General features: G+C 37.3%; 3 protein-coding genes across 6 annotated transcripts; all 3 read left to right on the forward strand.

The window, feature by feature from the left end:
* Nucleotides 1-2,908: 2,908 nt before the first annotated feature.
* On the forward strand, nucleotides 2,909-11,562 carry LOC126632116 (ubinuclein-1). 4 transcript variants are annotated; one of them, XM_050302353.1, is made up of 14 exons: nucleotides 2,909-3,468; nucleotides 4,060-4,170; nucleotides 4,285-4,377; nucleotides 4,530-4,606; nucleotides 5,091-5,203; nucleotides 5,297-5,691; nucleotides 7,551-7,650; nucleotides 7,799-7,908; nucleotides 8,058-8,144; nucleotides 8,754-8,879; nucleotides 9,919-10,056; nucleotides 10,164-10,211; nucleotides 10,681-10,782; nucleotides 10,984-11,562. In XM_050302353.1, the coding sequence occupies exons 1-14, from the start codon at nucleotides 3,235-3,237 to the stop codon at nucleotides 11,440-11,442; spliced, it is 2,193 nt and encodes a 730-aa protein (XP_050158310.1). In that variant the 5' UTR covers nucleotides 2,909-3,234; the 3' UTR covers nucleotides 11,443-11,562. The 4 variants fall into 4 exon arrangements, with proteins under 4 accessions (XP_050158310.1, XP_050158306.1, XP_050158307.1 ...); XM_050302349.1 differs by having other exon boundaries at nucleotides 5,091-5,691; XM_050302350.1 differs by having other exon boundaries at nucleotides 5,091-5,691; nucleotides 8,061-8,144.
* Nucleotides 11,563-22,313: 10,751 nt separating this feature from the next.
* LOC126632117 (uncharacterized) lies at nucleotides 22,314-24,358 on the forward strand. Its single transcript, XM_050302354.1, has 4 exons — nucleotides 22,314-22,669; nucleotides 22,756-22,886; nucleotides 22,983-23,058; nucleotides 23,142-24,358. The coding sequence occupies exons 1-4, from the start codon at nucleotides 22,423-22,425 to the stop codon at nucleotides 23,450-23,452; spliced, it is 765 nt and encodes a 254-aa protein (XP_050158311.1). The 5' UTR covers nucleotides 22,314-22,422; the 3' UTR covers nucleotides 23,453-24,358.
* A 13,922-nt stretch (nucleotides 24,359-38,280) lies between these two features.
* On the forward strand, nucleotides 38,281-46,486 carry LOC126632118 (uncharacterized). Its single transcript, XM_050302355.1, has 17 exons — nucleotides 38,281-38,754; nucleotides 38,849-38,891; nucleotides 39,338-39,459; nucleotides 39,818-39,925; nucleotides 40,265-40,409; nucleotides 40,499-40,590; nucleotides 41,227-41,320; nucleotides 41,464-41,968; nucleotides 42,050-42,192; nucleotides 42,386-42,744; nucleotides 42,844-43,011; nucleotides 43,927-44,217; nucleotides 44,333-44,722; nucleotides 44,806-44,850; nucleotides 44,932-45,020; nucleotides 45,759-45,849; nucleotides 46,058-46,486. The coding sequence occupies exons 1-17, from the start codon at nucleotides 38,575-38,577 to the stop codon at nucleotides 46,133-46,135; spliced, it is 2,943 nt and encodes a 980-aa protein (XP_050158312.1). The 5' UTR covers nucleotides 38,281-38,574; the 3' UTR covers nucleotides 46,136-46,486.
* The last annotated feature ends 25,603 nt before the right edge of the window (nucleotides 46,487-72,089 follow it).

Here is a 72,089-nt window from a genome sequence, read left to right on the forward strand (position 1 = left end):
GAACCCTTTAGCTAGCTTTCCATCCATTCACTTTAACCAAATTCGTTTTAGAATCTGTTCAATTTACAAAGTTTTGTTTTTGTTTTCAATTTTCGTCAAAACTCAATCCCCATTTATTTTGAAGTGTTAGATTAGTTAGAAATCAATTTATTTTGTGTTTTTAAGTGTCTTGAGTCAAGTTATAACCTATTTTCGTCCAAATTGTGTTTTGTGTTCAAAACTGCCCAGATTGTGTTTTTAAGGCAGTTTTGAGTGTTTTTGGGCTGTTTTGAGTCTTTTGGTTTGTTTTAGTGTTTTAGAGTTTAGTTTTGCATTCTTTGAGTCTATGTTAGTGTTTTAAACTTTGTTTTTACGTTTTGAGTTAGTTTTCAAGTGATTTAGCAATCCCTCCTAATCCCCGGCCTAGAACGATCCCTACTTACATACTTTGTTACAATTGATAAAAAGAGGGTTTAATTTGTGTGCTTGTATATTTCGCATCACACATTAGCATATGACTCCGAGTCTCAGGAAAACTCTACAGAATTCCCCATGTCAGATACAATCTTGAATCAATTTGCGGCAGTGTTGCTGTTACTCAAGATCTCACCAAACCCACTAGCCTATGAACAATCTCTAAAACGACAGCAGATTGGCGAGAAGAAGAGGGCGTTCGACGACATTGTAAACATGTTGATGACCGGATTCACTGAGAGTCTTGAGAGCAAGATGCAGTACCTGAAACCATCCGAGAAAGACAGTCTAGTTATAGAGGGAGAGGTATAGGCGCCTGAAAGCGGATAATAGTCCAGTCATTGATGGTGTGTTTACAGCAGGTGGATTGGAGGAGGGAGGTGGCTGGATCTGTTTCTGAAATGGGTTGAGTGAATTGGGTTCTAGTATTCTCCATTTCATGTGCTCTACTCTTGCTGTTGAGCTTTCACTCCGAGACGGAGATGAGGAAGAGGTGAAGAACCTGGAGCGAAAAGGCGAGCTGGAGTGGGAGTCGGAGCCGGAGAAGAAGCGGGAACGTGAGCGAGAACGGGAGGATGAGCTGGATGCGGAGCCTGACAGTGAGCAACGGGCTCGGGTTAGCTTCGCCATGGCAGACAAAGACGGAAATGGCAGGGAAGGTCTCCCACCAACGTCTCCCTCGCCAAAACCGCCACCGACTGCAGGATCCACCATTTTTCTTTTGAATAAGAAACAGGGTATTTTGCAAGTCTGGAAAAATGGTGTTTAGTGAAAAATTGCAGAGATTTATAATGGAAACAGAGAAAATGATGTACCAAAAGGCAGAGATTTCTGTTTAATTTGGGTTTTTCTTGCAGATTCACGTTGGAGGTGAAAAAATGAAAAGGAACCAACAAAACTTTTTATATCGTTTCCCACAGACGGCGCCAAATGCTGATGCACAAAACCAGAGGGGTCTTGGAACAACGTAAATTCGACTGTGAATCTGCAAAAAAGTAAAGAACACAAGATGTATCGTGGTTCACCCCAATGTTTGGGCTAGGTGCACACTGATATTGTATTTCTCTGTTTGTGAGAAGATTGTGTGAGAGAGAGCTTCTGTATGTCAGGATCAGAGCTTTGTGAGGGTGAGAGGGCCCTTTGATTGTGAGGGTGAGAAGTCCTTTTTATAGACTAAGGGCTCCTCACTTATTACATATTTGCCCCTTCATTTATTACATAATTACACTTGAGTCCCCTGAGTATTTATACGAGGTCTAATTACGGAGGCCCTAAGTATGGTACAAACAAAGCACATGCTTCTCTACCTTGAGCATCCTTATTCCTCAATGAGAAATCAACATGCAACATGCCTTAATCAACATATTTGAACTTTAACTAAGAAGTCAACTTAACTCATGCTTTTCAGTTTTCATCTCTTCATTACACAATATTATACAAAAGCTTAATACTCACCAAATTAAAATCAACCGAAACAAAAAAAAAATCAACCAAAACAAATTCAGAAACCAACAGTAGTAAACACGATTGGAGCATTTGAGCTGAAACAAGAAAATCCCAATAGTAGAAAAATTAATTCATTAACAAAAAATAGAAAACTCAACCTAATTTACCAAATTAAAATCAACCAAAATGGAAAAATTCAATCTTTTTTTTAAATTAATAGTTAAAATAAGGAAGAGATCGAAATCCTTTTGCGCTAGTTCTAGGCCATTGCATGGCCAAGTTGAAGTAATCGAACTCCATCTACCCTCCTCCTCTACTTCCAATTTGAAAGGGGCGAGGGAAAATTATGGTTTGGAAGAAGGAATCTGTGAGGAGGACAGGAGAAGATTGGAGAGAGAGTGAATTGGAGGAAGAGAGGAAGGAGAGAGAGAGAGAGAGAGAAAGACTGAGGAAACTGAGAGAGAGGAAGAAAGCAGCGAAGGGGAAAGAGAGTTTGAGAAAACATGAAAATTGAAATGGGAGTGAGTGACGGCTAGGGTTTGTAAACTTAAGAAATTTTATAAAGCATTTCATATTAGAAATCTATAAATATTCTATAACAACATAAAGCTTACAGTTAAGTTGGCTTGATGCAACTATATACTTAACTTGGAGGGTAGGGGTTCAAACCCTCATGCCAGCGTTTTTGAGAATTTATATATGATTTTTTTTTTCGGTTTGGTCCAGTTCGATTTTTTTTCTATTCATTTTTTTCGGGCTCGGTTCAGTTCGGTTTTCGATTTTTTGAACCCACCCATTATATATAGATTCACAACTCCCCCCAATTTATTACTTTTCCTACTCCAAAATTCCAAATAAGTACACATACATATATATCATTACAACACATCTGGGATTTAACGGATGCGATTTGTCTTTTGATAACCGAACGAAACCGATCCAACGGATCAGATGCTGCAAAAATAAATGTAAAACTTGGCAATCTACAGACGCAGATCAGAGTTCATAGTATGTCCGAGCCGGGTTCGGATCCGGTGTACAGCATCACACCCGTCGGATCCTCTTCCCTCCCTCTTTCTTTCCTTTTCTCGCAACGAAAAAAAGCTAACCCAGAAAAATTTCCCAAGATCCAGTAGAGAAAATTCAGTTAAAATCCGACCCCAAAAAGATTTCCTCTCTTTCTCTATCCCGCCCAATTCCCGTCTCTTTCTCTCTCTAGAGTCAATTTTCTCTCTCTAGGGCTTACCTAGTCCCCAATGTTTCTCCCATCTTAATTTCTCCAAATTCTCGATCCCAATTCTGCCCTAGAATTCTCGACCGGCTTTCGCCACCCCAATGGAGGAAGAGAAGGGCGGCGGCGGCGGCGAATCCTCCAGGCCTTCGTCCAAGTTTGTGAAAGCCGGTGACCGGCAAATGTTCACGGTGGATCTCCGGCCCGGCGAGACCACCATAGTCTCGTGGAGGAAGCTCATGAAGGACACGAACAAGGTCAATGGTGGGCCCTCGACCTCGGCGCCGGAACCTCCTCCTGTCAACGCTCATCCTGCTCTCGAGTCTCGGATAGCTCCGGTGAGGCGCCCTAATTGAAAAGACAGTAACTTTTGTCAATTGCACATTGTGTTTGCTTTGCTGGGTGATTGGGTTTTGTGTTAATTTTCTGTTTGTTAATTGTGATTTGCTCGTTACATGCAGTTTATGTAACCTGATCGTTTGGCAATTGTGAAAATTGTTTGAGGATTATTGCATGAACGACTTACTCGTTCTAGTTTTGTTTTTAGGAGTTGTAACTTCTGTTCCGTTGTTTTGTGGATGCTTAGTTGCTGCTTTAGTCACTGAGAAACTTGTAGCTTGTTTTCGAAGTCTATGAGATTATGACTAGTCTAATATGGGTTGGGAATGTAGGTTCCGTTGTTGCATTCCATGAATGCATTTTTACGAAACTAAGATGCTTACTTTCACTGCATCTTATTTCGATGGATTTAAGTTCGTATCATGAATATCTATCAGATTTTAATGGGACGGTGGAGTGTTGATAGCGATTTGGTTTATAAAAGATATGCACAATCTGCATTTGTACCCCTGAACATGCCGTTTCTTGGACAAGGAGGTGCTTTGGACCACATAGTATGATGGTTTCTTTTTCTTAATTGTGCTTCACAGTTGTTTCAGGTCCAACAACCATCTGGAGATGAAGCAAAAGATGAAGGGAAAGATGAAGCTGCGCCAAATCGTTTTAGCGCTGTTATTGAGAAGATTGAACGCCTATATATGGTATTGTTATTTGTTTATTCATAAATAATGTCAATTTTTGGTTCTTGCTATCAAACATTTCTTCTTGTGTTACATAAAAATGTGTTGTTACAATTCCATTTAAATATATCTCAGGGTAAAGATAGTAGTGATGATGAAGGTCCAAATGATGTTCCTGATGACGATCAGTATGATACCGAAGACTCTTTTATTGATGATGCTGAGTTGGTTGGTATCTCTATCCAATTAATCTTTTGTTTTTTCCTTTTCAATATGTGTTGGCCATCGTGCGGATTTAATTGGTGCCATTTTACTTGTTGAACTAACATTATTTTTATATTTATTTCTTTGATAATGTTCCTTCATTATGTGTTGTGCAGGATGAATATTTTGAAGTTGATAATTCAGCCATAAAACATGATGGATTCTTTGTAAACAGGGGAACGCTGGAGCGCATGTGAATTTCTTTTAATCCTCACCTGATTATGTTTGTGTGTACTTAGCTATATACGTAATTTTATTTATCTTAGTTGCGTGGTCTATACATACAAGACCTTAAATATTATTCACCCATTTCGTTGCATAATTTATGGCCTATTGCAGTCTGGAATACAACAAGCCTTATGTTTAGTAGCTCATAAACGTGATGGTAAAATGATACATAGATACTATTTGAGGAAACTGATCTACTTGTAATTACAGGCTATAGTTATCCTATAGGTACTATTCTGTCCGTTCCCTGGCTGAACAGTGTATCAGCAGTTTCTATTTGTCCTGTGTTAAAAAAAAGTGGACATGGGAAGATATTTTTTGGGTTCACTTACATCAATAGAGGAATTGAGTTTGCCTAAGGAATGAAATTATTTTGAGTTTCATACATAGGTTTTTGACATTGTTGTGTTTTAATTAATTAATTTTTGACATTTTTTTCCTTTTATTAGTAATGTACCTGCTGCATTACCTAACCAACAACCAAAAAAAAGGCGAAGAAAAGAGGCTAAAGGACCTGGGGAAAATGATGACATTCATGTGCCAAATAAACACACAAAAGTTGGTAAGACAGCACCAGCAAAGATTACACCAACACTTGTGAAGAATTCATCTACTCCTACTCAAACCATTACTGGAACCACTGAACACCGTGCAGATGTGAAATTTCAGAATCAGTTGCATGTTTCTGGACCTTCATCAACAAGGAAGTCTACTGAATCCAAAACAGTAATGGACCCTTCTTTTATGAAAGTGTCAGACGGAGATGCTCTTGTACTGCAAGCGGATGTGAAGGATATAGATAAGCAGAAGGCAGGAGTCCTGTTGTCCAAGGACTCAAGTAACAAATTTAAAGATGCTGGTGGATCATGTGATGGTTCATATCAGAGATACCATGACAAAAGTGCTTATGCACAAACCAAACACCAATCTGGGAGAGCATCAAGTAATGTTGATGAGCTGGAATCATCGGTTCGGGCCAGACATAAAAATGGGATTCGTGAGATTCCGGACCTTAATCTCTCAGATGGAAAGTACTCTCTTCCAACAATTGTGAGTATTATTATGCACTAATGTTTTTCTTGTTATTGTATTGGTAATTTGGTATACATCATAAAATGTGCTAGAAGATGTCAAGGGGTGGGTGTCATATGAGTACACAAGTAGACGTAGAGAAAGACAAAAATCTAAGAGGAGCTAAAGGAAACTGGAGTGGAGTCTAGGCACTTGGATGAGTGTGTCCGTGCAAAGAAGGTTAAGGGTGTTTGTTTAGTGCTTTTGTTGTTGATTACTTGTTATGAACCTCCTTTGGAGTGAATATTCATTAAACCAAGTAACAATAAGGTTAATTGCCGTTATTGTCTTTTGCAAATCGCAAAAGTCTTCGAAAAGGTGTACTTGTGAAGTGGCAAATGGTTGGGATGCTAATTGTCCGAGTCGAGGCTCGAGCAGGTGTCCCTGGACTGACATCTCGGATGGTTACCCTCCCTTTCTTCACTCATGCAAATTCGTGGTTGGTAACGGAGAGAGGCTGAGATTCTGGGAGGATGGTTGGTTGGAGGGCGGTCCGTTGAAGGAGCAATTCCCTAGAATATTTTCTTTATCAAGGACAAAAAACCAAAGTATTTCCAATTTGATAGCTTCTTCTTTACAGCCGGTCAGCTGGAATTTAGAGTTTAGGAGAAACCTAAGAGAGTCGGAGATTGAAGAGGTGGCTGGTTTACTGCAGAAGGTGGAGTCCGTACGGCTGTGCCATTCTAGAGAAGACAGGAGAAGATGGAATTTAGAAGGTTCTGGCCAGTTCACTTGCAAATCTTATAACTCTTTCCTTTGCAACAATGATGTTATGCATCAATTTCCCCCTTTCGCTCAGATATGGAAAGCAAAAGTGCCTCCAAAAGTCAAAATCCTTGTGTGGCTAGTGGCGCTCGGGAAGGTTAATACTTGTGATCAAATCCAAAGACGAATGCCTTTTGCTTGCTTCTCCCCCCATTGGTGCACTTTGTGCAAATCTGGGGAGGAAAGCGTCAACCATATTTTCCTCCATTGTCCGTATAGCATTCAACTCTGGTGGAAATTGCTTAAGGAAGCCGGAGCAAGATGGGTCACCCCAAAGGGATGTTTTGAGCTTCTAAGCATTAAGTTCGAAGGCCTAGGGAAAGGGAGGAAAGCCAAAACTTTGTGGGGATCTCTGTTGATGGCCCTCTTCTGGAACATTTGGTTGGAGCGTAATAAAAGAGTCTTTGAGGATTACAAGGGAGTGGGGGTGGAGGACCTTTGGGATAGAGTAAAACACTGGGCAGCCCTTTGGGCTTCGGTTTCAGTGGAGTTTAGAGATTACAATTTCTCTTCTATTTTTAGGGATTTGTTAGCAACAGTTATTTGATTTGGTCTAGCTTTTCCTCTGTTCAATTAGTTTTCTTTAGGGGTCCTTGCTAGTTCTCTTCTAGCTCCAGGTGGATATCTTTTCCACGTGGTTTATTTTTTCTTTTTTGTAATTCTTTCGTTTTATAAAATTCTTTCGTTTCTTTTCAAAAAAAAAAAAAAATACTCCAATCATTCTTTAAGATTTGAGTTTGTTTCCAATCAGGCATGGCATGGACTTTCTGGTTTATTAGCTTCTTTAGACAGTGTAGATGTGTTAGGTAAAAAATTGCTTGTACTAGCCTCATGTTGGCTTGCTTGTACTCAAGGCTTCATCATCTTCCATGTACCCCCAGTCCAGTTCTTGTTTGTACTCATATGTATACAAACACTGAACATTATAGTCTTGTTTGTTGAAGGTATCAGAAATTTGAGAATATCCTTAAAGGTCGTCTTTGTTCCTAATGGATCATCATGTGCATATATCTTAATTTGTACTTTTGTTCTCAATGATGGTAATTTTGATTTCAAACATTAACATTCTGCAGAAACCTTCACATGTGCACAAAAAGGATGGCTCTAGTATAAAGTCAAAAAGTTCAATGCTTGAAAAGGCTATTAGGGAGCTAGAGAAGATGGTAGCTGAATGTAAGTTTTATTATTTCTCTGACATTTTTGTCTGATTATTTGTTCTAAGTGATACATTGGATTTGTTCCAGTTCTCTCTCTCTATTCTTTTTTGATGATGATTTGAGGAAGCTGCTTCAGTAATCTTTTATTCTGTGTGCACTTGCAGCTAGGCCACCTGCTGCGGATAATCAAGAGGGAGATAATTCATCCCAAGCAATTAAAAGGAGATTACCTAGAGAACTAAAGATGAAACTTGCTAAAGTTGCTAGACTAGCGGTATTCAAACTAGCTATTTTGACTGTAACTGTTTAACTCTGTGGTGTTGTGCTTTATTTGAATTGTTGTATTCATAATATTCAATACATACATGCATCTCAACTTGAAACCTGTAATAAATTTAATTATAAATGCTCTTTTTGTTGCAGCAGGCTAGCCATGGGAAAATAACAAAAGAGTTACTTAACCGGCTTATGAGTATTCTTGGTCACTTAATACAGCTCAGAACATTAAAGGTATTACAGTTTGTTTTGAAGAAAACATTGGCTCTCCAATACTTGTTCGTTAATTTTCCCATTGTCAACTATAGGTCATTTCACGTGCAGGACCTGAACTCAAAAGTTATGTTTGCATATTGTTCTGGAACTTAGTGAGAAAAACGCTGTAGTTTGATAAACATATGAACCATCCATACCTAGTTATTACTTTAGTGATGATTCCAGAAGCCAGCATCACTATCATGAATTCTAGGTTATGTGTAGTTCCATTATCGTTGAGCATTGGCTCTTTTATCATTTGAGGATTTGGATAATTTATAAGGTCGCCATAAATTAGTTTCTGTTACAAAAGGAAATCTAACGACAATAACAGTAAAAATAAAAAATAAAAAAATGGATAATTTTTTAGTAACTGTTTAAGAGGTAATTGTTTCTTTTTATATAAGTGATGTTCTTGTGCTCGCTATGGATGAATAATCTGAACAAGATATGACATATACACAGTAATGCTGCTCTTAATGAGTGTGCAGTTGTTTTTATTTCTTTTAGCTATTAAGTATCTTGGCTTCTTGTTTATGAAGAAAATTGATTTGCTATTTATGCTTGTGCAATGTGTTTTTCCTGCAGAGAAACTTAAAGGTCATGATTAGTATGGGTATTTCAGCAAAAAAGGAGAAAGATGAGAGGTTTCAACATGTAAAGAAGGAAGTTATAGATATGATTAAGATAAAGGCCCCATCCTTGGAATCCAAGGTATGTGTTGCAGGTCCTTGCTGCGGTATGGTGTTTAATACGCTGTGTTCTTTTCCTGGGTAAAAGTATTGGAATAACCTATTGACTATGATCATTGTTAAAAGATATATTGGTGTCTGGATGGTATGAAGTCATGTCTGGAATTTTTTTCTTGCTAAAAGTGGTCATCATGTCTTTCACTCAGTGTTCTAAAAAAAGAGCCTTGAGGCGCGCCTAGGCGGCTGTGGAGGCGGGGCGGTATGAAAATGCCTCTGCCCAGCGGCAGTAGGCTTAAACTTGCCTAGACATGGTCGAGGCGCGCCTGAGGCGTGCAGCTTAGGCTTTTTTTTTTTTTTTTTAAGGTTAGGGTTTCTCACCTACGGTTAAGAAATTTTTTATTTGATTGTTGATTATTCTTGTATAATGTTTGATTTCAACTCTGTTGTTGATTATATTTTATATGTATAATATATATTAATAATTTTAGGTCCCATGAGGCTATTTCCTCACCCCTCAAGGCTTTCGCCCAGGTGGGGCTATCCCTGAAATGCCTTGGCTTAGCCTTCGCCTTTTAAAACATTATGGACATTGGTTCAGTTAGTGTTCCCCTTGTTCAGGGGGGCATTTGTTGTGCTAGTTCAGATGACATTCTGTCTTGCTGCTCAATTCTCTTCTCTACATTCGTTGTGTTTAACCTGCATTCCCCAGCTTACTTTCATTGGCTCGTTGCTCATTTGTCTTTATTGCTTTTGACCAAAGTCATCCTACATTACTTGCTCTCATCCTTTCTTCATTGGTACTTAACTAACTTAGTGAAAAATGAAAGTGGATTTTCAGTAACTCGTGTTTTAAGTACTGCCTTATGTGGAAGGTATTTCCTATTTGTTTCGCTGTGAGAAGATGCTGAATAAAGTGTTTTTAATTCGCCTCTCCCCCACCCTCTTATCATAATGGTATCACATCACAGTAATAAGAATAACCTTTTTTGTATGTCAAATAAGTAATTAGAATAACCTTTGTGCATGGATCTAATGCAAAATGCAAACTGTGTTTTTCTCAGGCATTGGAACAACAAGCTGGAGCATCAGATGATTTTCAAGAAACTGCTTCTGGAACAAAAGAGCTTTCAAAAAGAAAATTTAGCATGGATGCTGCATTGGAGGACAAGATTTGTGACCTCTATGACCTTTATGTTGACGTACTAACTCAAGCTTTCAAATTCGTATTGGAAATTTTGTTCCTTGATATTGCAGATAACTTCATTTTTTGTCGTCTTATTCCTTGGTATATATTTCTTGGTTCTAGGGGCTGGATGAAGATGCAGGTCCGCAAATAAGAAAGCTGTATGCCGAGGTACTTCACCTTTTCTGGTTTTATCCCCCTGTTTTGTGATATGTGACATGATGAGAAATACTAGGACTAGGATTTGATGCTTCTTAATGGTGTGTTTTGGCGTTTCCACTTGGATCATATATGCCTTCAATGAGTCCTTCAAAGGAACCTTTAACCAGTGATGGCATGTTTCTCAAAATCTACTTTTATGAAGATTTTGTAATCACTTAAATTCATAGGAAAACTAATGAAAAGGGCTTGAAAACTTTGAGTTTTAATGATAAGGACAAAATAAAGAGTAAAGTGAATAGTACCATGATTGACTTTTTAGTGTAAAAATGTGGTTTTTCGTTAAAGTAAACAGTAACAGGTGCTTTTCGTTAAAGTTCCCTAAATTCATTTAGTTTTATTGATTGTATTCTATTGTTGTTGCTTGGACGTCAGTTGTTTTGTGGATATTTCCTGACTTATTTAGTCTTATGTGATTCAGTTAGCGGCATTGTGGCCTAATGGTTTCATGGACAATCATGGGATCAAACGCGCAATTTGTAGGTCAAAAGAGAGACGGAGGGAGCGATACAGCCGAAATAAAGTGCGTAAAGTTGCACACTCTCTCAACTTATGGTCCAGATTTTTTATGAGCCAATTTTGGAATTAACATCAGTCTGCTGGGTTATATTCTTTATTGTAATGTATCTTGCATATGGGTTTCAATTCCATGCATCAACTGATATAACTTTGATGGAATTAGGTATTTATCTCGACCATTTGTTTGCCAAATTTTTTTCTTCAGGAGCAGGAGAAAATTAGGAGGAAAAAGATGTTGACACCACGAACAGAAGAGACTATTCGAGTTGAGAGGTCAATTACCCAGCAACTATTAATGCAAGAGAGGATGGCAACTGAACAAAACAGTCAGAGCCCGACAAACAAGCCGATATCTGGTACAACAGCAGCCTTGGGGGTACCTGGTCCAATAAACGGTCCTAGCTTTGACAGACTTAAACAAGAGAAGCTCAAGGGAAGTTCAAGCAGTTCCGCAGACGACACACGGGTTGGAGACGGTGCATTGACGAAGAAGAAGACGAAGAGGAAGCCAGAACAAGAATTGGATGAAAGTCGTATCCGCCCGGAGAAATTACCTTCTCAGTCGGGGGAGGAAAGGCACAAGTCCTTAAAGCCGGCGGCCGGGCCGCCCCATAAATCGAACCTCCAGTCCACAGTTGTTCCAAGTGTGGAGCAGTCTAGCTGACATAATATATAGCAGACTAATTAGAAAATTTACTGCATGGTTGGTGCCCTATGATATGATATGATGGATCTGAGATTTGCCTTTTGAATAGAGTGCAAAAAGCTGTGTTTTTAATTTTAATTTTGCAATCTAGTTTTCCACTGTTCTTTCTTTTTCCAATCTTTGGTCCCATCGTTCGGTAAATATAAATTCAAATCGGTAATTTTCGTTTTAATTAGCTAACCATTTGTAGGATTTACTTTGCCTACCTTGGATGGAAATGAAAATGATTCTAATTCTCAACTTTTCACGCATTCACTAAAAGGGGTGTGCTATCCACATCCTATTTTATTTCCCACACACCCTCTTAATTTGCAATCGTCGGATTGATTGAATTAAAAAATATCAAATGACAGAAATTAACAAAGCGTGTGTAAGAAGTAAAAAGGGGTGTGTGGATAACACTCCCCTACTTTGTTTCCAACAGTCCTAGCATTTCGGGCCCAAGACCAAGTTCACACCTAACACGGTCCATTAGACCCTATCTGAACGGCAGAAGACAAATCAATTATAACAAGTTTAGAGTGAAACCGAGTCATAAATGACCCGTCTTTAATCCAAAATAAGACCCAAAAAAAAAAAGTTAATTCTTTTCATCTTAAACTCTCATTCTCCCCAACAACCGCTCGACATTTGAAACTCACTGGACTCCCCACAGCATGTTAAAAACTCAGGCGAAGTTGGTTCAAATTTTTCCAGTCGGTATGACAGAAAATATGTGGTCCTTGCTTCCTTTGGGTCATGTTCAGAGTCCTTGCACAATACTCGACGTCATACTTCATTCCCCAAAGTCATTTTCAAATTTGGTGAGTTTGGAAAATGGAGCTTTAGAAAGGGTGCATTTTTGCTTACCCACATTAAATGTAGTGTATGCTCTCACTACACTTTCTAGGCTGCCATGTGTCATCCCACTCAACTATAGTTAACTTTTGTAATTTATTTTTAAAAAAATTCAAAAATTAAAAACTAAACATAAATAAAAAAAACTCAACAGTCACCAAAGCAACCGCCTATCCCCTAGGCGTCGACCAACCCTTCATCTCTCTTGCTCCCTTTTTTCAGTGTCCCCTCTTTCTTCTCCATTGTTGTTTATTGCATCTTCACCAACGACGGCTCTGCTTGGAGCCATCATGATCAAGTTGTACAGAGAGAAGGAAATTAAAGGCCCTGGAAGCGACGGCTCCACATATAGCACATCGTCTGGTGGGTGGGCCCACACACCACTTACCATCTCCTCTGTCATCATGTTCGAGAACCGCCACGAATCATGCCTCTCTCCCACCTCCACGACATTATTTGGGGCTTGGTGGGCAAACCTTCCCTCAATTTTGTTTTTTTTTTATTCTTTGTTTTGGGGCTGAGGGAAGGTGGAACAATGTCGATGTGGCGGAGGGACAACGAGGGATGGGAGGAAGGAGGATGATAGGGATGAAACTGTTGAGATAAAAATATTAATTAAAAATTAAAAGGTAAATGCTAAAATGACGATTACATAATTATAATAATAAAATATTAATAATAAATGAAAATTTTAATCATGGTCAAGTAAGAGGACACATGGCTGTCTTAGAGGTGTGTGGTGAGCATACATCACAGTTAATGTGGGTGAGAAAAAATGCACCCTAAAATATTAATAATAAATGAAAATTTTAATCAGGGTCAAGTAAGAGGACACATGGCAGTCTTAGAGATGTGTGGTGAGTATACACCATAGTTAATGTGGGTGAGCAAAAATGCACCCACTCTAGAAATAGTGTTTAAGGTTAATTATGCATGTTCATTGATGAAATTAGTTTAAATTGGTGGACATATGTGGATTTTTTGGGAAATTTGGCTGCGGTATTGGGTTTTGAAGTGTTGTTAACGGGTTGTGTATAGGGGCTAAGTCGTTCAGTTTTGTTTTGTTGTTATATTGTTAAGTTGAGATTGATTTGTGTTGATGAAAATCTTCATTCCCCAGAGTCAATTTCAAATTGGTGAGTTTGGAAATTTGAAACGCTAGAATAAATGCTATTTCCGTTAAATTTGATTAATTAATTTAGTGTTTAAGGTTAATAATGCATGTTTGTTGATGAAATTATTTGAAATTGGTGGATATATGTGAAAATTTTATGAAATTTGGGTGGATGTGGGTTTATGAAGTGTTGTTAACAGGATGTGTATAAGCGTTATGTCGTTCATTTTTGTTTTATTTGAGTTATATGTTGAGTTGAGATTGATTTGTCTTGATGAAAAATTCTTTAATCTTATGAATTAACTGGATATTACTTAAGCCATGATGCTTTGTTCACGGTAGATGTATAGTTATGAAAACTTGTTGACAGGTTGTTTAAGGGTATATTTTGTTAACTTTGGTTGTGTAAGGGTAAATTTTGTTGAATTTGGTTATGTTGAATGTTTGTATTGTTATATGTACACGAGCTGGCAACTCATGGGGTTCAACTAGCAACAAAAGAAGAGTATTTGTATATGGGAAGTATTAACAACCTATCCCAAGCCTCCTATGTGCTAGGAGCACTGTTCTAAAAATGCAGCCCTAGGCGGCTGACCACCGCCCCGATTAATGCGTAGGCGTTTGAAAATTAAGAAATGGTGCCTAGACCTGTTGAGGTGTTTGCCTAGCCCGCCCAAACTCGCCTAGGTTGCGACTTACTTAGACAGAAAATAGATAATTTTTATTTTGCATTTTATTTTTTTTAATAAATTGTAAGAGACTTGTTGAATACTTAAGTTAGCGTACATTATATGCTTGTTCCCCATGTTTTCATTATGTTCCAATACTTCATAATATATATATATATATATATATATATGTGTGTGTGTGTGTGTGTGTGTGTGTGTGTGTGTGATTCTATTTTGTAGTTTATGATTGAGTTATATATATTTTAAGTATAAACAGACATTTATTTACACGAAATATAATAGATTTACTTAAATCCACATAGTCTGCCTAGGCGCCCACCTAGGTCCCGCTTAGCCGCCTAGCCGCCTAGGCGCTAGGCCTCAGCCCACCACCTGACTAGCGCTTAGTGTCTTTTAGAACCTTGACTAGGAGTAATGAGTGAGAAGTTTAATGAGGCACAAACATCCTGCTTTGGCCATTTAGAGCATGTTGATGAATTGGCCTTCAGTGGCGAATTGGTGCACGAGTTATCGCTTCGAAGAGTCGTTAATGAAGAAGTCAAAGACCTAGAGGAACTAACCTATTTAATAGAGTGTGAATTTAATCGGTTCACAAAAGACTTTTGCCTCATTATTGAGATTCGATGTGATAAATCCTATGATGTAGAGGTTAAGCCATAATGCATTAGCTTGTGAGGGGGTATTTTCTTGAGAAATTTGGGTTTGTAAGAGAGAGTAGCAAGGGTAAGAGAGAGAAGGACAGAGGTAAAGCCAAGACCGCCTTCAAGAAAGTCAGCAAAAGATATATATGACTTGCAGGGAGATTGAAAATGCATTTAAAGAATGCAAGAACGAGAAGGATGTGTTGAAGTTGTGTTTGGTATACTTTGTTGAGGCTGTGTTAGGGGCAAAGAGTAATGTTGTTGTGAATCTAGACTACCTCCATCTCATGGAAGATATGGATAGGCTCAACAATTTTGTATGAATGCCATTTTCTTTGAATAACTTCAAGACAACCTCTCTTTCGCTACTTCTAGGATAGGTAGAGAAAGAGTTGATGGTGAGGGTGAGGGAGATGAGGAGGAGGAAGACGAAGGGAGGGGAAGCAAGATGGATGGGGCAACAATTTGGGTGGGGCTGTAAAGGGTTTACCTATGCTTTTCATGAAATATGTGTTGCTTTTGTTGCTACTATTGGTTTTATTACTGTGATTGAGTACTAATCGAGCAATACGTGCAGGTGTGGGCGTACAAAAAAATTCCCCAACCGGAGAAGTCATTACGTTACTGTTAAATAAATATTTGGTAGCCACCCCGCAGCTTTTTCGGTGGAAGATAAAAAAGAAGCAACTGAAGTTATATATAATTGAGAGCTGAGAGGTATCACTGTCTATGAATTTTTTAAATGTTGTAAATATTTGTGAATATTTTAGTATGAATATGTGTGAGAAATGTAATTTTGATAAATGGTGTTAATTTGCAAATTGTTAGGATTCGAGAGGTTGTCCTAACGGAAGTGGAGAGGAACCAAGTATACTGGACATGGACTAATGATGATTATGTTTTGATGCTGGACAACTTCACTCTGACATGTATGATGTCAATGAGTTGAAAATGCAGATAGAGGAGTTGAAGGTATATGTGGTGTGATTAGCCCATGAGAATGACATTTCTGAGACGACAACATTCAAGAAGTTGGAAGAGTTAACCAAGTTGGTCGAGTATTTAAGGATGGAAGTTAAGACAAAACCTGTAGAGGAAGAAGAAGAGGTTGTACATGAGAATGAAGATGTAGAAGATGATGGTGAAAAAGATGGTGATAAAAAAGATGATGTGGAAGAAAGGGAGGAACAAGCAGAGGGTGAGGATGAGAATGAAGAGGAGCAAGAAATGAAGGAAAAGGGAGGAACCCGAGGGATCGTGAGGGAAGAGATTATGAAAGTTGTGGGGGAAGAGGCCTTGAAGGTGGTTCGAGGGATTGTTGATTGGGACAATCCCTTAAGTGTATGTGCCAATCTATTTGTTTTGGCTGGAGAACCAGTACCGGATTGCAAAAGAAGATGTCAATGGTTCCTATACCGATGATGAGGTGGTTATATTCACACTTGTGGGCGAGCATTTGGGAACCAAAATAAGGTTAGGTACACAAAGGCAACGACGAAGAAAGGTCATAAATAGAATAGGAAAGTGGTAGATCATACTACGGTGATCTTTAATGTGACCAAGTGCCCAAACTCCATGTTGGTGAGCCATTGGAGGATGTTGTGCAGAGAATTGCCTTACTTAAAGCCATAGACAAAAAGTGCTTGCTTGATGCTGTGGAACATTTCTTTCACTTCAAGATGGTGAAGGAGAATGACAAGGAGTAAATTACTCTTAAAAGTTTAGTTTTTATTTATGCATGAAAGTTTTTGAGTAATTGAATACAATGATGAACCTTTATGATTTTGTTACTTTGTTAGTCTGGTTGCCCCGTTGGATATTAGGACGGATGGAGACACTGATTTTTGGAGGCAACTCCTTGAGCTGCAAGGCGGGCTATCCACCAATGTAAGTAACTAAACCATATTTGTTTTGGAGTGATTGTATTAAGTTGGGATTGTATTGTTGTGAATGTGTAATTTAAAATTTCCTTATGACAACACATCCACTTGCAGCTGTTTCTTCTGAGGAAGCATCAACACGAGCTTCACATCGTACGACCAGTGTTGATTACCAGCACCAATGACTATTTTCTGGTAATGTATCAAACTAAATTTCTCTCCTATTATTGAAAGCTTTTGCACTTTTGATATTGAGTGTGTTATCGTATCGATGAATAATGCTATATGTTGTTTGATTTATTGTTGATGAGGGCAACTATATGTTTTACAATTGTGAATGGCCTTATTATATATGTTGCCATGCGTCGATGGCAACTGCAAGAGAATAAAGAGGTAGGAAAGGCTATGTTTTTAAAGGATTTGAGCTGGTGTTGTTAAACAGTGAAGGGGGAGAGGTTGGAAGACCCGGTTTTACGCACGCGCTTGTCAGCTCACAATTATTGGATTCTGTTCGCATGAAAGGTCTATACGCCTTAGAAATGTCCCTTTTTAGGTTGGGCCTTGTGCCTATAGGCCCACTAGTGTACCAAAAAGAGAAAAAAAAAACTGAAAATTGACTAATGCAAAATTAAATGTTAACAACATACAAATTAAATTTGTTATAAATAGGCAAAAGTTAGAGAGATAACCTTTCTAAGGACATGAGCGAAGCAGGTGCAAAATATCACATTATAAGTTTAGTAGCTATAACACAAAAGTATTGTAGAGGAAGTGAGAGATACTGATATTATTTCTCTTGCTTTCTTTTGCAGTGTTTTCGTAATGTACATCTCAATAGCATACGGAGTGCTCTATTTATAGAGCAACTCCCGTGATATACAAATGAGAGAATCATTGCTTCTTTTGACAATATCATACCTCCACTACTAATTCACTATTCTAAGGTCTTCATTCCTTTGAATGGGTATTCACCACTAATTTCTACAACACTTCCCCTTGGATGCCCACATATCAACATCAGTTGCCTCGTTAAAACCTTGCTCAGAAAAACCCAGTGGGAAAAAACCAAAGCAAAGGAAAAAGAGTACAACTTTATCTGGATTGTTGATATAGTGTTAAGCAGTGAAGAAAATATCGATAATATCGGCGAAATATCGCCGATATTATCGTTTTTTTTGGACCCCGATATTTTATTAACTATCCAACTTGTTTTCGGCAGAATATCGCGATATTATCGATATTATCGATAATATCGCGATATTTTCGAAACTATCGCGATATTTGGTATGGACTCATCGGAGAACACAGCCGGAGCAAATAATCCGAACCCCTAAATCCCCAAATTCTAATTCAAAGCAAATGAACTGAATCTACAATACAGGAATCCCTAAAATCGATTTCAGTACAAAAATCAACATGCAGAAAAATCGCAATCTGTACAAAAATTGTAATTTACAAGCCGAGAAGAACGCCGGAGCAAATTAACCGAATCCCTAAATCCCCAAATTCGAATTCAAAGCAAATGAACTAAATCCCTAATTCCTAAATCCTTAAAATCGATTTCAGTACAAAAATCAAGCAACATGCAGAAAAATCGCAATCTGTACAAAAATAGAAACCCTAATTCCTAAATCCCTAAAATCGATTTCAGTACAACAAAGGTGCAACATGCAGAAAAATTGAAATCTGTACAAAAATTTAAAGTAAAAGCCGAGAAGAAGAGAAGTAGGAGCCTGGGAACATCGTCTTCCTCACGAATCCAAGACGGCTGGGACAACGTCGTGCTCCTCAGTGGTGTTGACGGCTGGGACTACGATGATTTCCGGTCGATCTCCATGGATCAAGGTGGTTTAGAAGGCGGTTATCGAGTGGTGTCGACGGCTGGGTTGAGGGCGGGTGAGATGGGAGGAGCAGAGGGAGACACGGAGACACGGACGAGGAGGATCGAGATATGGATCGAGATTCGAGAGATGATGTCTCTGTGTGTGTGTGGAAGAACTGGAGAAGGGGGAAGGGAGGGAGAAGACTGAGAAGTTCTCAGTGAGAACGAAGGCTCAGACCTCAGAGAGAGAGAAGAGAGAAGAGAGAGATTGAGAGGATTCGAGAATATGGTAGTGGGAAATGAATGATCGAGAGAGAGACTGAGCTCCGTGTGTGGTGTACGTGTGTGGTGTGCGTGTGTGGTGTGGTGTGGGGGGTCTCGAAGTGTGTGTGTGGTGGAGTGTGAGTTCTTCACTCTTTTTTACTGTCTGAGTGGTGGCGTGTAAGAAAAAAAAAGCATCCGATGCTCCAAATTATTCAAAACCAAATCATTCCAAGCCTATGTCTAGCTCTCTGATCCAATGATCCAAATAACTTTTTGCAATTTCAGAACATGGACAACAAATAATACTGCTTTCATAATGAAATCGTGTGACAGTCAGTAAGAGTCTTTCACATGCAAAACAGTGTCAATGTCTGTTATATACTTACATTCTTTCACCCAGTGGAGTATCAGAAGCATTCACAGAAATTTCGTTTCTTCTTCTTCCCATACCATTTTCAAAACCATTCCAGATTCTTTCCAAAACTTGAACACAAAGGCTTCCATATTTAAGGTAAGTTTACAAACTTAAATTTATATTATTGTAATTTATACAACAACAAATAAATTTGTGTGGACTCGTATGTTAATTTTTTTAAGTAATTAATACTTGCATGTTAATTTTTGTAAGTAATTAAGTAATGTTAATGTTAATTGTTTTAAGTAATTAAGTAATGTTGTATAATTATTCCCTAGGATAATTTTAATATGTTTAATGTTATTTATTATTTTATTTTCCTTACCATTTTCAAAGTCATTCTAGATCCATTCCAAAGCTTGAACACAAAGGCTTCCATATTTAAGGTAAGTTTACAAACTTAAATTTATATTATTGTAATTTATACAACAACAAATAAATTTGTGTGGACTCGTATGTTAATCTTTTTAAGTAATTAATACTTGCATGTTAATTTTTGTAAGTAATTAAGTAATGTTAATGTTAATTGTTTTAAGTAATTAAGTAATGTTGTATAATTATTCCCTAGGATAATTTTAATATGTTTAATATTATTTATTATTTTATTTCCCTTACCATTTTCATTATCAAATTGGATTATTATTCATTAATATTAGGTTTTTTTTATTATCAAATTGGATTATTATTCTTTAATATTAGATTTTTTTATTATCAAATTGGATTATTATTCATTAATATTAGGTTTTTTTTATTATCAAATTGGATTATTATTCTTTAATATTAGATTTTTTATTATCAAATTGGATTATTATTCATTAATATTAGGTTTTTTTATTATCAAATTGGATTATTATTCTTTTATATTAGGAAATTTTTTTATCAAATTGGTGGATTATTCATTAAATTGGATTATTATCAAATTGGATTATTATTCATTAAATTGGATTATTATTAATCACCATGTTTTATATTAGGATTATTTTTTTTATCAAATTGGTGGATTATTCATTAAATTGGATTATTATCAAATTGGATTATTATTATCAAATTGGATTATTATTCATCACCATGTTTTATATTAGGATTATTTTTTTATCAAATTGGTGGATTATTCATTAAATTGGATTATTATCAAATTGGATTATTATTATCAAATTGGATTATTATTCATCACCATGTTTTATATTAGGATTTTTTTTTATCAAATTGGTGGATTATTCATTAAATTGGATTATTATTCATCACCATGTTTTATATTAGGATTTTTTTTTTTATCAAATTGGTGGATTATTCATTAAATTGGATTATTATTCATCACCATGTTTTATATTAGGATTATTTTTTTTATCAAATTGGTGGATTATTCATTAAATTGGATTATTATCAAATTAGATTATTATTCATTAAATTGGATTATTATTCATCACCATGTTTTATATTAGGATTTTTTTTTTATCAAATTGGTGGATTATTCATTAAATTGGATTATTATCAAATTGGATTATTATCAAATTGGATTATTATTATCAAATTGGATTATTATTCATCACCATGTTTTATATTAGGATTATTTTTTTTATCAAATTGGTGGATTATTCATTAAATTGGATTATTATCAAATTGGATTATTATTCATCACCATGTTTTATATTAGGATTTTTTTTTTATCAAATTGGATTATTATTCATTAAATTGAATTATTATCAAATTGGATTATTATTCATTAATATTAGGTTTTATTATTCCATATTATTTGTATAATTACTTAAATTTTTACAATCATTTTCTTTACTTTGTATTTAATTCTTCTGTAGAATAACTTTATTATTTAGGTTCTCTTATTTTTATCAAAAAATAATTGTCTAATTTTCATGAAAAATAAATATAGGTACGTTTAAGATGTCCAGTAAACGTGATCCAGCTTGGGAACATGGAGACCCAATAGACGGAAACAAACATGGCACAATTTGCAAATATTGTGGTCGGGTAATGAAGAGTGGTGGAGTGACACGACTGAAGTATCATCTTAGTGGATTAGATCCATAAAAAAATGTCCAACGATGCGATAATGTCCCCCCAGAAGTGAAGGCATTCATCAGCACATTATTAAAAAATAAAAAACAGCAGAAGGAAAAGATAACACAGGGAATGGAAAATATTCGAGCTGGGCTACGGGGAGAAGTCTATGGCCAAGCGGTTGACAGTGATGATGATGACGATGAGGACGAATGTGATGATGACATGGGACCTGAAGAACGACGCAGTTTGAAACAAGCATTACGTGCCTCCAAACAGTCAGCATGGGAAAGAGAACACCTTCATAAAATTCCTAATAGGGGACAAGGTTCCGGGACAAGTGGTGGTGCACAAATGAGACGGGGAGGCAGTCTTAGAGAATCACAACCAACACCACCAATAGCCCCAAGTTTATATAAGTCATCCAACGCACGTCAAAAGAGTGTTTGAAGTTATTTCAAAGGAGGTGATGTGAAGGAGGGAATGGGGCGTCTAATTAGCAAGTTCTTTATCTATGAAAATGTCCCTGCTGCGAAGGCATCATCACATCATTTCAAAAATATGGTAGTGGGATGTCAACATGCCGGTGTTGGAGTACAACCTCCCACTCCCTATGAGATAAGAAACAAATATTTGGATATGGAGTATAAAGACATTGGCGATTATGTTAACAAGTTGAGGTCAAAGTGGGAAACTAATGGTTGCACAATCATGTGTGACGGATGGACCGGCCCGACCAGATTATCTATCATCAACTTCATGGTATACTCCAAGGGAAAGATAATTTTTTTGAAGTCTGTTGATGCTTCAGACCATATAAAGAATTACAAGTATATTTACAAATTATTGAGGGATGTAATCATGGAGGTGGGAGAGCATAATGTTGTCCAAGTCGTGACCGACAACGGTTCTGCATTTGTCAAAGCTGAAAAAAAGTTAATGAAGCATCATAATGTGTTTTGGACATCATGTGCAGCACATTGTATTGATCTCATGTTTGAGGCAATGGGGAAGAGAGAGAATGTTGCTACTGTGGTCAAAAGAGCTAGAACGATCACAAATTATATTTACAATCACGGTTGGTTGTTGGCAAAGATGCGTGAATTTTACAGAGGAGAAATTATTCGTCCAGCTACCACTCAATTCGCCACCAACTATATTGCATTAAACAGCCTACTCAAGAAGAAAGCAGGGTTGAAGCAACTATTCACTAGTGACGATTGGGCCAACCACAATTTCAGCCGCTCAAATACAGGTCGTATGGTGGAAAGTATAGTGCTTGATCATGCTTTTTGGACTCAAACAGAACATGTGTGTCAAGTGTTTGAACCTCTTTACAAAGTTTTACGGATCGTTGACACAGAAGTGTATCCTACTATGGGGGCAGTATATGAGTTGATGCGTGTAGTGAAGGATGAATTGGAAAGAAAACATGGTGCAAGGTGGGTCATAAAAATAATTGAAGACCGATGGTATAAAACATTATACCACGATTTGAATGCAGCAGGTATAAATTATGTCATAATTTGCAATTCATTTCTTTAGTTGCATAAGTATTATTTCTCTTATTAGAGTATGTGTTTCTTTGAACAGCATATTATTTGAATCCCCGATACCAATACAGACCCGGTGTTGGAGATGATGGTGACCTTATACGTGCTGTACATAATGTATACTCTAAATTAGACCCTGCATCACCAGCAGTTGGCCAATTTGGAAATGAGGTACACAATTACTTAATTTATAATAATTACTTTGTTGGATTAAACTAACAAATTATAAATTTGTTGGATTAAACTAACACAATTTATTGTATTCAGCTAACATGGTTTAAAGATGCAAGAAGAACATTTGGAGAACCAACATCAGTTGCTGCTCGAACAAATATGTCTCCTAGTGAGTATAAACATATTTCACTATAAGTTTATAATAGAATTTGTTGGAGTTATTAGGCTTATCAACATTATTTTTCATTGCAGCTGAATGGTGGATCATGTATGGGACCGATGCACCAACTGTGAGAAAGTTAGCAATAAAAGTATTATCACAAACAGCTTCCTCATCTGCTTGTGAAAGAAATTGGAGCACATTTGCACTCATACACACAAAGCAAAGAAATAAGTTGGCTCATAGTAGCTTGGAAAAATTAGTTTATTGCTACTACAACATGAAGCTTCAAATTCGAGATAAGGAAGCAGAAATCGATCATGTCGACCGTGGTGACCCACTAGATGTGTTTGATATTGTTGGTGAAGATGATGATACAGAGGGTAACCAACTTTTTCAATGAATTAGACCTCTTCATTTAGATGATGATGAAGGCAACCCAGCTCCCAGAGTTGCTGAAGAAGCACGTAATGAAGGGATAAATGTAGAAAGAGTATTAGAGGAGGAGGTGGGATCTAGCAGCTCTGACTCTTTCGAAGAACTTTTGCACCCAAGACCAAGAAACACTGGAATTCCACCTTCTTCCAATCCTACACAACCACAACATCGTGCTCATACTAATGATAGCTCTAGTACAAGATCAGGAGACTCACCTACCACCGGAGGTGGGAATGATGAAGGACATAGTGGAGCTGGAGGTAGTGGAGTTGGAGGTAGTGGTGGTGGATATGGAAACTATTATGGACCACCACCTCCCGGATATATGAGCCCCTTCACTGGTGAGGCAAACTTCACGCATGCAACACAGGATGATGACCATGGCAGTAGGCGGGCAGGACCAGGAATTGGTGCCATAGGGAAGGACTATACTCGCAGAGAAAGAGGCAAGGGGATTTTGTCAAGTCAAGAAGATGACTCGTTATCTAGAACTTCAGACTCTGTTGGATTGGGAAGTAGTAACTATGGTTATACTCATAACCAACCATTTCCCTACCCTTCATATCCCATTCCTGTTGGGATGGAATCGAGCGACTCATGGAAACAATCCCAGCCTCAATCTTCAAATGATTTTTCTTATGGACAACCTCAACCAATCTCGGATCCATATGGGTGGCATATTAACAATTACATGCAAAACTATTTTGGGGATTTATCATTTGATAACTACTCTTCACAATACACTCATTCTACACATAAAGATGATGAAGATAGTGAAAAATTTGAACCTCATAGGAACTCTATGTGGTACTAAAGTGTAAAATATTGTACTAATTCATTATATATAAATGATTATGGTGTGTTTAGACTTCTTTCATTAATTACTACATATTTTCTACACTCACAATATTTGTCAGATCGCTATATAATCAACTTGATAATGTTAAATCCATCATGCAATGCATTTCCTTCCAATTTTTTGTGATAAACTAATAGATAATTGACTAAATAAACATCCTACAAAGTGTCAATAAAAATTTCCAAGTTTTTCTTACAATTTCCGTGGTTTCCATGTAATTTTTATCGATATCGATATTTTACCGATATTTCCGTCGATATTTCCGTGTTTTCGGACTACCGATATTTCCGATATTACCGATATTTTCTTCCTTGGTGTTAAGTATGCTTATGTTGCCTCGTTAAAACCTTGATAGGAAAAACCCACTGGGAAAAATCCTAGTCGAAGGAAAAAGAGTACAACAAGCATGTATCATGAATGCTCCCCCTGATATTTATCTCCCCTTGATTCCGCATTCTTCAAATTTAGCTGATAGGTAAGTCGACGTAATCCGATACTCTGCACTAACTTTTGAAATGTGCACTTTGGTAGAGACTTGGTGATCAGGTCTGCCAGATTTTCATTGGAACGGATTTGTCTGACTTCAATAACTTTAGCCTTCTCAAGTTCATATGCATTGAAAAACTTTGGAGATATGTGTTTAGTCTTATCGCCATTAATGAATCCTTCCTTCATTTGGGCAACACAGGCTGCATTATCTTCATGGATGACAATTAGATTGTCTATCTTCGAAGGTAGACCACATGAATTCTGGATATGATGGATCATTGATCTTAACCATTCACGACTTACTTCATGTAAAACAAGTATTTTTGAGTGATTTGAAGATGTAGCAACTAATGTTTGCTTTGTTGAGCGCCATGAGATTGCTGTAACTCCATTCTTGAACACATATCCAGTTTGTGAGCGAACTTTATGCAGATCAGAGAGGAAACCAGCATCTGCATATCCAACAAGGATTTGGTCATTTGTGGATTTCTCTAAGTATAAGAGACCCATGTCTGCTGTCCCACGAAGGTATCGCAAAACATCTTTGACTCTTTTCTAATGACTAATTGTTGGAGCAGAGCTATATCTTGCTAACAAATTAACTGAAAAAGCTATATCTGGTCTAGTGCATTGTGCTAAATACAATAAAGCACCTATTGCACTCATATATGGTACTTATGGACCAAGGGCTGTTTCATCATCTTCTTTTGGACGGAATGGATCTTTCTTAATGTCCAAAGAATGAACGACCATTGGTATGCTGAGTGGATAAGCCTTGTCCATGCCAAATTGCTTCAGAATTTTTTCAATGTAAGCTGATTGGTGGACCAAAATTCCATTAACACAGTGCTCGATCTGCAGGTTGAGACAATATTTTGTTTTCCCAAGGTCTTTCATTTCGAATTCGCTTTTCAGATATTCAATAGTTTTATTGAGCTCTTTAGGAGTTCCAACTAGGTTCATATCATCAACATATACTGCCACTATAGCAAATCCATAATTGGATTTCTTAATGAACACACAAGGGCAAATGACATTGTTGATATATCCTTCTTTGATCAAATATTCACTAAGACAATTATACCACATTCGTCTAGATTGTTTCAGCCCATACAATGATCGCCTTAATTTGATCGAGAGCATACCTTGTGGTTTGTTAGTTGCTTCAGGCAACTTAAGTCCTTCTGGGACCTTCATGTATATGTCAGTATCTAATTTTCCATATAGATACGCAATGATGACATCCATAAGTCGCATGTCAAGCTTTTCTGAAACCACTAAACTTATTAAGTAACGGAACGTAATTGCGTCCATTACAGGAGAATATGTCTCCTCATAATCAATTCTAGGTCTTTGTGAAAAGCCTTGTGCAACGAGTCGAGCTTTGTATCTTGCAATCTCATTTTTCTCATTGCGTTTTTTTTGTGAATACCCATTTGTAACCCATGGGATTTACATCAGGCGGTGTTTGGACTGCCGGTCCAAAAACATTTCGCCTTTCCAAGGAATTTAATTCTGCCTGGATTGCATCTTTCCACTTAGGCCAATCTTGTCTCTGTTTGCATTCATCAACGGAGCGGGGCTCAATATCATCACTTAATATGATTTCAGTGGCAACGAATGCAAATGTTGGAAATGTGCCCTAAAACCAATCATATGATGATACTTTACGGACATTTCACATGTTAAACTAATCTAGTTTAATGTCAAGGGCAAATATTATTGTTTTAAGCCGTCTCATATAAATGTTATATGCTTAAACGATAAGTCCAAGAAATATGTAATTAGGAGAATGTAATTTAAACAAGTTAGATTAATGAGACCATTCTCTTTCGTATACATATCCTAAACGTTCCTGATCATAGGATTGCCAATTGGGCATTGGCAGTCCATTAAGATCAGTCCATTAAGAGTGACTAGTCTCGAGTCATTGGTGTGATTGACACCAAGACAAGCATGTAGGTGCTCAATAACGAATGAGTCCACTGAACACGATCAACGAGGAGTTCTCATACTCATGTCACATGAGAACTCATGGTTGGGATAATGCAAAGTAGTCCTTTGACCTGAGGCATCATAGTTGTCTTGTGGTTAGGTACTTGATCTTTGATTATGTCAAAGTCACCCCATCCGCGGGTGTCCACGGCATCGTTGGGGTTAAGCCACTTAGCCATGGAGGCAAGTGAATGCGCAACAAGGGATCTCTAACCTTCAAACCGTTTGGGGGAGAATACTCTATGATATGATTAAGAATCTCTAGCCAGAGTATGAATGAGATTTAGGAAGTCGTTCCAAATCACATTCAAGGTAATCATATAAGCACACGAATCACATTGGATAGTAGACATGAATAAACTATCAAACCAAACAATGTGGTCAAGAGTATTGTATTAGAGAAAGACCGTATTGCATTTGTAATCCTAAACTGAATAGGTTCTCCACCTCTTCTGATTAGCTTGGGTAACCATGATATGCTGCTAGGTGTCACTCATGGTTTGTCGAAGCCCTAAACGTGTATATTCACTAAAGGGAGAATTGAAAGTAAGTTTCAATTCACAATCGATTTGAAATGGTTTTAATCACCCATTGCCTCGCTAAAAGGAACCTAGTGGATTGTACACCATGTAAGGTGGAGATTGAAGAAACAATGGAGATGAGTAAGAATAATTAAATGGTTTAATTATTTATGGCAAGGATTAATTAATATGTTAATTAATCAAACGAATAAGTTCGTTAAAGACCTCGGGATAGTTTTGGACCTTAAGGCCCAATGGGCTTCGAACGTCAAGCCCATTAACTTAAGTTGTATGACAACTTAATGAATAATGATTCACAAAGGCCCAATTAGCCCAATAATACCCTAAGGCCAGCCATTTAGAGATGGAGTGTGTTTTGGACTTATTTACAAGTTTGCCACTCCAATGAATTAAGGTATAAATATGACTTTATAGCCAAAATTCATTTAGGGGGTTTTTCTTTTGGGGAAAGGATGAGAACATAATCTCTCCTTTCTCTTTAAAGTGGCCGGCCTCCTTGGAGGGTTTAGCTAGCAATCCTACTACTCCAAGGTCACTCATTTCTTCTCCAATCTAACCTTGGAGAACCATTTCATCCATCCAAATCCATTTCATCCATCCAAATCCATATATCTAAGATGCAAGGAATGAAGGCCCTCTCTTTGGGTGATTAGCCTTTGTTTATGCAAAGAGGAATCTACAAAGGTATAATTTCTCAACTAACAAATGTTGTTTTAAGTTGAGTCAAGGTTCACCAATCTACTAGGCTTTGAATTTCATGGTTAATGTTTTGTTTTTAAGTGCATACAAGCATGATTCCGCCTTTTAATTGTTAATTGCATGCTATAGATGTTGCTTAAATGAACATGTTTTTCACATAATTTCCTTCAAGTGGTATCAGAGCCTAGGTCTAGTAGTTGGTGAATCCTTTTGGGTTTTGTAGTTCATAGTTTTGATTTAACTGTTGTAATATGTTACAAGCTTTATGCTTGTTTCTTTGAATGTAAATTTTGTTGGAAAATTTGCCATCTCAAATGTTGTAGATGTAGTTCATATGAGCATGAATATTGGAGCTAAAATTTGGTGCCATGTTTTTGGGAAAATTCAGTCAAATCCAAAGGGTGGATTTTTGGGTTCATGTTTGACTTGTTAAAAGTGTTTTCAAGTAACTTTTGGAACCCCTATGTACCCTAGTTTGGTTATATGTTATTTCCCTTAAGTTTGAGTGGTTTTGGGATGGCTTTGGGTGAAAAATGTTCATGGAAATTTTTTGAGTTTTTCATGAGTGTTCTTCATTGTTCTTGACATTTTTGCCAAGAACAAAAAGTTTGGTGTTTTGATTCAAAGTTTTGATTTATTTCATAAAGTTTATGTTTTATGTTTTTCATATGCTTAAATGTATTAGATATTTGTTTAGAAAGGTGATGGAATTATTGGTGGGTGTGTAAGGATTAATTCCCTTTCACACACGCCACTTGCACCACTTGCTTGCTTTATGTCAAACTTACCAATCAACACACACATCACTCCTTTCACCTCTCCAAAACTGGCCACTCCCTCAATGGGAGTACTTTTGGGGCTTTTATGCAATTACATAAAGTTTTGATACTTTTGTGTATTTGTACTTTGGCCCAAAAGTTTACGTTTTTACGTTTAGGTCCAAAAACGCTAAAGGACAAATTGTTTTGCTCCTTTAATGAAGTTTTTGTATTTGTTGAAATTTTTGGGTTCTAGTTGTAATTACATGAAGTAGTGGACTTTTGTGTTTTTACAAAGTGACCCCAAAAGTTTATGTTTTTGCAATATAGCCCAAAAGTTGAGGTTATTGCATTTTGGCCCAAATTAAGTTGAGAACAAAATTGTTTTGTCTCTTTAAATGAGAATTGGATTTTCATTTCATTTAGCTCCATTTAAATCAATTCTATGGATACAAAAACCAAATGAAAATGTTGCATTCAAGTTTAATTAGTTAAAGCGTTAATTAATTAAAGGGTGATTATGAACCTAAGCCTACGATAATTGAGCTATGTGAGAGGCCGTTTCAAATTTGTTTGAACCATGGGAATGTGTAGATTAGATTTTGGTTGTAATTTGTATTATTCAAATGTTGTAAAAGAGCATAAACTCTTCTTTACTTTAAAGTACTCCTTTTCTTGTTTTATTTGATATGCATGAAATGGAGTAGCGGGTCCAACGCCCAATAAGACAACACGCCTTAATGTGATTAAACGCGTAACTAAAATCAATCACCATCCCTAGACCGAGATTCAACACTAGGCTCGTGTTGGATCTAATCAAAGGTTCATAATCATCCTAAGGCCCTAAGGCAACTATATAGTCCATCAATGAATGCAAACCTTATGTTAGTAGTATCATATACTTTTGCTTTAAAAACCGTTTTATAAGCATAGTGGGAGTATTATATACAACTAAAAATAATCAAATGGACCAATAGTTGTAATAGGACCAAATTGTTTTAATAAGATTAAAATGTATGTTTATATGTGATGAGACCTAAAACCCTCAACCAAACGAATATTAAGTTGATAAGCGAGAGATGTTCTGAACATCTCTTCGTAGGCCTTCCACCGTGGTGGGCTCCAATCGTTTGTGACTCCTACACCGGCTTCACCCTATCATGGGGAAGTTCAAAGTATGTGCTTACATCCAGGAGGAATCCATAAACATATGATGAGGTGAGTGTAGGCAACAAGGATGGCCGATATCATATCATTGTGAGGCTATTCTTGAACCCCTTCACGAACTAAGCATGGTGGGAATGACTTAACTAAGTGCAATGGTGCCGATATCGTATCATCGTGAGGCATCATTCTCTAGAGGCCAAACAAGATGGGAAATTACAAAAGTTGTAAATGAATAAAGCGTTATTTTCTCATCATTATTTTTGCTAACCAATATCGTATCATCGTGAGGTGGGCTTGGTAATGGTGAGCCTCCTATATCCCGCTAAGAGTTCAATATGACTCTCGAATTCCATTGAGGGATATGAAATTTGCCAAAAATAGTGGGTGGTGCTATTTGATTTAAAGACCCAAATCAAATGGCTTAAAATCAATCAATCTATATTCGTTATGTATTTGTTTACCAATATATTTGCAAACGCTATCCAAAACTTGACAAAGAAAAGTCGAATGCTTTAGTTTCCGGACTTGGTACAACAATCCCAAAGAATGTCTTAAATGGATTGTATATGTACCTAAGTAGTCTAATCCTCACAATCTTCCTATTGATAATGTATCATTGGAAGAACATGTTAGATAAGTCTATCATAAAGAGGACAACCCTTTTAATGTCATAATTCCTCAATTACAAATTGTTGTATGAAGAAATAAGAGTTGCATTGAACAACCCTTAGCTAATGCAAACACAAGTGCTTGTTTCTTTGTTAAATGAACAAAGAACTTGAGAAGAAAGCACAAGGGCATGGACACTTTATGTGCCATGATTCTTCACTTACAAATTGTTGTATGAAGAAATGAGAGTTGCCTTGAACAACTCTTGAAAGTTTGTAATTATGTTTAGAACATAATGGTTGGTTGACAAAAATAGTCCATCAACATGGACTTATGATGATTTTGAATAATTGAGTGTTGAAGTGTTAAACCACTTCTAGAACGGAAACTAGGCAAGGACTTCACCTTTGTGTCCCTATCCAAATGGTTCACTAAGTTTATTGTAAACTATATAGTGAACAATAACCACACACTCTCCAAATCGTTTGATGTGTATAACACAATTGAAATAAGTTTCAAGAGAGATAGTGGGAGTTTAGGGACCATGACTATTGTAGTCAAAAGGAGAAGTCAAATGAAGAAAGCGAAATAAACTCCATGGGAACAAACTTTCTTTATGAAAGGATGGACATTGGAAGGGGTATTTGCAAGAAATGTCTTGCAAGTGTCAAGAACACACATTTCGAAGGTGTTGTAAATTGTTCTTGAAAAGTTCAAAACAGTTGGTTCTTCTACTTGAATGCTTGATTCCGTATTAGTAACTATATTTTACAATCGTTGTAAAAGTGTGGCTAATAAGAAGTAGAAGATTAATGAGAGAAGAGAAAGTACTTCACATTCGGAACGTGAATCAAATGTAGATCTCTGCGAAAGCAGATGGTACTTACTTCCTCATATGAACTACCAAAGAAATTTGAAAAACTAAAGATTGTCTTTACATTCCAATTTTAAGGAACTTAATTCCGTCACTATAAGAGATGGATGAATGTTTTGTTTGACAAAACATTGTTCTTTATTAATGAATGATTAGATTATTGTAATCTAATTGATTGTCTCTATAGTAGAGATGATTTGGTAGTGTTAACTGTTTAGAAAATAACGATGCTTAAAACCCAAAAGGTTGCAAGGTAGTGACTAATCCCAACTGAGTTGTGATACCTCAAAAACATAAAATACGAGGTGGTCATAGATGGATGCTTTGGATCGTTAGATCCGGATCCAATACCTTCTTATTAAAATTGTATAGAGGCGAAATGTTCGAATCTTTATTCTTTTGGAAAGAAGAAAGAATCACAAAGTTGTTGAGGTTAATTCACTTAGATGTTAGTGGCACTTGTCCACAACATAATACTACTCATGTTGTATGACATTCACCGAAGATCACTCTCGGTTGGACTATAGTTTATTTTGAATAAACACAAGTCCGAATACTTTGCAAAAGGTTTCAAAGAATTCAAGAAATGTAAGTTGATGAGTAAGACGTCTAAAGTATTTGCCTCCTTAGATTTGATCCAAGGAAAGTTAACACTTTAGAACAGTTTCCTTGAAAAATATCAAGGAAAGAAGCATCAAAAGATAATGGATTTCTCCATTAGGAGAAGAACGAACTTGAATAAGATTTAGTTCGTTGGATGTTATCAATTACCCATATATAGGATATATGCTTCTAAGACAATATGATTGTCAATTAGAAGATCTTCCAAAATTTTCATGACTCCATAAGATGTAGTTGGAAAGAAAGACAAATCTTAATCATGTCATAGTGAGATAGGCATTGCATCATCACTAAAAAATCTGGTGGAAGTAAAACAAAGGGAAGGCCACGGCATTGATGAATTTTATGGGGTATGCATGGTTTTGAGTGAAGTTTTGGCCAATCCTTCTAGAAATTTATCCCTTCTTGCAACTTGTATTTGTTTCACCAGATTTTTAGCATGTTCTTAGCCTCTTTTGTCTTCAAATTCGTCCATCCATCTTGCTCATATCATAAGTAATCCATTCCAAGCTCAAAACTGCTCCAAAATGCACTTTCTTGCTACCTTAACCCTTTGGACCTACAAACACACGAAAATGGCTTAAAGTACTAAAATAACTAAGAACTAATAACGTAAATGCAAGAAAACTAGTTAACTAAGTCGCATAAATATGCGTCTATCACGCAACAAGGGATCTCTAACCTTCAAACCGTTTGGGGGAGAATACTCTATGATATGATTAAGAATCTCTGGCCAGAGTATGAATGAGATTTAGGAAGTCGTTCCAAATCACATTCAAGGTAATCATATAAGCATACGAATCACATTGGATAGTAGACATGAATAAACTATCAAACCAAACAATGTGGTCAAGAGTATTGTATTAGAGAAAGACCGTATTGCATTTGTAATCCTAAACTGAATAGGTTCTCCACCTCTTCTGATTAGCTGGGTAACCATGATATGCTGCTAGGTGTTACTCATGGTTTGTGGAAGCCCTAAAAGTGTATAATCACTAAAGGGAGAATTGAAAGTAAGTTTCAATTCACAATCGATTTGAAATGGTTTTAATCGCCCACTGCCTCTCTAAAAGGAACCTAATGGATCGTACACCGTGTAAGGTGGAGATTGAAGAAACAATGGAGATGAGTAAGAATAATTAAATGGTTTAATTATTTATGGCAAGGATTAATTAATATGTTAATTAATCAAACGAATAAGTTCGTTAAAGACCTCGGGATAGTTTTGGACCTTAAGGCCCAATGGGCTTCGAACGTCAAGCCCATTAACTTAAGTTGTATGACAACTTAATGAATAATGATTCACAAAGGCCCAATTAGCCCAATAATACCCTAAGGCCGGCCATTTAGAGATGGAGTGAGTTTTGGACTTATTTACAAGTTTGCCACTCCAATGAATTAAGGTATAAATATGACTTTATAGCCAAAATTCATTTAGGGGGTTTTTCTTTTGGGGAAAGGATGAGAACATAATCTCTCCTTTCCCTCTAAAGTGGCCGGCCTCCTTGGAGGGTTTAGCTAGCAATCCTACTACTCCAAGGTCACTCATTTCTTCTCTAATCTAACCTTGGTGAAGAGACTTAGAGGTTCTCAATTTTGGGAACTTAGAGAACCATTTCATCCATCCAAATCCATAGATCTAAGATGCAAGGAATGAAGGCCCTCTCTTTGGGTGATTAGCCTTTGCTTATGCAAAGAGGAATCTACAAAGGTATAATTTCTCAACTAACAAATGTTGTTTTAAGTTGAGTCAAGGTTCACCAATCTACTAGGCTTTGAATTTCATGGTTAATGTTTTGTTTTTAAGTGCATACAAGCATGATTCCGCCTTTTAATTGTTAATTGCATGCTATATATGTTGCTTAAATGAACATGTTTTTCACATAATTTCCTTCAGCAAACATATCATCGATGATTATTTCATTCTGATCCCATAATTCATTAGAACATGCATAATTTATGGAGATTTCTTTGCTTTCATGTACTGCTGTCTCTTCAGGGACATGTGTCTCATCAAGGACATTTTTTTTTCTGGAAGTCCAAAATCATGAACTGTGGATTTGTCATTCATTTTATCTTCTTGAATGATTTCATTTGGATTCAGCTGTGCCCTTGTCTTTCTCTTTCGAGGGGCTGAATCTTTTGAACTTGGGGGTCTACCACGCTTCAGGCATGCACCAGATGAATCATTCGCTGCCACTTTATTTTGTTCAACAGGGACATCAATTCTTGCAAGTGCATTTACAGTTGATATATGTGATTTTGTCAATTTCATAGCATTATTAAATGCATCTGGCATTTGATTGGCAATACTTTAAAGATGAACGATCCTTTTCACTTCATTTTCACATTGAGTTCTACGTGGATCAAAATGAGACAAGGTGGGTACAACCTATGTCAGCTCTTGCCATTCTTCTGGAACAGTCTTTTCTCCCCCTAATAATGGGAAGACTGTCTCATCAAAGTGACAATCAGCAAAACGAGTTGTAAACATATCACCTGTCAGGGGTTCCAAATATCCAATGATAGATGGTGAATCAAAACCCACATAAATTCCCAGTCTATGCTGAGGTCCCATTTTAGTGCGTTGTGGCGGTGCAATAGGCACAAAAACTCGTAAATGTAAAATGTTTGGCTGATGCCTAAACACGAGTTGTACTGAGGAGTATTGGTGGTTGGCTATAGGTCTCAATCGAACTAATGATGCAGCATGTAAGATGGCATGTCTCCATGTAAAAACTGGCAATTTTGTTTTCATGAGCAAAGTGTGAGCTATTAACTGAAGCCGCTTGATCAATGATTCTACTAAACCATTTTGAGTATGGACATGAGGAACATGGTGTTCAACATCAATGCCTAATGTCATGCAATAATCATCAAAGGTTTAAGATGTAAATTAACCAGCGTTATCCAGTCAGATTGACTTAATGGAATAATCTAGGAATTGTGTTCGTAACTTAATTATCTGAGTAAGAAGTTTAGCAAAAGCTACATTTCGAGTAGACAAGAGACAAACATGTGACCATCTGGTAGATGCATCAACCAAAACCACAAAATATCGAAATGGTCCACAAGATGGTTGAATAGGTCCACAAATATCCCCTTGAATTCTTTGCAAAAATGATGGGGATTCAACATCAACCTTTAGTTGTGATGGTCTAATTACCAACTTCCCTTGAGAACAAGCTTTGCAAGGGTTATCATTTGAGATAGCAATGTCTCTGCTCAATAATGGATGTCCATTAGAATTGGTAATGATCCTACGCATCATGGTGGATTGTGGATGACCCAGACAGTCATGCCAAAGCATGTAAACTTTTGAATCAATGAACTTCTGGTTCATGACAGTATATGATTCAATTGTCCTTATGTATGTATAATACAATCCACTCGACAAACCACGCAACTTCTCCAATATACACTTCTGGGTATCATTGGAGATAATGCATAGATACTCCATATTTTCTGCACTTTTCGTTTCAATGTGGTATCCATTTAAACGTATGTCTTTGAAACTCAACAAATTTCGAGTAGATCGAGTATTATACAGTGCATTCTGTATGGATAATATTGTTCCATTTGGTAGCATAATTTGAGCTTTCCCCGAGCCTTCAATTACATCTGATTGGCCTGATATTATTGTTACCTTTACTCTAGTAAGCATTAAGCTTAAGAAATACTTTCGATCATGAAGTATTGTATGTGTGGTTGCGCTGTCTGTAAGACAAATATCTTTGCCATTTCTCATGTTCTGAGAATAACCATAGTTTTTATCCATGCTTTTTGAGTAAAGTGGATCACGGTTAAAAACAACTTATAACAGGAAATTTAAATACCACTTTTATTGAATTGAAATACTAGTTTTAAACTACAAGTTCAGAATAATAAAAGTACATCAAACATAAATGATTCAGTTGGACCGATACACTTCATTCCCCATTTCCATAATGAAGTCTGAGACATCTAGGTGGGTTGTGTTCAACTGTCCAGATAAGTCGCACACTGGATCAAGTATATCCATTGGTCTAGCCTGGTCGAGGAAATTAGTCTCGACACCCTTCTCTTTGAGGGAGGCTTGGTATAGATCCACCAAATGTTTTGGGGTACGACAGGTATGCGCCTAGTGCCCATCGCCACCACACCTATAGCAGGCTCCATAAAAGTTTCTAGGAGTATTATTCTTACGAGCTTTACTTTTGTGGCGATTTCCATTTTTAAAGCTTGGGCCTGAATTTTTCCTTGGAACCTGGTTGTGAGACTGACCACCATGGTTCTTTCCTTTCCTGTTCCACCGACCTCGCTTGTGGCCACGTCTTTGTTTATGATTATCGCCACCAAAGGATGTGGCGTTCACTTCGAGGGAAGCATCATTCACTTCTAGGAATGGTGAAAATCTAGTGGGTCGAGACTGATGATTTTTCATCAGTAGCTCATTGTTTTGTTCAACTACCAAGAGCACATATATCAGCTGGTTGTATTCAGTGAAGCCTCGCGCTCTATACTGCTGCTGCAGGAGCACGTTAGAGGCATGAAACGTGCTGAAAGTCTTTTCCAGCATATCTTCCTCAGTAATAGTATCCTTACAAAGCTTCATCTAAGAGGTAATTTTGAACAACGTAGAATTGTACTAAGACATTGACTTGAAATCCTGGATCCTTAGGTGAGTTCACTTATAGCGAGCTCTTGGAAGAATCACCGTTGTTTGGTGATTGTATCTGTTTTTCAAGGCCTTCTAGAGAGATAACAGATCTTCAACCGTTAAGTATTCGCTCTTTAGTCCCTCATCAAGATGACGATGAATAAAGATTGGGCCTTCGCCTGATCTTGAGAGGATGAGATGTTCTCTTCCCTAATGGTATCTCCAAGATTCCCTGCTTCCAGATGGATCTTGGTATCCAGTACCTAGGTAAGGTAATTCTTCCCAGTAATGTCCAGGGCAGCAAAATCAAGCTTGGCCAAGTTCGCCATTTTCTTTTTTGAAAGAAAAATGAGATGTGTAAGAACTTGCAATAATATGTATTCTTGGAAGAATATAGTGTTAGAACTCCTGGTTTTTACAAATTTTTCATTTTGATCATCGGGCCAAAAAATGATAAGCACTCTAAACTTCAGGCTCGAGATTTTTATGATTAATGAGAAGGGCGATTGTACCACACTATTCTCATCGAAACAAGTATAAGATGGGTGATTATTCCGCACCACTTAAACAACAGGAAAATTTAAATACGCAGAGCAGGGTGGGCAATTATACTGCATCACCTAAAATTGCAATGAAATTAAACAGCAGACAAATTTAAATATGCTGGGTAGGGTGGGTGATTATACCACTCCACCTAAAATTTGCAGTAAAATTAGATCTACAATCCAAGATAGGCGATGATACCACACCATCTTTGATCGTAGTGAAAATTAAATTTGCAGTTCAAGATGGGCGATTGTACCGTACCATCTTTGATTACAGTAAAATTAACATAAATAAACACTTGGTTAGAAACCAGGAATTGCACCAAACAAGAAATCAAAGATATAAGTAACTGTTAAATTTAGAACGAGAAGCAGGCATGGTGCTAGTAGTTCATCGTGAGGATGCATCACGCAGATGAAGCAGAAGAAGAAGAAAAACAGGAAAAACCTTAAAGGAAGCATTTTTTTTTGTTTCGGTGAAGGGAGATGTGAACTATTTAAGGTTAGAGAGTCGTGCAAATAACGTGTTATAAATAGGCAAAAGTTAGAGAGATAACCTTTTTAAGGATATGAGTGAAGCAGGTGCAAAATATCACACTATAAGTTTAGTAGCTATAACACAAAAGTAGTGTAGAGGATGTGAGAGATACTGATATTATTTATCTTGCTTTCTTTCGCAGTGTTTTCGTAGTGTACATCTCAATAGCATACGGAGTGCTCTATTTGTAGAGCAATTCCCGTGATATACAAATGAGAGAATCATTGCTTCTTTTGACAATATCATACGTCCACTAGTAATTCACTATTCTAAGATCTACATTCCTTTGAGTGGGCATTCACCCACTAATTTCTACAACAAAATTCTAATTATCGAACTAACCAAAACTAAATATTATAGGCATATAAATCAAATATTAACGGCACAACAATAAAATATGCTCGACATACTAAGAAACCGATAATTTCAGGAATTGAAATTTGAAAATAACCATTTTGTCAAATGGCCTGAAAAAGAGGGAGAAAAGGCGATTGCAATCCGTACTACCCAACGGTAACGGCGACGTCTGCACTAGGCAATTCCCGCCTTTTAAATTTCTCTTTCCCTCTTTTTTTTGTTTTTTTCCTTCTCTCTTTATCCCCAAATTCAAAGCCTCACGGCGGAGCTCTCCAAAACTGAAAAACCTAATTCACTGATTCCACTCAGCTCTCTCTCTCTCTCTCTCTCTCTCTCTCTCTCTCTCTCTCTCTCTCTCCAGAGCTCCATCTTCGACATCTCCGGCATCCCCCAAGATGCGGAAAACGGCGGCGTTTCAGGGGGCCAACGTCTTCATGTCGCGGAACCTGGTCCCGCCCGAGATGTTCGACGCTCTTCACGACGCGCTTAAGCACAACGGCGCCAATGTCTTCCTCTGCTGCGACCCTTCTCGCACCGCCCCCAACGACTACCACGTCATCGAGTCCTCCGATCACGTTTGTGTCGTCTCAACTCCCCTCAAATCTCAGCTTTTTTTATATTCGCTTCGTTCAACTTCTGGTTTCTGATTTTTTTTTTCTCGATTTTCAGGTGAAGTTTGAGGATCTTAGAGCCAAAGGTTGCAATTTGCTAGGTATGCTTTGTTGTGCGAATTCGGATTCAGTATTTGCTTTTCGATTATGTGAATTAGGAATCAGGGTTTATAATTTTGTTGTTTTTAGTGAAGTGAACTGAGGAATTGAGTCTTGATTGTTGATATGATAGAGAAGATAATGGTTATCTAATTACAGAATGTTTCTTAGTGATATACAAAGCAAGTCTGCACGAAATGTTTCCCTTTTTCTGTTTAAATTTTTTGTAATACAGTTCTGTAGTTAATTAAGTAGACTACAGATAGCTAATGGCCTTACCCAATTGAACCATTAAGTCAAGGCACAATTGGGTATCTGTTAAATTGTAAACCATGCGAACTTAAGAAGTTTTTGATGTGGGATGAATGGTTGTTCTTTTGAATTTCTAATTCAATTCCTTTCTTGGGAAGTGGTGATGACTTGGATATGTGTTTCCGATGTTGAGCAGGTCCTCAATGCGTGTTTGCTTGTGCGAGTGAGCATAGGGCTCTGCCTAAACAAGGGTTTACTTGTTGCCTTGCAATGGATGGTTCCAAAGTACTTGCGTCGGGTTTTCAGGGGGATGAAAAGGTATTGTGCCTGCAGCTTATGTGCGTAATATTTCAAATTGGAGCAAAATTCTAACAGTAGCTTACTAAGTATTACAATGGGAGCAAACATCTGTCATCTATCTCTGAATATCACTTATTTGAGTTTTTCCTGATTGTTCTTTCTGAGTTCAGTGGAAAAATCTTTCAATCTTTGTTACTTCCATTTGATAAAGTTTATTATCCATGTTTTTCAATTGTCTTCTACTGTTACTATTTAGAAACATGCATTCTTATATTCAATTTTGTTCATCTCCACTCCTATCTATTACATTTACAAGCAGCGTAGCAACCCCCTCTCTCTCATCATTGGTATTCCATTGCTTATCATTGTGTTGCAGATTAAGATAGAGAAGTTAGTAACAGCAATGGGGGGAGTTTTGCAAACGCAAACATCATCGGATGTTAACTTTGTCATTGTGAAGAATGTATTGGCTGGAAAATACAAGGTTAGTAACTTAACTTTTCTGTTTCTTCAAGGTTTCATACAATTTGATTCATTTCTCCATCAAGGTATTGGAATTTGAAATTTCTATACATGTCAGTTAATAACAAAACTTGAAAAACTTATTTACAAACTCTCATGTGCAATTTCATATAATTTGACTATGTTTGTAAATTCTAAATGGAACTCAATGATGGGGTTATCGCTTTAAAGAAGAAGGATTTTTATATTTGGGGTCTGACAATAAATCAGACACTATCTGAGAAGGTATTTTGGGAAAAGGGATTATAGCAGATATTTTATGGTAAAAGATGTAGTTACTGAGTTGTTACTCTTTATGCAGTGGGCTTTAAATACTTTGAAGAAGCCAATTGTCACGGTTAATTGGTTATATCAGTGCTGGAAAGAGCATCGCACTGTGTCTCAAGATTCATTTAGGGTTCTTCCTTTTTCTGGGCTGACAATCTCTGTAACCAGAATTCCAGCAGGTTCTCAAGTAGCTACCTATTTTCTGTGTGAGAATTATTTATATTTTTGTTATTCTTAAATGTGTTGCTAAATGTGCTTTTCTCTTCAGATGAGCGAAAGAAGATTGAAAAGCTTATCATAGAAAATGGTGGAAAATATTCTGCTGAACTAACAAAGAAGTGCACGCATTTAATTTCTGATATATCCTTTTGGGGTTCGAAGATGAAGACAACTGTTTTGCATTGTATGTGTTATTTTATTTCTTCATATCCTCATATATAGAAGTACAAGTCTCAACTTTATGAAGCAAACCTTCAAATTTTAATGTGTGGTATTTTATCTTCAATATGCTATAAACCCAGATTTAGATTTATTCGTAGCTGCATTTTTTTTCTGAATCACTACTTCAACCCCACCTTCGACTTCTTATAGTGTACAACACCTTTTCTAATTTTCTGCAACCTCAAATTATTCAGCAATTCTTAATTACTTGATTGATTTTCATAAAGAGAGGATTATGAGAAACATATTCTACACAATCCTAAGTTTTCTTTGTAAATTAATTTGATTTTATGAGTAAAAGCATTATTTTTGCATGCATTGTTGCTTTTTCTTTCGCTTCCTTGATGCGAAAACAATTAGGTTGCATGAACACTTTGTTTTGACTGTTATTTTTCAATCTCTGTTCGGGTTAGTGGTCAGTTATTTGCGTGTGTTCTTTTTGCTTGAAGTGCATTCACGAATATCTTCCTTCTAATCCTGCATCATCAATCAGCACTGAGTTTCGAGATTGCATGTTATTCAATTCTATGTGTCGGTTTTCTTGACTATTTGTAAGCTCCAGAAGGTGACAAATACAAGGTTGCACGAAGATGGGGCCACATTCAGATTGTAACTCAAACATGGTTTGATCAATCTATTTCTAAAAGAGGTAAGGATTCACTACAGCTTATGGCAATCTTTGAATTTATGGGATTTTACTTTATATTCTCTTCCATCTCATGGGTTTTTATGCTACATGTCAGCCCTTGCAATCATCTCTCTCACTATCTTCCCCTTTTTTTGGATGAATAGCTTGTCTTCATGAGGAGTCCTATCCTGTTCAAGGTGGTTCTATATCTTCAAATAAAAGTGTAAGGGGTTGCTTTACTTTGCAGAATAGCCAAAGCAGTGCTAGTGGGAACTTGCAATTTGTGCCACCATCAGTGGTTGCAGATTCAAACTTGACAGCTGCCCCTTGTTCTGGAACTGTGGATTCTGATTTAGAAGCTACTGTCTCACAAAAGATGACCACTATATTTTCTTATGCTCCTTTTGTTGTGAAAAATGAGGATAGTAAGGCACCTACCTTTGATCCCTTGGAGTCCAAAAGTGAAGTGAACCTTGATGGTTGTGTTGCCGATGATTCTCAGTCTGAAGGTGATGACCTGTACTTGTCAGAATGTAGAATATCTCTTATTGGCTTTGAAGCTTCCGAATTGCGTAGACTGGTTAATATGGTTCGCAGAGGTGGGGGCTCCCGATATATGTCGTTCAATGATAAATTGACGCACATAGTAGTTGGAACTCCTTCAGAAATGTAAGTTGTTCTTTTCGGATGGTAAAGACATAATTATTGCTTTGTTGTTTGAATATCTGACTTTCTTTTATAATTTCACAGCGAAAAGAAAGAGGTAAGGGGTCTTGCAGCTTTAGGGGTCATTCATGTTGTTAGAACTGCCTGGCTTGAAGATTGTGATCATGAGAAAAAAGAGATCCCTGTTCTCCAAAGGCACATCGCCCACGATCTACTTCTTCCTGAAGGTTTTTAATAAGTTAAACATGCATTTTTGTTAATTAGTTCTATATTTGTTCCCAAGCACATGCAAATTTTTATGTTGTTGGATTGAAATTGTAGCTTTATCTGTCTTCGTATCTTTCAGATATATATGTAATTTTGTTTATCCAGTTCCTGAGCAGACTTTGTTATTGACTTTGATCCTCCCTTTTTTACCAGGAGCACTAACAAGTATGACTAACAAGGTTAAAGGTGGAATCTTGATGGCTCATCTAAGCATGCCTGCTGATCAATTACAAAGGAACACAAGTGCTGCAACTGGAATGGGAATGTTGGAGAAGAACAGAGAAGAGAAACCAGAAATTAACATGAAAGGTGACGGATCCATGGAAGCAGCTGTTGGACTATCCAAACGAAGTAAGCTAACTGTCCTAAATGGCAAAAGTAAGGTTCAATTAAATGATAAAACAAATGGTCTACAGAAGGTGCAACATGATTTCAATGTTCAGAACGGCAAGCCATCATCTGTCTTTAAGGGGAGAATATTTTGCTTTTCAAATTCCTTTCCTGAAGATAAGGTAATTTCTTTAAATGCAGATTTTACTAGCAGTCCTCATAACTTTAACATTTGATTTCATTTTGTTGTTATGTGTAATATTTTTTATTTTAACTGCCAGAGAGGTCAAATCATTGAATGGGTAATTCAAGGGGGAGGAGAGTTAGTTGATGGCCATATAAAACAGAAAGTGCACTTCACTATTGAATGTCATGGTGTGAGACCTATATCCCTGGATGCTACTGAAAGTACATATGTATCAAGTCACTGGATCAGGTCGTGTTTGGAGGTATATTCTGTAATTCATAAATGCATTGTCTCGATCAATGTCTACGAGGCCTTTCCTTCTGTTCCATTACTATATGCTGACACATGTTTGGATAACTAATTCTTCCACATGCTGTGACATGACTTGACATTTATGCATGCATATCTGAATACGTCGTAAAAAATTATATGCATGTATCTTCAACCTGGTATTGTGTTTCCACTTGATGGAGAGGAGAGAAGAAAATAGAAACTGTTATTTCTTTTCTTCTCTCTCTTAAGATCAGAATATTGAGTTTTAACTGAGAAAACAAGAATATTGAGTTGTGGGTGGTGTGAGGTAAAGCCTACTTTCTTTGAGGCTGCAAAAATCTTCATCTCACAAGCGTGATGATTTTAAGGGAGAGGGAACTTAGATTGGATTTCTGATATGGAATGCCAACATGACTTAAAAGTGTTTCACAAAATTTGGACCCATCATTGGTCTTTCTTTACTCTCCACTTTCTGTATGAAATAAAAAAAAGGATCACTTAATGGAGACTGAGAGATGTATCCTTTTTTATATTATTTAAATAATTTTCTCATCACTATTATGTTTTCCTCAGTCCTCGTATTATCTTTGGAAACACTTTAAAACTCATTTGTTAAAGCAGATTTTGTTGTTATATATTATGTTATATTTTTATATGATGGGTATGATTTTAAACTAAGACCTCTGTATATCTCACCCACACCTCACCATATATTCCAAGACCTAGATGCATAAAGTTGAATTAATTTTACTGTTCTAACATTTGTTTCTGTTATTGTCGTTTATTATTGCCTTTTATATCTGTATGTCATCATTTGATTAGCTCCTGACTTATTGAATTCCCATTAAAATAAATATGTACTCTGCTCATTCCAAATGCTGATGAGATTAAAACAATTTTGAAGGACGGATGCTTGGTGGATGTTACTAGTCACATTCTATATGCTCCACTTCCCTGCCTGATTCCTTTGCCTGGATATGAAAACTTCCGGTTTTGTGTTTCTCAATATAATGAGAAAGATAGAGTTTTACTAAGAAATTTATGTTATACACTTGGAGCTAAATTGGTGGAAAAGTTTACGAGGAAGGTTACCCATTTGCTGTGCAAGTTTACCAATGGACCAAAGTATGAGGCTGCTCTTAAATATGGTATACACACAATTACGTCCGACTGGATATATGAATGTGTGAAGCAGGTATGCCTTTGTTATCATCGTTTGACAGTGAGTTTGCACACATTTGCATAAAAAGCCTACTTGCATGTGGGAATTTATTTAGACCATTTATGCTTAACTCCTCACTGTTTGGCAGAATAAAGTCGTTGCTCTTGACCAATTTTGTCCAAAAGAAGTCACTGCTGAAGATCGGGAGGCAGGGCTGTGCACCACAAGTCAGTATCCTACACAAGCTTTTCAAACAATATTTGGAGGCAATTCGTCTGAGTGTCCAAGTCAGTTACAAGACCCGAGAAACTCATCAGCTGAATTTATTGGCAATAGAAATGACAGCCTCAGAGAAGAGGCCAAAGAATCAAGCTTTTCCAATAAGAAGGCAAGGGTTTCAAAAGTAGACTCTTCTGGGGTGCATTTAAGTATTCCTGTCTGTACCACTGGAGTCAGCAAGAAAGTTCCGGGTGAAGTTTCTTCAGTTGTTCCTGATGTAGCTTCTGCTATTGAGGACTTACTGGAGCAGACAAGTAAGGTAAATATGTTGGATATCTTACAATCTTTAGGTTGCCTTTCAAGTTTATCTGTTTTGTAAGTTTTATCTGTTTTTCTCTGTAGATTCATGATCAGCAATCGCCAGGGAGAAGTTTGTGCGATGGCAATGTATCCTTTTACCCTTGGACACTAAATTTCATTGTTTCACTATCAACTTTTGTATGACTACATTGCTTGATTGTTAAACAGATTTTTTCACCGGATTGTTCAATTCTTCGTGAAGAGCGCTCGGATTCTCACTCCGTCATTGGATTATCGAGATCTAACTGGTTAAACAGGTGACATTATATCTTTTTACTCGTATAACTTATTTCATATATTTCCTTTCACACCAAAGTTCCAGTGAATCATTGCATGTGTTTGATTAATGAAACTAAATGTTTTCTTTACTTTCGTGAACAGATGATGAGCTTTCCCTTGCCCTTAGGATATTATTAGGGATTGTTAACATTAAGCATGTATATGATTTACTTTTTTATTTTTGTCTTGATATTGGTTGAATGTTAAGAGGTCGCACTTGGTGTGATGGCAAGTGCCTTCGCCCATGAGCGGTAGGTCTCGGGTTCGAGACTTGGGAGCAGCCTCTCCATAAATGGGGGTAAGGCTAGCCGACATTCACCTCTCCCAGACCCTGCGTAAAGCGGGAGCCTTGTGCACTGGGTACGACCTTTTTTTTTTTTATATTGGTTGAATGTTAGTATACGGTATCTTTCTTATGCTTTATGAATCAGAAATATGAGTTTGATTTCATGTATGTGGATTTCAATGTATGATTCCATCCCTGATCTATGATTGACCAAATTGTCGGGCGACTCGTCGCATGGTTTTGGTGTGACATAGATTCCTTTTGGTGTAAAAACAAGGCAATCATGTCGTGCGAAAATTCCGTTAAAAGAATTCCTTTGCTACTAGGCTTCTGTATAAAGAATTTGCTGATCCTGCTTCAAAAGATGATGGTTCTCCATTTTGTTTCTGTTCTCATTTGACTCTGATATTGAACTTATTTTCTTTTTCAGTGCTGGGAAAAAAGATGACATGCACAATCCTTCCGGAGAACAGAAGGCTGGCTTTTATGATGGTTTTAGCGAAACACAGACCGAGTCTCAGGTTCAGCTGATACTCAACTGCATTGCTCTATCTAAATCTGAATGCTTATCTGATGCCTATCAAGTTGTTATTATAATTTTTTGTTATTAGTATATTAACATTAGGATTTAGGAAACATAATTTTGTCAATTTCGGTGAAAAAAACGTCTATGGCTCTAGCCAAATTCCTTCCAATTTTACATCCTTGTGCTCAAATTTTACAACGCAGGTTGTTGGTTACGAGGAAGATTTGTCAGGCCGGCAAATGCTTATAGATAGAGTACGAACCCGAAGCAGCCTGTCTTGAATTGAAATACTAGTGCAGTCCCCCATCTATATTGTCAAACCACTTGCTAACTCGAAGGCTTCTTGCTAAATGCCGTATGATGAAATATATATTCGGACCACTGGGGGTAGCAGACCAATTGCTTGTTCGAGTGGTGGTTTCAGGTAAACCTTGTTTGCTGAAAGTTTCAGCAAAGGCGGTAATGGCAATTATTCAGCAGGCTTTGTGCAAGTTTTGAAGATTGAGGGTTTGATGGCAAACTATATCTCTTGTGCGGGCCTGGATGTGTTTACACATAATTTTTAAAATTTTTGTATTACAACAATGCTTGCTTTCCGTCAAGCGGTAATCGAGCTGCTTATTGCCTTTGTATTTCAATGGTTGCAAGGCTGTTGCCCTCTTACAATAGTAAGAAGGGCATTGGGACTGATCAATAAGCATAAGTTGAGGTACTTCATCAACAACACCAGAATTAAGTAGCCACATAGTGCTATGGTCTGGTGGTATTTCTCTTCACTTGCAAGTGAGAGGTCTTAGGTTTGATTCTCGTTAAATGCGAATTTGAACCACATTATTGTTAGCCCATTGGAATGCTTAACTAACTCTCTTTCTTTTTATAGATAATATCGTTTTTAAAAAAAATAAAAAAGGTAAACGTGGAGCGTGCAATGTAGTGAAACATCAAACAATGTCGAAGATAGCTCTGCCATATCTGATTAAAATTTTTGAATCTAAACAGCTTCATCCAAACTGCAAACACTGTCCAGAACCAGAATTCCCTTCATGTCAGCTCCAGCCATTAATATTAATTCTTTGTTAATTATTAATTAAATAATAAGAGTATGTTTTCACACGGTTTCAAGTCCTTTGATAGAAATAAATTTTTTTTGGATAGAAATTAATTAATCAAATAATCAAGATTTTGGATCAATTCAACTAAAAGATAATTTTGAAGATTCTTGTCAAAAGTGAAATTGAACCATATTATTATGGCAGACTCATTGTAAAACTTAGCACACTTTCCACTCTCTTAGTGTAGATACTATTGTTTTTTTCCAAAAAGAAGAAGAAGATAATTTTGAAAGAAGAAAAAGAAAAACTAGAAAAGAAATCAACTCATGTTGTAGGTGTATTTTAAGGGGAGAGAGAGAGAGAGAGAGAGAGAGAGTTTGGAAATTTTATGGTGTCATTTTTCATCCTATTGTGTCTTTATTTGTAGTAATAATGGAGAGAGAATCTTGATCTCCAAGTAATACAAGTACAACATAAAAACTATTTAAAAGATCTCATAGAAGCCTACAAATAATCTATTAGGAGTGGGATTTACATGATCACACTCCTAATGAAATTAGGATTGCATCAGTCCCCTTGAGTGTGTAAATACTCAAACAAATGACTCATTACATCTTCATTGGATGATGTAAAAGCAATTGATGAAGTCGTCAATACAATGAGCAAATGTAAGTCTCAAAACAAACGAAAAAAATGCATAAGTAGTAAAACTCTCAAAACCTGGCTATGGAACAACTCAAGGTAGGATAAAAACCATAGTCTATGGAGAAAAGTGAGAAGTTGCATTAAGTCAAAACTAAATGCTTTTAAGATGCAAGTAAAATACACATAAGGGTATGACTAGCCTAAGATAGGTGTCTAGTTAAAACCTCGTCAGGTTGAAAAAAATCCAATGGAAAAAATGCTTATAATCGTAGAGAAAAAGAGTACATTAAGTTCAAGTGAGTGTACTTCTAGATACTCCCCTGAGTTTGACAAAACTTCCAAATGAGAACTACAAACATTGCAAATCAGATAATTAACGGATATTAATCCTTGAACAAGCTTCTAGAAGGTATACTTTGGCAATGGCTTTGTGAAGAGATTGGTGAGGTTGGCGAGGTTGTCCTCTAATCAGATTTGATTAACTTCAATTTTCTGATGTTTTTTGTTGCTAATGTGAAAAAAAAAATTCGAAGCAATATGCTTTCTGTTGTCTCATTTGATGTATCCTATCTTGATATGATCGATACATGCAAAGCCATCTTCATTAATCGTTGTAGGATAATGTCAACGACAGAAGAAAGTCCGCAAATGTTTCCAATATGCTTAGAAATCGCTCTCAACCAGAAGCATTCACACGTAACTTCATGAAGAAGAGAATTTCAACATGGTATGAAAAAGTTGCAACTAAGGCTTGTTTGGTTGACAAGTGTTTGCAATGGTAAAAGCATAACCCGTTTGAGAACAGGCATTGTGTAGGTTAGATATATAACTTGTGTCAGCATAACAACAAGGCGATAATCAACTCGAGGGCTAATGGGGATAACGGCTCCATGATAGAAGCATATTTATATGACTTTGTTATCTTATTTCTCTGCATTTACTTAGTTAATTTCCATTTATTTTGGTAATTTAAGTTATTTTCGTATTATTATAGGTCCAGTTGGTAAAGATGACAATAAATAACTAAATGGAGCAATTTGAAGCAGTTTTGAACTTGGATTGGATAACATGCATTGATAGCATATGGGCTGGACCTTTTTGGTGTTTAAATGGTGCTAGACATGTGCTAAAATATGGAGAAATTAAAGTTGAGGCTTGGAAAACAAGGAATTACACAAGAAAGATGAATCCTAGTTGGAGAGGAACATTATCTTATCCTATCTTATCTTATCTTATCTTATCCAACATTATCTTATTTTATCTCCAACTACAAGGAGGAATCCTAATCACATTCAAACACTGTCTACTTGATTCTTAGAGTTCTAAAATAATTCAAAATGCCTAATCCCTTTCCTGCTTGGATTCAGCTGTTCCCCCCCCCCCCCACACACACACATATATATATATATATATATGAAATTCCTGCAATGATTTAGGGGGTGCCATGTCTACCATTTATCCATTGAAGTTGCTGGAATTTTCAGAGTTCTTTCTATCTTTGTTTTAAGTTTCAATGTTTATTTTAGATTGCTTTTCAGTTAGGATGAACATGTGTAACTAAGTTTCTTTTTAGCTAGAGGTGAATTCGAAGCCATGATCATTTGTTTTATATAAATTGATTGCATCCAGTTATTGTTTCATAAAACATGAGTGCGATTTACTTATCTGCTTTATAGAAAACTTATTATTGTATGTTTATTAAGGATGCATACTTAGTTTGCATGCAGGGATTTGATGCTAGAATATAAGGGAAATTCACTTAATCGTTATGAACTTATATTTGTAAGTAGTAAAAGTCACTAGTCATGATTGAGTTAAGTAAATCCTTGGTAGGAGTATCATGCTTTTCATAGTTATGAATGCTTTGTCAATGCTTATGATTTTCACAGAACTTAATGATCTTTGAGATGTATCTCTATCATGCTTTTCATAGTTAGGGAACTTGAGAAGAATAATTTGGTTGCGTCTCTGAGTCCAATTCAATGAACTTAGGAAAATCTGAGAGTTAATTAGTGATGTTCATAGTTAATTTGGGGCGTTGTCATTCATGGTTTATAGGAAAAATAACTGGAAATCGATTTGTATCCATATGTTTCATGTGTGGAGAAGAATCTTTTAGCTATCCTTTCATCCATATTTCATTCACAACTTAATTTACTTGCTGCCGTTTAATTTTGTTTTAGTTAAATTCGTCCAAAGTCCCCCAGTCATTGTTGTGATGTTAGTTTAACTTAGTTTTCAGTTTTATAAGTTTAATTTGTGTTGATTAGCATCCCCTCTAATCCCCGAAATAGAACGATCCATACTTACTCGTACTACGATTGCATAATTTATAGGGTTTAATTTGTGTGTTAGTTTCTACCACATCACTCCACTCAAGAATGCAAAGGGATAGAATAAGCCCAAATCTATAGTACCTTTGAGGTAACAAAGGATGTCTTTAGCACTAGTCAAGTGTCTGCATGTAGGCAAGTTGCTATATCTTGCCAAAAGATTAACAATGAATGAGATGTCTTGTCTAGTCTAGTGCATCGTGCTAAGTCAACAAAGCTCCAATTGCACTCAAGTATGGAACTTCAGGCTCCAAAACCTCTTCCTCACTGTCTTTAGAAAAAAAAGGGTCTCATTTTGCATCTAGCGTTCGGACGACCATAGGAGTACTCGAAAGGTTCACTCTATCCTCACTAAAGCGTCTTAACACCTTATGGGTGTAATTCGATTGATGTACCAAAATACCATCTAAACAATGTCTGAACTCCAACCCCATACAATATCGAGTTTTTCCTAAATCTTTCATCTCAAATTTCGACTTCAGGTGTAAGACAGCTTTCTTAAGCTTTTCAGGAGTACCAATGAGATTCATGCATTGACATAAATTGAAACTATCGCAAATCCAGAATGTGATATCCTGGTAAACATGCATGGGCATAGTTCATTATTCACATATCCCTGACTAATCAAATACTCAATCAGACGACTATACCATATATGCCCAAATTGTTTCAATTAGTGGAGCGAACGCCTCAATCTAATTGAGAGGCTGTTCAGTGGTCTAGAACTATTTGATCAATTCAATATAAGTCATTCTACGTGGCTACTACGTCTATAAGTTGTATATCTAGTTTTTTGGAAGCTACCAAACTAATAAGGTAGCGGCACGTATGACTTCCTTACGGGGGAGTACACCTTTTAGTAATCAATCCTAGGAAGTTTAGAGAAACCTTGCGCCACAAGGCATGCCTTATATCACACTATTTTACTCTTGGCATTACGCTTTCTCACAAAATCCCACTTATAGCCAATGGACTTCATATGTGGAGTTCTAAGAACTACAGGTCCAAACACATTAAGTTTCGCAAGTGAATCAAATTCGACATAGATTGCTTGTTTCCAATTTGACCAATCAGTTTTACATCGACATTCATCAAGGGAATGTTGTTCAATGTCACTGCTTTAGCATGATTTTAGTTGCTATTGTGCATGAAAATGCATCTTCTACTATCATCTTATTCCGATTCTAAACCTTATCCAAGCTACCATAATGCACCGAAATCTCACAATTTTTCCTTTCCTTTTTCTTTTTTATAGTATATGGAAAACGCCAAGACACTACGTATTACACTGCTTTGACAACTATGCAAAAGTGCAAGTCTAAAAAAATTCAAAGTATTAAAGTTAGAGAAGTCTTCTACAGCCCATTACGTGGTATTTATGTTAACTGCTTAAGAGGCCCGATGCGTGTTAAGCAAGTGAGGGATGTGACATAGAGAAGAGATTAAATAAAAAAATTCCGCCATAAGGTAAACCAAATCCACCTCGATCTGACTGAAAGGCGAAAAACAAACAACTATAGGGGAATGAAGGTAGTTCGTTCACTTCGTTCTCAGATTCTGCCTATACAGACAACATAGTTGTTGCTTGGTGAGTCCCTATGTTTGCTAGATATGATTAGGTGGGCAATGAACATTAGGACGTGGTCCTTCTTTCGGCAACTTCTAGTGTACCATTCAAGTTCTGGAAAGTTCATGCAACCTAAGGGTTGTGGGTTACACACTCAAACTTGGGCTCTAGCCATTCACGGTAATAAGTAGAAGGGCCACACATAAATCATCCTAGTAGTGGCTCCGAACTCCGACTCCGGAGTACGGTTATGGTAGGAACATATTTATGCGACTTAGTTAGCTTGTTCTTGTGAATTTATGTTGTTATTTCTTAGTTGATTTAGTATTTCAAGCCATTTTTGTGTGGTTGTAGGTACAAAGGGTTAAAGAGGCAAATAAGTGCATTTTGGTGCCTTTTGGAGCAGTTTTGGGCATGGAATGGATATCACATGCATGGAGAAAAGTGGTTGGATGAAATTAAAGATCTAAAGAAGCTAGGAATGTGCCAAGGAAAGGAAGAAAATAAATTGAGGACCAAGGAAGACAAGGAAACCATTAAGAATGAGGAAAGACTAGTCAAACTTGCCTTATCTTGTCGTTACCTTTCCTAATCCTAAATTACCAAAGATTTAGTCACACGAAGGGTTCCTAAATACTTTGGGACATTTCATTACATATTCTACAAGTCCTAAACCTGCCCTAAAAGTCCAAGCCATACCATCCTTCACCATTTCTCTTCATTGCCGTGCAAGGGAGCCATTCCTTCCCTATTTTCTGCCATAAATCACTCCATGCCGTGCACATTCATCCATGTTCCCTTCTTGCACTCATTTGCTGCACCATTCCACTTCCTTTCCTTTGTCTACCATGTGCACAATATCCTTTCACCTCCTTGCACTCATTGATTCACCACTTACTCACCTTTCCACCCATGCCATGCATAATTACCCTTGTCCCCTTCATGCACCAGATTTCTTGAACTCATTTCATGCACCATTACACTCATTATCCACCCATGCCGTGCACCACCCTTGTCTCTTTCATTATTTCTGATTTCATGCATCAAAACATTGAATCATTGCACTCAATTGCTGCACATTTCTTGTCCCTTTCACCCATCAGATTTCATACAACTTTTACCTCCACTACATGCACTCATTGATGCACCATCCACCACATTTGGAATCCCATGCCGTGCATCATGAGTCTTGCTGCACCTTTGACTTATTTCTGCACCATTCCACCTCCCTTTCCTTTCTCTACCATGTGCACAATCATTCATGTTCCCTACTTGCATTCATAGCTGCAACACCACTCCATTTTACCCCCATGCTTTGCATCATCACTTCACTTTCACCTTTGAATCATTTCAAACACCACTCAATGCACTCATTGCTGCAACACCAATCCATTTTACCCCTCATGGTTTGCATCCTTACTTCATTTTCACCCTTGAATCATTGCACACACCACCAATTTCCCTCAATTGCCATGCACTTCCTTTATAAAAGGAAGTGTGTGTGGCAGCCATATAGTTTAGTTTTTGCTTGATCATTCATCCCCATTTCAATACAACCTTCATCCAAACACATCCATTCATTTTTACATCCATTCCTCCACACAAACAAACCTTCAAACACTCACCAACACCTTGTGCCATAGCGAAGGAAGGGAAGGAAAGTGCTTGGACGTGCTTGCTGTCCTTGGAGTGTTTAGGTGTTTTCTTTCTTTTGTTTCCAATGTTTAAATTCATTTTCTGTCGTTTTGTTGTGAATATGAGTGGCTAAACCCCTCTTAGCTAGGGGTGATTTCAAAGCCATGATTATGTGTGTAATATGATTTGATAAATTCCAGTTATGAACTCTTGAATCGTGAATACAATTGGCTTAACTATTTGATTGATAACTTATTTGTATTTGTTAATTAAGGGTCGACACTTAATTAGCATGCATAAATCTGTTGCTAGAATATAAGGAAGTTTCACATAGTCGTTACAAACTTATATTCACATGTAGTGAAGGTCGTTTATAAACGATCGCGTTAAGTTCAATTCCTAGCATGAGTGACATGATGTCATAGTTGCAAGTGCTTTGTTAGTGCTTATGATTTTCATTAAACGTAATGATCATTGATTGTATCTCTATTATGATGTCATGTAGGGAACTTTTGAAGAATGTTTTGGGTTGTCGAATGATGTCATCCAATCTAATAAAACAAGGAAAATTTGAGAGTTAACTAGTGATGTCACGGTTAATTTGGAGCATTGTCATTCATAATTCAATGAAGTAGTAACTGGAAATCGAGTTATTTGCATATATGTCATGTGTGGAGAAAAGCCTCTAGCTATCCCATCCATCATCTTATTTCTCACATTTGTTTTACAATTTGTCTAGTTTTTCATACTTGTTTGTTTGTTTGTTTCAACTTCATCCAAATCAAAACCCCCCTTTTAGTTTCTTGTTTCAAAGTGTTTCAAATCTGTTTTAGTTTGTGTTCTTAAGTGTTTTGATTCGAGTAAAAGTCAATTTTCTTCCAAAGTCATTCCTAGTGTCTAGTTTAAGTTTATTTGGTTGTTTTAAGCTGTTTTGAGTATTTTAAGTTTGCTTTGAGTCTTGTGAGTCTTGTTAAGTGTTTTTAAATTTAGTTTTATATTTTTGAGTTAGTTTAGAGGTTATTAGCAAGCCTTCCTAATCCCCGATCCAGAACGATCCCTACTTATACTTGTACTACAATTGTCAAAAGAGGGTTAAATTTGTGTGTTAAGATAATTTTCGCATCAAGTTTTTGGCGCCGTTGCCGGTGATTAGCAACTTTGCTAATCCCTTGTTATTTCTTTTTGTTTATTTTCTTGTGTTTTTGTTCCTAGTTGCTGATTTTACTTGTCTTCTTGTTTTAGGTGGTTTATAACTCGAAGTTCTCAACCTGTTCATAAGCACATCCTTGACTTTGACGACGATTTTGAACAAACTTTGAGACGAGCAAGGAATCAACAAGAACCCCAACCATCTCAACTTGCACCAGATCTTGAAGAAGACAAAGTAGAAGAGCAAAAGGAGGCCACGGTAAGGACTTTTGAAGAAGTCTAAGATATGGCAGTAGACAATCAAACAATCAAGGAGCTTTCCGCTTCGAGATTGGACAATGCTTTGCCTTTATGCATTCAATATCCAAGGGCGGCCCAAAACAAGACCGACGAGTTCGAATTAAAGTCCAGTTTATTGCATCATATTCCTCAGTTCCATGGGTTGTTGGAAATGTGCCTTAAAACCAATCATGTGATGATACTTTACGGACATTTCACATGTTAAACTAATCTAGTTTAATATAAAGGGCAAAGATTATTGTTTGAGCCGTCTCATATAAATGTTATATGCTTAAACGATAAAGTCCAAGGAATATGTGATTGGGAGAATGTAATCTAATGAAGTTAGTTTCATGAGACCATTCTTTCGTTGACACATCCTAAATGTTCCTGATCATAGGATTGCCAATTGGGCATTGACAGTCCGTCAAGATCGGTACGTGCTATGTCTTCTCTCAGGGAGAGTGACTAGTCTCGAGTCATTGGTGTGTGTGACATCAAGACTGTTGGAAATGTGCCCTAAAGCCAATCATATGATGATACTTTACGGACATTTCACATGTTAAACTAATCTAGTTTAAATATAAAGGGCAAATATTATTGTTTGAGCCGTCTCATGTAAATGTTATATGCTTAAACGATAAAGTCCAAGGAATATGTGATTGGGAGAATGCAATCTAATGAAGTTAGATTCATGAGACAATTCTTTCGTAGACACATCCTAAATGTTCTTGATCATAGGATTGTCAATTGGGCATTGACAGTCCGTCAAGATCGGTACGTGCTATGTCTTCTCTCAGGGAGAATGACTAGTCTCGAGTCATTGGTGTGTGTGACATCAAGACAAGTACGTAGGTGCTCAGTAGAGAATGAGTTCACTGAACGCGATCAACGAAGAGTTCTCATACTCATGTCACATGAGAACTCATGGTTGGGATAATGCAAAGTAGTCCTTTGACCTGAGGCATCACAGTTGTCTTGTGGTTAAGTCCTTGATATTTGATTATGTCAAACGTCATTCCATTGGAGTGTCCACGGCATCGTTGGGGTTAAGCCACTTAGCCATGGAGGCAAGTGAATACGCAACAAGGGATCTCTAACCTTCAAACCGTTGGGGGAGAATACTCTATGATATGATTTAGAATCTCTGGCCAGAGTATGAATGAGATTTAGGAATGCGTTCCAAATCACATTCAAGGTAATCATATAAGCACACGAATCACATTGGATAGTAGACATGAATAAATAAACTATTAAACCAAACAATGTGGTCAAGAGTATTGTATTAGAGAAAGACTGTATTGCATTTGTAATCCCAAACTGAATAGGTTTTCTCTACCTTTTCTGATTAGCTTGGGTAACCATGATATGCTGCAAGGTGTCACTCATGGTTTGTGGAAGCCCTAAACGTGTGTAATCACTAAAGGGAGAATTGAAAGTAAGTTTCAATTCACAATCGATGTAAAATGGTTTTAATCGCCCACTGCCTCGCTAAAAGGAACCTAATGGATCGCACACCGTGTAAGGTGGAGATTGAAGAAACAATGGAGATGAGTAAGAATGATTAAATGGTTTAATCATTTATTTATGGCAAGGATTAATTAATATGTTAATTAATCAAACGAATAAGTTCGTTAAAGACCTCGGGATAGTTTTGGACGTTTAGGCCCAATGGGCTTCGAACGTCAAGCCCATTGACTTAAGTTGTATGACAACTTAATTCACAAAAGCCCAAAAGCCCAAACAACACCCTAAGGCTGGCCATATGGTTAAGGGTAGTGAACTTGGACTTATTTACAAGTTTGCCACTCAAATGAATAAATGTATAAATATGACTTTATAGCCAAAATTCATTAAGGGTTTTGTTTTGGAGAAAATTGGTGAGAACTTGTCTCTTTATTAATCAATAATTGGATTATAGTAATCTAATTGATTGTCTCTATAGTAGAGATGATATGGTAGTGTTAACTGTTTAGAATAGAATGATGCTTAAAACCCAAAAGGTTGCAAGGTAGTGACTAATCCCAACTAAGTTGTGATACCTCTAAAACATAAATTACGAGTTGGTCATAAATGGATGCATTGGATCGTAAGATCCGGATCCAATACCTTCTTGTTAAAATTGTATAGAGGCGAAATGTTTGAATCTTTATTCTTTTGGAAAGAAGAAAGAATCACAAAGTTGTTGAGGTTAATTCACTTAGATGTTAGTGGCACTTATCCACAACATAATACTACTCATGTTGTATGACATTCACCGAAGATCACCCTCGGTTGGACTATAGTTTATTTTAAATAAACACAAGTCCGAATACTTTGCAAAAGGTTTCAAAGAATTCAAGAAATGTAAATTGATGAGTAAGACGTCTAAAGTATTTACATCCTTAGATTTGATCCAAGGATTGGTAACACTTTAGAATAGTTTTCTTGAAAGATATCAAGGAAAATAGCATCATAAGATAATGAATTTCTCCTTTAGGAGAAGAACGAACTCGAATAAGATTTAGTTCGTTAGATGTTATCTGTTACCCATATATAGGATATATACTTCTAAAACAATATGATTGTAAATTAGAAGATCTTCCAATATTTTCATGACTCCATAAGATGTAGTTGGAAAGAAAGACAAATCTTAAGCATGTTAAGATTTGGGGTTGTGTGCTAAAAGCAATATTTGTTTGATAACAATCTTGTGGGATATCCTTAAATTAACTTTTGGATATCACTTCTATAAACCAACTAACAAATGTTGTTTTGTTGGGTAGTTCATTGTAATCCTACAATGTGATTTGCCTAAGAGCAAATGAATGAAAGATAGAACTCAAAAGAATAGGTTCTTTGTGAGACAAGAAAGTAATCAACAAATATAACAACCTAGTTCCTATACCAAAAGCTCCAAGGTAGTCGAGAAGGATTTATAAACCGTCTCAGTTGAATGGTTTGAACTTTATGACTATGTCATAGAGTTGCACCTCTTAATTCGAAAGAAATAAGAATGAAAATCCTTATGACTACATTGAGTGCATATATGATATATACTCAAGGAAATGGTAAAGTACCATTTGACCCGAAATAATGAAACCTTCATAAGCTAATTGGTAGCTTAAGGTAACTACAATCAAAAGGATGGTTGACTTTGAAGAAACCATTTTTGACGTAGTCTTGGTTTCAATTAATTCGAAGATAGCTAGCTACAACTAAATGATGATTCAATGTTTGGACATAATATGGGTTTTCGAAACCATTATTAAGATAGTCTGGATAATATATGTCTAAAAACTATGAATCACAAGACATGTAAGTTGTAGAGATCCATCCATCATGGATCTTAGCAAGCTAGTGGGAGCTATAAGTGTCTTATGAGAGAAAGGTCAAATCGTTTGATTTCTCATAAAGATGTAATTGAATCTTTTGTTTACTAGGTTTACAAAAGATTAGTGGGAGTTAATCATATTCCTAAATTTGTATATATATATAAATATATATATGATATATATGAATATATATATGATATATTAATTTTGGAAATGAAAAGAATACTTCTTCGTTAAAGTTATGACTTTAAGCATTCTATAACGATAGAATGTATATGGGAGACATAGTCTATAAACATGGGATGGAAATCTATAATGATAGATTTTAGGATATAATTGGATTATATCAAGCCCTAAATAATAGACAAGAGATGCTAGGAAGTTTCTCATATGATGATAAACTTCAATCAAATGGACAACTCTAGTAAGACTAAGAAGTTGCTCTTCTCAAAGAGAACGTACTCTTTGACTCCCAAAGAAATAATGCGCAAATAGAATCCTTTATGCATACGCACAAAGGTGATTTATGTATTTCATATTGTATGAAAAACATTGATATGAGTTGTACCTAGAACAGGTATAAGACGATATCAGTGCAAGCCCAGGATCAGAACCATGGCAACTGTCAAGTGAATCCTTAAGTATTTAAGAAATACTAAAGGATAGATTCCTCAAAGAACGAGGAAGAATTAGAGTAACGTAAAGGAAGCGTAAATGTATTAGATTATGAATCTAATCCATCATTGGATGTTTCTTCATTATGAATGAAGAGATAAACGAATATCTCTTTATTATGACTAAAGAGATATTTGGATGGAAACATTAAAGTAATGACTTTAGTATGTTCCATTATGAATGCAAAATATATTGCCATAAAGAAGCTTACAACAATGTTGTTTGGATGTGAAAGTTCATTCATGAACTCTCTATTCGGTTCCAACCAGAAAGTGTATCTAGTGTATCGACACTATGACACTAATGGGGCGATAGCTCAAGCCAGGGAATCAAAGTCTCATCAAGGTCCGAACTCATATGAGAGACTGAACCATATGATTGAGAATCATGTATAATGGTGACGTCGTTATTCTCAAGGTTGCTTCTATGGATAACATATAGATATCCATTGTCTAGGCCTACTATTCAGCCATTTATGAAATGACTACAGAAGAGGTATCATCACTGATGAACAAGCTGATTGGCTCTAGTGCAAGTGGGAGATTGTTGGAAATGTGCCCTAAAGCCAATCATATGATGATACTTTACGGACATTTCACATGTTAAACTAATCTAGTTTAAATATAAAGGGCAAATATTATTGTTTGAGCCGTCTCATGTAAATGTTATATGCTTAAACGATAAAGTCCAAGGAATATGTGATTGGGAAAATGCAATCTAATGAAGTTAGATTCATGAGACCATTCTTTCGTAGACACATCCTAAATGTTCCTGATCATAGGATTGTCAATTGGGCATTGACAGTCCGTCAAGATCGGTACGTGCTATGTCTTCTCTCAGGGAGAGTGACTAGTCTCGAGTCATTGGTGTGTGTGACATCAAGACAAGTACGTAGGTGCTCAGTAGAGAATGAGTTCACTGAACGCGATCAACGAAGAGTTCTCATACTCATGTCACATGAGAACTCATGGTTGGGATAATGCAAAGTAGTCCTTTGACCTGAGGCACATGGTATAAAAAATCGATAATATCGGCGATATTTCGCCGATATTATCGTTTTTTTGGGAGTCCGATATTTCTACACATATCCGATTGGTTTTCGTCAAAATATCGCGATATTATCGATATTATCGATAATATCGCGATATTTTGGATAATATCGCGATATCGACGGATGGAGCTAATACGTTTTTGGTCAAAAACGGCGTCGGAAGCGATCTTTGCGAATCTCCTCCGCCTCCACTGCTTCCAGTAGGCGCCGAGTCGCCGTTCTGCTCGGCCGGCAATGAGGACATGGTTTTTTGGCCTTTGGCTTCTCGGATCTGAGCTCTAATAGCAACTGATATACCAAAAATCCGTTCAACAAACAAATAAATAAAAAACGTTATTTTATTTAATTAAAATGATTTAACGCTCCGTTTGGTTGCCGAGAAACCGCGGAGGATTAGAAAACAAAAATTTCTAGAGATATGAAATTTTACTTCCTATTATTTTTTGTGTAATTAGATTTCTAGGTATTGGAAATGGAAAATTCAATAAAAAAAAATGGAATTAAATCAAGGAGCCGGCGTGTATTACCTTGAAAGCGTGGATTTAAAGGTTTGGGGATGAACAGAGAGTAGGGATTTTCCCACCAACCAAACAGAAAAGTTGGATTGGACATGAAAGCAGACGAGATCTCCCACCAACCAAACAGAAAAGTTGGATTGGAGACGAAAGCCAACTCGATCGATCACGTCTGCTGCTGGTCTTGCTGCAGCAGGCAGTACCGGAAGCAGCAGCTCAGAGAGAGGGAGAGACGAGAGAGGAGAGGGTGAGGATTTCGATTTTGTTGTTTCTAAAAGGTTCTGGAGGAGGAGTTAACGGTAGGACTGTAGGAGGGAGATGGAAAAAGGGTGTATTTGTGGGTTCGAGAAGGTAAGGGACAGAAAATAATAAAAAATAGATTTTTTTTAAATTTTAGGATAAATTTGCTCAGGAATCCGATAGAACGAAAAACACAAACAAATCATACACCAAAACAACAGATCTAACAATATAAAGAAAATACCCACAATCAGATTAAAAAAAATTGATCCATAAATCACCACAACATGGCAAACTACCAGCAAAATACTAAAACACAATTAATAAAAAACTTAATAACTCACAAACTGGAGCTAACAAATCCACTCTCACGAAATTGAAAACCCAATCCAGTCGGAACCGATCGAGAAGTTTTAAAGGCCAAAAAATTTCCAGAGGTAATTAATTCTAGTAGGGGTTTTTAACGGAACCAATTTCCACAGGTGATTTGGATAAGAAATGAAACAGTAAATGAGGCATGGGAGAAAGTGAGAGAGCGATTAGTGGGGTGTAACGATGAGTCTGATGGATTAGTTGGGTGACGGAAACCGAAGGAGAATTCTAGAGATCCACCCGAGAGAAGCAGAAAGAGTGCCACATGTCCCCTTCCTTTCTACGATGGCGGACACGCGTAGATAAGGGTTTAAAAAATTAAGAAAAAACTAAAAGAAACTCCACAGATGCACGCACGGGTGAATAGAAAGGGCAAATTCAATATTTTACTGTACAAAAAAGACAAAGAGTAACGGCTGATGACTAACTTGAGGGGTATTTTGGTCCGCACACTGCCCTAGAACAGTAACCATCGGTTTGGGTTTTAGTATATATAAAATTTCTATATTTAAAAAGGGATTCAAACCCCTCCCATTTTACTCCTTCAACACTTTGACCACCATATCACTTATGTTTTTATGAAAATATGCTAAAATACACTCACTCTACACATAGAGATGATAAAGATAGTTAAAATTTTGAACCTCATAGGAACTCTATGTGGTACTAAGTCACTTATGTATTTTATCATGCAATGTATAAAGTGTAAAATATTGTACTAATTCATTATATATAAATGATTATGGTGTGTTTAAACTTCTTTCATTAATTACTACATATTTTCTACACTCACAATGTTTGCCAGCTCGCTATATAATCAACTTGATAATGTTAAATCCATCATGCAATGCATTTCCTTCCAATTTTTTGTGATAAACTAATAGATAATTGACTAAATAAACATCCTTGCAAAGTTTCAATAAAAATTTCCAAGTTTTTCTTACAATTTCCGTGGTTTCCATGTAATTTTTATCGATATCGATATTTTACCGATATTTCCGTCGATATTTCCGTGTTTTCGGACTACCGATATTTCCGATATTACCGATATTTAATACCTTGCTGAGGCATCACAGTTGTCTTGTGGTTAAGTCCTTGATATTTGATTATGTCAAACGTCATTCCATTGGAGTGTCCACGGCATCGTTGGGGTTAAGCCACTTAGCCATGGAGGCAAGTGAATGCGCAACAAGGGATCTCTAACCTTCAAACCGTTGGGGGAGAATACTCTATGATATGATTTAGAATCTCTGGCCAGAGTATGAATGAGATTTAGGAATGCGTTCCAAATCACATTCAAGGTAATCATATAAGCACACGAATCACATTGGATAGTAGACATGAATAAATAAACTATCAAACCAAACAATGTGGTCAAGAGTATTGTATTAGAGAAAGACTGTATTGCATTTGTAATCCCAAACTGAATAGGTTTTCTCTACCTCTTCTGATTAGCTTGGGTAACCATGATATGCTGCAAGGTGTCACTCATGGTTTGTGGAAGCCCTAAACGTGTGTAATCACTAAAGGGAGAATTGAAAGTAAGTTTCAATTCACAATCGATGTAAAATGGTTTTAATCGCCCACTGCCTCGCTAAAAGGAACCTAATGGATCGCACACCGTGTAAGGTGGAGATTGAAGAAACAATGGAGATGAGTAAGAATGATTAAATGGTTTAATCATTTATTTATGGCAAGGATTAATTAATATGTTAATTAATCAAACGAATAAGTTCGTTAAAGACCTCGGGATAGTTTTGGACGTTTAGGCCCAATGGGCTTCGAACGTCAAGCCCATTGACTTAAGTTGTATGACAACTTAATTCACAAAAGCCCAAAAGCCCAAACAACACCCTAAGGCTGGCCATATGGTTAAGGGTAGTGAACTTGGACTTATTTACAAGTTTGCCACTCAAATGAATAAAGGTATAAATATGACTTTATAGCCAAAATTCATTAAGGGTTTTGTTTTGGAGAAAATTGGTGAGAACTTGTCTCTCCATTTCTCTCTAAAGAGGCCGGCCACCTTGGGGGGTGCATCTTGCAATCCCACTACTCCAAGGTCACTCATTTCTTCTCCAATCTCTCCTTGGTGAAGAGACTTAGAGGTTCTCAATTTTGGGAACTTGGAGAAACCTATTCTTCCATCCAAATCCATAGATTTAAGATGCAAGGAATGAAGGCCCTCTCTTTGGGTGATTAGCCTTTGCTTATGCAAAGAGGAATCTACAAAGGTATAAATTTCAACTCACTTTGTTTTGAGTTGAGTTTTGGTTCACCAATCTACTAGGCTTTGAATTTCTTGGTTAATGTTTTGTTTTTAAGTGCATGCTAGCATGATTCCGCCTTTAATTGTTAATTGCATGCTTATTGATGTTGCTTAAATGAACATGTTTTCACAAAATCTTCCTTCAAAGACAAGTACGTAGGTGCTCAGTAGAGAATGAGTTCACTGAACGCGATCAACGAAGAGTTCTCATACTCATGTCACATGAGAACTCATGGTTGGGATAATGCAAAGTAGTCCTTTGACCTGAGTCATCACAGTTGTCTTGTGGTTAAGTCCTTCATCTTTGATTATGTCAAACGTCATTCCATTGGAGTGTCCACGGCATCGTTGGGGTTAAGCCACTTAGCCATGGAGGCAAGTGAATGCGCAACAAGGGATCTCTAACCTTCAAACTGTTTGAGGGAGAATACTCTATGATATGATTTAGAATCTCTGGCCAGAGTATGAATGAGATTTAGAAAAGTCGTTCTAAATCACATTCAAGGTAATCATATAAGCACACGAATCACATTGGATAGTAGACATGAATAAATAAACTATCAAACCAAACAATGTGGTCAAGAGTATTGTATTAGAGAAAGACCGTATTGCATTTGTAATCCCAAACTGAATAGGTTTTCTCTACCTCTTCTGATTAGCTTGGGTAACCATGATATGCTGCAAGGTGTCACTCATGGTTTGTGGAAGCCCTAAACGTGTGTAATCACTAAAGGGAGAATTGAAAGTAAGTTTCAATTCACAATCGATATAAAATGGTTTTAATCGCCCACTGCCTCGCTAAAAGGAACCTAATGGATCGCACACCGTGTAAGGTGGAGATTGAAGAAACAATGGAGATGAGTAAGAATGATTAAATGGTTTAATCATTTATTTATGGCAAGGATTAATTAATATGTTAATTAATCAAACGAATAAGTTCGTTAAAGACCTCGGGATAGTTTTGGACCTTAAGGCCCAATGGGCTTCGAACGTCAAGCCCATTAACTTAAGTTGTATGACAACTTAATGAATAATGATTCACAAAGGCCCAATTAGTCCAAAATATCCTAATGGCCGGCCATATTGTTTAGGGTAGTGAACTTGGACTTATTTACAAGTTTGTCACTCAAATGAATAAAGGTATAAATATGACTTTATAGCCAAAATTCATTAAGGGTTTGTTTTGGAGAAAATTGGAGAGAACATGTCTCTCCATTTCTCTCTAAAGAGGCCGGCCACCTTGTGGGGTGCATCTTGCAATCCCACTACTCCAAGGTCACTCATTTCTTCTCCAATCTCTCCTTGGTGAAGAGACTTAGAGGTTCTCAATTTTGGGAACTTGGAGAAACCTATTCATCCATCCAAATCCATAGATTTAAGATGCAAGGAATGAAGGCCCTCTCTTTGGGTGATTAGCCTTTGCTTATGCAAAGAGGAATCTACAAAGGTATAATTTCAACTCACTTTGTTTTGAGTTGAGTTTTGGTTCACCAATCTACTAGGCTTTGAATTTCATGGTTAATGTTTTGTTTTTAAGTGCATGCAAGCATGATTCCGCCTTTAATTGTTAATTGCATGCTTATTGATGTTGCTTAAATGAACATGTTTTCACAAAATCTTCCTTCATGGGTTGTCTATGGAAGATCCTAATAAACATTTGAAGGAGTTTGAGGTTGTTTGTTCGAGCATGACCCCTGTGATTGTTGATGGGAGCATTCTGAAAATGAAGGCTTTTCCTTTTTCTCTCTTGGAAAAGGCTAAAGATTGGTTGTATGAACTAGCCCTCGGAACTGTCACATCATGAGAGAGTATGAAACATGCATTTTTGGAGAAGTTTTTCCCAACTTCTCGAGTCATTCTACTACGTAAAAGGATTAGTGGCATTCAGCAAAACCAAGGTGAATCCTTTCCCACTTACTATGAGCGTTTTAAAACCTTTATTGCTTCATGTCCACAGCACCAGATGAAGGAAAAGCGTCTTCTTCAATATTTCTACGAAGGGCTTCTACTAATTGAACGCTAAATGCTAGACGCCTCAGCAGGAGGAGCTTTGGTGGACAAAACGACTATGGCTGCCAAGACCTTAATTGCTAACCGAGCATTGAATACTCAACAATATGAAGGCGTTGGTCAAAGAGACAACCCACGGTAGCAACAAGTTAATGAGGTAAGTGCTATTTCTGAACTTCAAAATCAAATGGCTAATCTTACTACTCTTCTTTCACAGGTGGTTGAAAAACCAAAAGAACAAAGTGTAGCTGCTTGTGGCGTGTGCTCAATGAATGGACATCTCACGGATAAGTGCCCTCAATTGATCGAGAATGAAGGGTGGGAATCTGCCAACGATGTGGATTTTGGGAGTCAAAACCAACCAAGGAATGATCCATTCTCGAATACATATAATCCAGGCTGGAAAGATCATCCAAATTTCAAATGGAGGGAGCCCTAACAAACCTAACAACAAAGTGCATTCAGACAGTAACCTCCGGGCTTCTATCAAAGGCCGTATGCACCCGCACAACCCTAAACACAACCTGCCCAAAATAACTTAGGTTTGTCTTTTGATAATGCTCAAGTTATTCAGTTACTAACTACGTTGGCGAAGGGTCAGGAAAATCAAGCCAAAGATATGCACAATTACGCCAAGGAAGTGCAAAATCAAGCTCGAGAGGTGACTGAATTGAAGAGACAAATGGGACAAATGGGACAAATGACTGAGTTCATGGGGTAATTTAGTAGAGAACAAGGTAAGTTACCTAGTTCGACGAATATGAATCCAAATGGAGGCTTCGAATCTGCCAAAGCCATCACCTTGCGAAGTGGAAAAGAAGTTGGATCTGATCCTAACCCATCTAAATCCAATCAAAATGAGGACGAAAATATGTAATCTGAGGAGAAGGAACAAGGCCTGCCCTCGGCAAGGATGGAGCAATCTTTGCCGCAACCACCTACACATCCTAATTCGACCACCAAAGGTAAGTTGGGTTCAAATTCCATGACTTCTAATTCCATTCCACCCAATGCACCATTTCCTCGCAGATTTATGCAATCAAAGAACGATGAGAGTGACAAAGACATCCTTGACATATTCAGAAAGGTGCAAGTCAACATTTCACTTCTAGATGCAATTAAACAAGTCCCCAAGTATGCTAAGTTCCTGAAGGAGCTGTGCACTACAAGGAAGAGGGTTTCGAACAAAGAGATGGTAAAGGTAAGTGAGAATGTCTCAGCTGTGTTGCAACGAAAATTACCTCCTAAGTGCAAAGATCCCGGCAGTTTTACAATTCCTTGTGTTATAGGAAATACTCGCGTTGAATCTGCCATGTTAGATCTAGGTGCATCAATAAATGTCATGCCTTATTCAATATATGCATCTATGAACTTGGGAGAATTAAAAAATGATGGAGTGATCATTCAACTGGCCGATAGATCTAATGCGTATCCAAAAGGTGTTTTGGAGGATGTTTTAGTGCAGGTGAATCACCTAGTCTTTTAGGCGGACTTCTACGTGCTTGAAATGGAAGACTCGAACCATTCCCCTCAATTACCAATCTTACTTGGCCGACCATTCATGAAGACTGCCCGTACAAAGATAGATGTATTTAAGGGAACATTGACCATGGAATTTGATGGGGAAGTTATTGATTTCAATATTTTTGATGCTATGAGATATCCTCACGATGGTCACTCTTGTTTCTCTATTGATGTGATTGATTCTTGTGCGCAAGAATTCCTTGATTTGAGTGAGGATGCACTTGAAAAGACTCTCACGCAAAGCATTGGACTAAAAAACGAAAGGTTAGCATTTAGGCATGCATACGGCAACAACAAGGAACATCTTGCTGTGCCTATTCAAGAAGAATTGGTGGAGATGGTTGCTGCCCTAGAGTCAATTCCAAGGCATATTGGTAAGTCTCTTAACCTAATTTCAATTCCCATTTTGACTAACAAGTTGCTTCCTTCTGTAATCCAGCCCCCTTCCCTAGAGCTTAAACCATTGCCTAGCCACTTGAAATATGTGTTTTTGGGAGAACAAAAGACGCTGCTCGTCATCATCTCTTCTTCACTCACTGCATAAGAGGAGGACAAGTTGGTGAGGATGTTTCAGGAATACAAAACTGCCATTGGGTGGACATTGGCCGATATCAAGGGAATTAGCCCTACCACTTGCATGCATCAAATACTCTTGGAAGAAGGAGCCAAACCATCTAGAGAAGCACATCGCCGACTCAATCCACCCATGATGGATGTTGTGAAGAAGGAAATCATCAAGTTATTAGATTGTGGAATGATTTACCTAATTTCTGATAACCATTGGGTCTCGCTGGTCCAAGTTGTTCATAAGAAGTCCGGAGTCACTGTGGTAAAAAATGAAGATAATGAACTTATGCCCACCCGAATCCAAACCAGTTGGAGAGTTTGTATTGACTATCGGAAGCTCAACGCTACGACAAGAAAAGATCATTTCCTGCTGCCCTTTATTGATGAAATGCTGAAAAGGTTAGTCGGTCATTCATTTTATTGTTTTCTTGATGGCTATTCGGGTTATAATCAGATTGTGATAGCTTCCGATGACCAAGAAAATACTACCTTCATATGTCCCTTTGGTACCTTTGCTTATCGACGCATGCCATTTGGGCTATGCAACGCACCAACCATATTCCAAAGGTGTATGGTAAGTATTTTCTCAGAATTTGTGGAAAAGATCATTGAAGTGTTTATGGATGACTTTAGTGTTTTTGGTGACTCATTTGATGCATGCTTGAATAATCTTACTTTGATCTTACAACGATGCATCGAAACTAATCTTGTCTTGAATTGGGAAAAGTGTCATTTTATGGTAAAACAAGGTATAGTTTTGGGGCATATCATATCAGAAAAAGGGATCGAGGTTGATAAATCTAAAATAGATCTTGTACGTCACTTACCCTCTCCCACTTCGGTGAGGGAGGTTCGTTCTTTTCTTGGCCATGCAGGATTTTATAGGAGATTCATCAAGGATTTCTAAAAAATCACCCAACCCCTTTGCCGTTTACTCCAAAAGGAAGTAGCCTTCAAGTTCAACAAGGAGTGTGAGACCGCTTTCAAAACCCTCAAGGACATGTTGGCTTCGGCCCCCATCATCATGCCACCAGATTGGAGCCTTCCATTTGAGTTAATGTGTGATGCATCCGATTATGCCATTGGTGCTGTTTTAGGCCAAAGGAGGAACAAACAGCCCCACGTCATCCACTATGCTTCCCGACCCTAAATGATGCTCAATTGAATTATTCTACCACTGAGAAAGAACTTCTTGCAGTTGTATTTGCTTTAGATAAATTTCGTTCATACTTACTTGGCACTAAAGTGATTGTATATTCTGACCATGCAGCATTGAAGTATCTTATCACCAAGAAGGAGGCCAAACCAAGGCTGATTCGTTGGATGCTCATACTTCAAGAGTTCAACATTGAAATAAGAGACAAAAAGGGGAGTGAAAACGTGATGGCTGACCACCTCAACTGTTTAGTGCACGAGGAGGACTCTTTACCCATTTTAGAGACATTCCATGACGAGCAATTGCTGTCCCTAGAGGTAAGTGAGCCCTGGTATGCTGATTTGGTCAATTATTTGGTCACAAAACAAGTTCCTAGCACTTTAGATAAATACAAGCAAGATAAACTCAGAAATGATGCACGATTTTATGTGTGGGATGATCCATATTTGTGGAAGTATTGTCCTGACCATATTATTCGTAGATGTGTGCACAATTCCGAGTTTAATTCAATTCTTGCATTTTGCCATAGTTATGCATGTGGGGGTCATTTTGGCACCCAAATGACAGCCTTTAAGGTTTAGAGAGTGGTTTCTATTGGCCTACATTGTTTAAGGATGCCAGAACATTTTGCATAACTTGTGATAGATGCCAAATAACAGGTACAATAGGTGCCAAGGACCAAATTCCACAAACCCCCATCTTTAATGTGGAGATCTTTGATGTATGGGGTATGGATTTCATAGGACCCTTTCCGCCCTCATATGGTTTTACTTATATTTTGCTAGCCGTTGATTATGTGTCAAAATGGGTGGAAGCCAAAGCCACCCGTACTAACGATTCTAGAATGGTGGCAGATTTTATCAAGGCTAACATCTTTTCCAGATTTGGCATGCCGAGGGTGGTCATAAGCGATGGAGGCTCCCACTTTTGCAATCGCACCATTGAGGCGCTGTTTAAAAAGTACAATGTGAAGCATCGGGTTTCCACGCCATACCACCCTCAAACAAGTGGCCAAGCCGAAGTCTCGAATAGAGAAATCAAGCAAATCTTGGAGAAGACTGTTGGGCTAAACCGGAAGGATTAGAGCTTACGTTTAGATGATGCACTATGGGCATATCGCACTGCCTACAAAACACCTCTAGGGATGTCTCCATTTTGACTAATCTACGGCAAGCCGTGTCACCTACCTGTGGAACTGGAGCACAAAGCGCATTAGGCTGTGAAAACATTCAATTTGGACTTAGATGCTGCTGGAATGAATAGGAAGCTCTAACTGAATGAACTTGAGAAGATACGGAATGAAGCCTATGAGAATGCACGAATTTACAAGGAGAAAACAAAGGCATTTCATGACAAAATGATTCGGGGAAAAACATTCTCAATTGGACAGAAAGTGCTACTATTCAATTCCCGTCTACGATTGTTCCCTGGTAAGTTATGGTCTAAGTGGATTGGGCCATTTGTTGTCACTAATGTTTTTCCCCATGGTGCAGTCCAAGTTAGAAGCTTAAGGAATGGCGACGAATTTAAAGTGAACGGGCATCGTCTGAAGCTATACTATGAGAGTGATGTGGGGCAGATTGTGGAAGAAATCCCACTCAGTGCCGTGGGCCCGGCCCTATACAAGCTTAGAAGGAAGTTTCGTCCGGCTGCAAGACGTTAAAGTAAGCGCTTCTTGGGAGGCAACCCATGTTTTGCGTTCCTAAAAACCTTCATTTTTCTGCAGTTTTATTTTGCCATGATTGTCATTTTTATTTATTGCTTGTTTAATTGTTTTTGGTGTGGGTTTATTTTTGAAACATTGACAGATATGCAAGGTATTTTTTCATTAAAATTCGTTGAAAATGAACAGGAGACAAAAAAATACAAGAGAAAGCCTTCACAAAGGCTGCTTAAGAGAAGTCTCAGTAGTCGGCGGAGCCCCAGAAGGAGGAGGTATCAGAGGTTGATCATTTGGAGCTTCATTACGTGGTCCAGCCCCAGAAGACGAAGGCAAATGCTGTTGGAACAAACCCACAAACCTTTGATGATCAAGTAAAATCTGACCATCAGATTCCTGCATCTGGTCAATCTTCCTCTTCATGTTTGTAGCATAGTTATGTGTGAGCTTGTGCAACTATTTATTCTCATGCTTAAGCCATTTAATCTCCTGTTTGAGACTCATCACTTCAGTCGCCAATGATTTAACTTCACGGGTTCGAGCAAATAGACGTTAGGCCATATTAGACACAGAACCTGCACACTGCACACTGAGAGCCAAAGAATCCTTAACAGCCAACTTATCAGACCATTTGGAAAGTAGTCTGTTATCTTTGGGAGTGACAAGGTTCCGGGCCACCACCGCAGTAGTCATATCATTCTTCATCACCGAATCCCCAACGGTAAGAGAACCAGTAGGGGATATGAAGGATGGGCGCCATATGTTCTGGAGAAGGCATGGCTGCCTCTTCACCAAGGTTCAAGTCAAAACGACGGTCGGAGGGGCTAGACATTTTCAAAGGTGTTGAAGAAAGAAGAGGTTGAACAAATCAAGATCTTAGAAGTGCAAGAAAGGAGTTTCTACAGGCAAAAATTCAAGTGTGCTTTGAAACGAACTGCGTGCCTCTATAAAAATTAGCACTCGACGGGATTTCAGAGATCGAAGAGGCGAGCTCAGAAATTAAAGAGGCCAATTCAAAAATCGAAGAGGCGCTATCTTTCTCAAAAGCTGGGCTTGCTCAGAAACCACAGGCCATCTTATTTTTTAGATTTGTCCGCACTTGTCACATGCGACCTCTGCTCTCGATGGAGCTTAGAAATCAGAGAGGCATTTTCTTTTCCAGACATGTTAGCATCTGTCACATGCACACTCAGCTTTGCGGAAATCACGGGCAATTTGTCGAAGCGCCGATTCCAGATATCGAAGAGGCACCTGCTTTTCTAGACGTGTCAGCACCTGTCATATGGACACTCAGCAATGCAAAAATTACGGGCAATCTGTCGAAGATTTCTAGTGACGTAGAAAGCACGTGAAGTTCAATGTTCAATCATCCAACGGTTACCGACAAGGGTGAAAGAATAGTACCGGTTATTAATTCATATAAATGTTGACCTTCACCCTCCATTGCAAGACAAACATACATAACCCTTCTTCATTTCCGAGAATACCTTCCCAGCAAAGCCTCTCGAGTCACTCCATGTTCCTTATTCCTTGGGGTACCTTTGTAACTCATCAAAAGCAAAAGTATTTCATATCATGAAGGTTGAAAGCAAGAGTATCCCATATCATGTTTTCTCCCTGTCCTTCTCCTTGTCGTTGTTTTCACCTGCGGGACAAGGAGAAAAAGAGCAATCAGCCGGCACTTGGTATCAATCTTCCAATCTGGAATCGAATGCCTGGAACCTCTTCCTGATTGCTTACCTAGCCTTGCTCTCGAGTACTCATCTTCAACATTTTATGCTTCCTTAAAAGCTACCACATCTGCCTGGAGAATAGATAAGGGAAGTGAAAATGATACCTCAAAGCATGTGGAGACAATGTGTTAATTCATCCTCAGCTAGGGACAAGGAGAAAGAAAGCAAATGGTCGGCACTTGGAAAGATTGAAAAAGGAAACAGACCATCACCTCTACCTCGTGCCTGCCTGCCGTGCAGGAGAAACAAGCAGAGAAGAATGCAGATTGCGCAATCAAATCAACCCAGTAGAAGGAGTCTGATTTGAAACCAAGGAACTCTCATATTCCTCGCTCAGAATTCCAAACCAGTTCAAGATCAAAGCTGTGGAAAGTCAACAAGATCATCTAACTCCAAAACCAGATTTGCGTTCTTAAACTCTACTCTGTCTGGTTTTTACTTTGCCATACTTGTCATGTTTATTCGTGTTTGTTTGTTTGCTTGTTTTTG

This window comes from Malus sylvestris, chromosome 8 (genome assembly GCF_916048215.2).
Source record: "Malus sylvestris chromosome 8, drMalSylv7.2, whole genome shotgun sequence".
Lineage (NCBI taxonomy): Eukaryota > Viridiplantae > Streptophyta > Magnoliopsida > Rosales > Rosaceae > Malus > Malus sylvestris.

Bases quoted from the DNA above. Each gene is read 5' to 3' on its own strand.
- LOC126632116 (XM_050302349.1), top strand. From the start codon at position 3,235: ATGGAGGAAGAGAAGGGCGGCGGCGGCGGCGAATCCTCCAGGCCTTCG. The intron at 3,469-4,059 runs GTGAGGCGCCCT...TGTGCTTCACAG, and splicing joins TCGAGTCTCGGATAGCTCCG to TTGTTTCAGGTCCAACAACC. The intron at 10,783-10,983 runs GTGCGTAAAGTT...TTTTTTCTTCAG, and splicing joins AGCGATACAGCCGAAATAAA to GAGCAGGAGAAAATTAGGAG.
- LOC126632117 (XM_050302354.1), top strand. From the start codon at position 22,423: ATGGTGGAAAGTATAGTGCTTGATCATGCTTTTTGGACTCAAACAGAA. The intron at 22,670-22,755 runs GTATAAATTATG...TTCTTTGAACAG, and splicing joins CCACGATTTGAATGCAGCAG to CATATTATTTGAATCCCCGA. The intron at 23,059-23,141 runs GTGAGTATAAAC...TTTTCATTGCAG, and splicing joins TCGAACAAATATGTCTCCTA to CTGAATGGTGGATCATGTAT.
- LOC126632118 (XM_050302355.1), top strand. From the start codon at position 38,575: ATGCGGAAAACGGCGGCGTTTCAGGGGGCCAACGTCTTCATGTCGCGG. The intron at 42,193-42,385 runs GTTTTTAATAAG...CTTTTTTACCAG, and splicing joins CGATCTACTTCTTCCTGAAG to GAGCACTAACAAGTATGACT. The intron at 44,723-44,805 runs GTAAATATGTTG...TTTTCTCTGTAG, and splicing joins TACTGGAGCAGACAAGTAAG to ATTCATGATCAGCAATCGCC.